The sequence below is a fragment of the Helianthus annuus genome, chromosome 16 (genome assembly GCF_002127325.2).
Source record: "Helianthus annuus cultivar XRQ/B chromosome 16, HanXRQr2.0-SUNRISE, whole genome shotgun sequence".
In the NCBI taxonomy this organism is placed as follows: Eukaryota; Viridiplantae; Streptophyta; class Magnoliopsida; order Asterales; family Asteraceae; genus Helianthus; species Helianthus annuus.
The window spans coordinates 87,637,011-87,709,099 of NC_035448.2; the positions used below are offsets into that span (position 1 = coordinate 87,637,011).

The window sequence follows — 72,089 nt, forward strand, 5'->3', positions numbered from 1 at the left end:
ATCGATAGGATCGAAGGGATCAACAGGGTTCTCCATATGCTGGTCCATAGGAATATACTCAATATCGCGGTCAGGATCAAATCCTGGAGGAAAAACGGGATCGGAATCCTCAATATCGTCGTGCTCAAACACAAAGCTCGGAATGGGGGCGGCAGAAGATGCCTGATCAGGGTCTGAGTCATGAACAAAATGCTGAATGCTCACCTCGTGAGACGGAGCAGAAGCCACAGACCCAAAGGAGTCTGGGACGGGCGAGTCTCCAGCTGGGGCATCAGCAATCATCAAGAGACCGCCAGCGGGTAAAGGGGCTGCATCAGGATCCTCGTCCTCAAAAGGCTCGTCCTCGTAGAGATCAATGTCGCCGTCAGCCTCGGCGTCTAGTAATAGCTCGTGTGCTGGGTATGAAGCAAGGGGAATCGGAGCTGGAATCACAACCAAAGGAAGATACTCAGCAGGATCGCCATCAATAGGCTCATAGGCACCCTCGGGTAGAGCGAAGGGCAAGGAGTCATCAGTATGCTCATCAATGCCGTCGGGTAGAGCGAACGGCTGGAAGTCATCATCATCCGTGCTCGTGTAGTCTGAGGTATGCACCTCACGCTCCGATGACACAATGTCATCCGACACTATGGGTAGAGGTCCAGTGGTATCTGAGTCTCCGGTGCCTGATGTGTCCATGTGTCTGTAACACAATCACAAGTATGCACAAATAATCAGTAAATCAGGTAATCACATAAGCTACCAAATAATAATCACATAATCCTCCTAGTCCCACTAGCCTCCCAGCCTCCCAGACTGTCCTTCCTAGTCCCACTAGCCAACTTTCCCAGCCTCCCAGACTGACTCCCTAGTCCCACTAGCAAATTCTCCCAGCCTCCCAGACTGACTCCCTAGTCCCACTAGCCAACTACCTCGATCCATTAGATCGAGCCTCGGCCTCCCAGACCGAGCCTCAGTCTCCCAGACCGAGCCTCAGCCTCCCAGACTGAGCCTAAAAATAATAAATAAAATATGCTCAACATTTGTTTATAAAAACGTTTTGGATCTGGACTTAAGTGGTATGCAGAAAAATGTTTTCGTGAGAGCCCTAGTGATCATAGTCTAGACTCGAGAAGGAATCCTAGTTCGCTATGATCAGAGCTCTGATACCAAGCTGTCACACCCTGGCTTTGCGGAAGCGTGGTTAATTTGGTGTGACTTCTTAATACCATAGCTTAATCATAACAAAGCTATATGAAATAAAAATATGCAAGATCATCCATTAAAAGTAAAATAGTAAAACATTGTCTTAACGGGTTAACACCCAACAACCATAACTTGTCTAAACATTACAAATGCAAACTTAACATAAATATGATTCAAGGACTGTGACTTGTCCAGGAAAGAGTCACAAGCCTCGAACCCTGGATGACCTCGGGCCTAATGCAGCGGAAAACAAGCCATACCGCGCCAGATCGTTAATTTCCTGAAATACATGTAAGTTGAAAAATCAACAATAATGTTGAGCGAGTTCATGCGAAAGTGAGTATATAAACCTTTATCTTTATCAAAAACCTGGTATGTAGCAAATAAGGAAAAAGAGATCACCAATGGTTTGCAAGGCCATTGATATGTGTGAAGTGCAAGTAGGGATGACTCAAACCTAGCGGATTTATGCGTCGGGCACTAAGTCACCCCGAGGTCCGTTATGCTGGACCTGGGGCTGGGCTCGCTACACCCAGATAGATCTACCGCTCCTGTCCCTCGGTCCTACTACGAGGATTAATGGCCTCAAGTTGCGCCTACCCACTCACATGATCTAAGTAGTAACCCTCCTTACGCTAACCATACCATGTATCAAGTATTCATAATCATAGTAACATGTATTTCACCCCCGCAGTTTATAAAACTGAAAACAGTTAAGAGAAAAGGGGGACATGAACTCACAGTGAGTGCGTCACAATACCAAGTAATCCAAATATCCAACTGCTGCGCAACGACCTACATGTGCTAATTCTATTAGACGGATGGCCGTGCTTTAGCTTCATAGTTTAATTTTTGGGAAACAGTTAGACAACCGTTCCTTGTATATATTTGGTAGTAAATCTCCTTCCCAAGGATGGGGGAATTAATACATGTGCGTTTATAATATTAAGTCTCACTTAATATATTTTATTTCTCATTCCAAAATATAATTATTTTTCTCAAAAATAATATATTTTCTCTTCGCATAATACTTTCCAAAATAATACGTTGACAATATCCGTATTTATGAATATTTCCGTATAAGGCGTAAGTTACGTTTTGGCGATTAAGTGGTAATAGTAATTACCGTTGTGACTTATATGTTTGTCGTATAAGCGTTTGTATTATTTTGGGTTCGACAAAGTTAGTAAATATTATTTTTACTCTAAAAATAATATTTATATATTTTCACAAAATAATCATAAACAGTGTGATGAAAAATATATTTATCGAATAAATATTTATCACGTTTAGTTTTTGTGAAAATCCCACCTCCGATTATTTAATAAATAAAGTCATGGCGAAATATAGTTTGAAAACATCTCAAAATAGTTTAACACTTGTAAATAATTCTAAGTGTTAGATTTTTAGAAAATTTCGCCAGAGTTTCCCCTGTAACTGGAGGTGGCCACGCTTTTAAGCGTATCATTTTCTTTTACAAAATCATTTCAACAATTTCTTCAAATCAACCAAATCAATTTCCGATACTTCAAACTAGTTTCAACACATTAAACTCGTAGACTAGTATGTAAAATCACAATATTACATGAACTTGTAGTTTTTCTAAAACTATTGTGTAGATCTCGTTATATTTAGTGGATCTATATATAAAATAGTTTAGTCTTGTAAAAACCCCGTTTTTGGAACAAATCACTCTTTACAACTTCCCGACAATTTTTATAAAAATTGTTATTTTGTCGGATCTTTCGTTTCACAAGTGTTCATACACTTGTAGTTTATAAAAATCACCTTTGTAAACATGTTATCCAACTTATATAAAAACATGATTTTCTCGACACTTGGTTCTACGAATGTACCACTTATACATACGTAGATCGGCTCGTTTTAAATACCATTTTTCATGTCAAAACACTTTTACACAAGTTCATGTTTCCCGTGTGGTGGAGTTTCACCTTTTAACCCTTGTACAAAAGAAACAAGTGTATGTCAAGATTCGGGATCTTAACAAAGTCGGGTTAAACGATGATAAGAGCCACCACATCGTAGATCGGGTCTCTACAATCAACATATTCAAATACTACGACATTTACACAAGACGTGACCTTTTATCCAACGATTTTCATGTTTTAGTAGACTTTTTAGATTCAAAAGGTGGGTTACCGACTTTTAACCGTTAAAAATCCTTTTAACCACTTTAGATATGTTCAAGAACAAGTTTTAAATGTTATACCTCTAGCTCGGGGCTAGGGAAGATCTTTGGCGAAAATGGCGTGGATAAAAGCAAATGAACGTGGTCCTCCAACTTCCGCTTGCTTCACGACTCCTAACACGAGATCCCCAACACTTGAGTACACTTGGAATGGCAAGACGAGAACCGAAAAATGGATGGATGGTTGCGGTGGTTCACGGCCGAGAGAGGGAGAGGGAGCAAGAGAGAGAGTGGAGTTGGGTGGTGTGTGTGTTCTATGTGTGTGAGAGTGTGTGTATTTATAGAGAAAAGTGAGATCATCGTCCAACGGTTTCAAGTCGTCTAGATATCCACGAAACTAATAAAATAATAAAAGCTTGTACCCTCTAGTTCCAAAGGGACCAAACCGGCCCTAAGGGGGGTGGGGTCACCCGGTTGGATCTTGATCGTTCAGTTAGAGTTTAGTTACTTTAAGTCGGTTACTTTAGGGACTAACCCCGTTAGTTGTTTAATGCGTTATAAAGCGGGTGTTAGGGTAATCAGGGACCCTAACTGGCTAAGAAAATTACCAATAATATTTCTGGTAATATTTTTATGTTCCGGGTATAGTCCGGTTGTTCGGTCGGATAGTAATCCGTTAAAGTGCTTAAGTAATCCTTTAAGCGTTGTAAATAATATTTTTAGCGACACAATTTATTCTGCAAAGTGTCAGGAATATTTCCTCATGTTTTGGCACTTTATTAATTAGCTAGAAGCTAGTATGTAGATAAAAGTGCTATGTTTTGTGCTTAAGGTACGTTTTAGGCACATCCAATCTCTATATCTTATTCTTAGAGACGCAGTTATACAACCCTTGTATTCCTACACACACTATGGGTGTAGTAAAATATTTCTGGCTCATTCAGGCCTTTAGAGGCAGTGTCTGCCTGATGCTGGCTATATCAGCATGTCAAATAGGTTATCCGTTCAAGTGCTACTGTGCTTTTGTGCATCATGTTTGTCACTAGAGTTCAGTAAGTAATAATGTAGTGACGGAAATATCAAAGTATGATGCAGATAGGTACAAGTATCAACAATCAAGTAGCAGTTTATCAGAAATCTCAGTTAAGCACAGTAATTAGGCAACAATTAATAGTTAATTAAGTCGTACGGATACCTGGTTTAGTGAGGGTTGTCACATCTTAAAGCGTGGAGATGACAAGGATGATGATGCAGCAAATCCGGATCAACCAGCTGCCTCAGGTTCCGGTGCAACTGCATCCGGTGCTGCAGGTGGGTCTGGTACATCTCAAGATGCTCCTACTGCTCCTTCAACAGCCACTACTGGCCCATCTGAGCAGACCGAAACGCTAGAAACTTCGACAGGGCTTGAACATGTTAGTCTGGAACTAGAAGCGTTTGCAGATCTCCCTGAATCCTCAGCTGTTCATCAGTATCATCCAGTCACGGGTGAACTGTTAGAAGAGGGAGAACATGTTACCGAAATGTCTGATGAACGGGTACTGGCTCTGAAGGAATTGGATGAAGTTGATGTGAACATGATTGATGCCACTCCATTAGTTCCGGACGAAACCGATTTCTCTACGATTGATGAAATCTTCATCGGTTCGGATCCGGAACGTCCTGTCTATGTTGGGCAAGATAATGCGGAGGTTAATGCTCTTGATGATGAGTATGTGGCAGCAAAAACAGCAGAATTCGCTAATCTTTCTTCAGATTCTCCTACAGCTCAAGAAAACCGTGAGAAGACTGTGAACGAATGGCGAGCGGATTTCCTAGCTAGGAATCCTCCTCCGCTCGCTCCGTTGGATCAGGTTAATTACATGAGTCTGGAAAAGAATCAGGCTCGGGGTCGTATTATTAGTTGGATGTTTATTAAGGAGCTTCACTGCATGGTTGTGAAGCGAGAATGCGGTCTTCAGTACTTCAGGTCTCTTCTCAGCAATCGAGTCGAAGAAAAGATGGTGGATCTGTTCGCCAAGAAGATCAGATTGGAAAGAAGAAGGGGTTGGAAGGATCCGCTATACAAGCCGCAGTTTCCTCGATACGAGCAGATCAGGTTTACGCTTGATCCAGAAACCAACACTGCTCGCTATCGTTTGGTTTATGATCCTCCAAAGTTGATGAAGAAGATACCTTTGTTGAAAATGAAGACGGATTTTCTGGGGAACTTTCGTTGCTGGGTTTATGATGCGGATACTGGAGAAGCCGTGATCTTATTCCGAGATAGTCAAGAGAACTTTCGAATAATAGATCCGATGTGGATTACTAACATGTCCAGGTCGGATATTATTATTCTTAAGGATCACGAGATCAACTACCTGGTTAGAGATCGTGAACAAGCAATGAAGTTTCAGAAGATGGCCTTGTACTGCTTCAATCTACTAGTTAATGCGGGAAGTGCATGGTCATCACATCACTTGACAGTTGAAAGGACGTCCGAGACTTAAAGACACGAAGATCGAGACAAAGCTACAGCCAAGGGGGAGTTTGTTGGTGCACTTGTGTCTGTACTTTGTCTGTATTTTGTAATGTTATAAAACGATGTCTTTTGTCTGTCATGTTTACGTCTTTTGTTGATTTGTATATGTGTTTGAATGTAAGTTTGACCAAGTCAACCATCCTCCTTTGGCCAAACAGTCAACACTTAGTTTGTAACATATGTTGTGTCGAAGGATGTCATCGAAGGATTGTTCATATCCTTCGATGACCTCGAAGGATAACCTTCGATGGATACAAATGGACCTCGAAGGATATACCATCCTTCGAGGTATATGTGGATCCTTGGGAAGGTTTCTGGTCGATAGATGATCTTTCGACAGACATTCTGATCCTTCGACACAATCAATCTGTTATGGGTATATATACCCATGTGTGGGTTCATTTCACAGTTAGACATTCAAGACATTTTAGACATACGAGTGTGAGTGAACTAAGTCTTGTAGAGAGCATTTTCAGTTTGGTCAAGGGCTGTAACCGTGTCCACTGATGTCACACCCCGGCCGCGTATAACATGCAACCGCGGCGGAAACGCCGGGGAGTGTCGTGGACAGAATTAAATTGTTTCATAACCATGGCATACAAGTTGTATTTTATTTATAAACAAAGGTGTTACATTGTCTTGGAAAGAGAGTACGGAAATCAAAACATAATTAAGCTAGCTCAAACTTCATTTTTAGGCTCTAAGGCACAGGTCCGCCCTAGAATCATGATCATCGTCCTATGGAATAGCTCCTGAAAACACATGTGAAAGTAGGTACGTCAGCATAAAAATGCCTGTGAGATACATAGTTTTTGTGAAAATGGGATTCATGACTTGAGCTTAAAGAAATGTTTAATAACAGTCAGTCATGAACCTTGTAATTTGTTTTGCTTTGTAAACCATTTGAAAAACGATAACATCAAACGATATGTATAGATAAGTGCAAGGTTAAACGAATAACCAAGTAAAATGAGTTGAATAAGATAAGTTGTTTGTGAAAATAATGTCTTGTGAAGAATATGTTATTTATGTAAAATGTAATGTGTCTAAACTGAAATGACTTGGATAACGCCACGATATGTAATATTATACAAACATTTATATATAGGAAGTACCAGCGGCGTATCCACCATGTTTGTATCATATTACATACGCCACGTTACTTAAATCATTTACCCAAACCAATCCACCATGTAAGTTGTTCATGTGTAAACCAAATGTCAAGTGTTATTGTGTAAACCATGTCAAATTTTTATGTTCAAATGTAAACCACCAATGTGTATGTCAATGTCAACGTGTTTATGTTCAATGTAAATCATGTAATGTGTATCCCCAAAATGAATCATGTATGGTAAGCGAAATGTATCAACTTAAACCATATGTAAACTGCACGAAACAAGTCGTTGAAGTAACACGTGGTTTAAATCAACGTTATGTTCTGTGGAAAAATGCATGCTCTATTGATATTAACATTTATGCGGTATTGTAAACTATGCATACATCCAAGCCTTGAGACTGCGGCGATAAACCCTTAAACAAATTAAAGGTTTATCTAAGTTATGTATATCGAATTCGGTCACTCCTTCCAGTCCTATCAAACCCAGGACTTCAGGAATGGGAGTTGTCAATTCCTATGGTACCACTACCTACTAACGAACGGCGTAGCTAATGTTAATGAATGTATTGTCCCATGTTAAACAAACCAAATGTCATAACAAAATGAAGGCATGTGCCCATATGCTGAGTAAACATATGCAGCAGAAATGTTCATGTAAATCAATGTGTCCATATGCTGAGTAAACATATGCAACAGAAATGTTTATGTAAATCAATGTGTCCATATGCTGAGTAAACATATGCGACAGAAATGTTTATGTAAATCAATGTGTCCATATGCTGAGTAAACATATGCGACAGAAATGTTTATGTAAATCAATGTGTCCATATGCTGAGTAAACATATGCAACAGAAATGTTCATGTAAATCAATGCACTAAGTACGCACACAATGGGCATACATAGCATAAAATGTAATGAAATCGTGTACTATAATGTACTAACAACATAGCAGGCATATGATGTGAAAACATGGAAAGCATGAAAGTAACAGATAGGCACATGTGTCTCACCCCAAAACAGTTTAGAAAACAGTAAAAGAGGGGTTCAATGTACTCACCTGAGATTGCTTTGAGTTCCTTGTATAATAACCAGATAATGCTAAAGATCACGGAATATCAACGGCACCTAATAGGTAGCTTATGTTAATATACCGGACCAAATCGGAAGGATCGGACAGTACGCGGGTTCGAAAACCAAACGAGTATGGAGACTCGTGTAATATGGTTTAACAAAGCCTACATACTAAAATGAAACTTAACCTAAGTGCTTACGGTCCATCACGACCCGTTTAGGTAGCTTATGCCACCTTACGCGTCGTTCGCGTAGAACGCGTCTGGAACGCCTAACATCGTGACCACAAGGTATAACCTCGGAAGGTTATAGCTATGGTCACCTAATGTGTTTGGTCAGGTCCTAATGACCGACAAAATGGGTCGGGTTCGAAAGCATAAGCGATGGTTTAGATCGCTTACCTTACGACCCTATATAAGCACTAAACTAAAAGTGACGAGCTAAGCATGTTAGAACATGCTTAACTAAGTTTGAAAACAGGTTTGACATCAAAACAAACGGCTTTGATGCTCACGAGTAGTTTGGTTACAAAATATGCAAGAATGCACATTTTGGCCGAAACTACGACTCGTCACTGAGCCTAGATAACGTGGTGATCAGTAGGTATGGTCACTATGGACCATAACCATCGTGATCACGCTCACGTTATGAAGTTCCATGAACTTCGCATCGACCATAAGCTGGTCAATGCAGAAAGTCAACAAAACGTTGACTTTCGGACTCGAAAAGCGAATAAAAGAGCGAAAGAAGACTTACGGAGGGTCCCCGAGTGCAAATCAAGATCAAACAGCTCAGGTATGAAACAATGGTTTCAACTTAGAGCTTTAGGATCTGATTTTGTGATTTTTACACTAAAGGGGGGGGGGGGTATTTATAGGAAAAGTGGAACCGTTAGGATCGTTTTATCGAATATCGTGCCTTGATCTCGTGCGTACATGTGTCCAGTGGATAAGTTCAGTGAACTTGACTCTTGGCTCTTCATTGGGTGAAAAGGCATTGCCCCTTGATCGAACGAAAGGCCAGATTCTGCATTAAATGCAAAATCTTTCTGTCAGACATCCCCACGCGGCCCGCCTCATATTTGGGCAAAACTCACGCGGGCCGCCTGGCCCTCTCTGATCTGCACCACTTGCAGAATTTACACATTTGGTCCCTGTTGCGTGTTTAAGCTATTTCCAGCCCTTCTAAGACCTGTAAAGCCATCTTTAAGGCCCTAAAATGATGCCTAAACATTGTGGACATGAAACATGCCCAAAAATATGTCGGATGTCGGTTCGTTTGGCCGTACGATCGCGATGTTCGCTTAATTACGACGGAATGCGCATAAGCGTGAAAGACGATCCAAATGACGCGACGAATGGATTTTTCTCATGTCAAACACTAAGGCATAATATAAGGATGCTTACATAAATTTTTGGATGTCCGGATGTATTCAGAACATAAGTTATGCGCGAAAGTGCAAACTTATGCACTTTTTGACACTTTTAGTCCCTGAATGATCCAAAAGTTTGTTTTAGCATACCAAACCTCTCAAAGCCTATTTCTAAGCTATGTAAAGGATATTTATGGTATGTTTAACTTATGGACATGTTCCGGAATGTTCGTTACAGTTCAAATTGGCATACTTTTACAGTTTGTCAAGTTTAGTCCCTGTAAGCGAATTAACTTGTTTTTGCTATACCAAAGCGTTCAAAACTTATTTCTAAGTTATGTAAAGGTTATTTAAGGTATGTTGAGTATATGTTGATGTTCCGGAGTATTTGTCGCATTAAACTGAGTACGTTTACGCACCAGTTTGCGTATAATTCTCCAGAAAGCGATGTAGAGTTTGAATTTGAACAAAAGTCAAAACATGAAAAATGCAAAACACAACCAAACAAACATTGGGATCAAATAACATTATTTTATTGATAGTTGAACTGTTCATGATGATTACAGGCACAAATGTTACAGTCTCCCCTACTTGTGGAGATTTCGTCCCGAAATTTATTTAGAGGAAACTGATTGAAAAAGATGCGGATATTTTGCTTTCATTTGATCTTCACGTTCCCAAGTAAACTCGGGTCCACGCTTAGATTCCCAACGAACCTTGACCAAAGGAATGCGCTTGCGTTTAAGCCACTTGACTTCACGTTCCATGATTTCTACCGGTTTCTCAACAAACTTCAGTGTTTTATCAACACGAATTTCGTCAAGCGGTATGTGGAGGTTTTCATCAGCTAAACACCTCTTGAGATTGGACACGTGAAAGGTTGGATGAACATTTCCAAGTTCAGGAGGTAACTCAAGTCTGTAGGCTACCTTACCGATTCTTTCGACGATCTTGAATGGTCCAACATATCTAGGTGCAAGTTTTCCTTTCTTTCCAAATCTGATCACACCTTTCCAAGGTGAGACCTTAAGTAATACACGATCACCGACTTGAAAATCCAAGGGTTTGCGTTTTAGGTCCGCGTAATTCTTCTGACGGCTTCTAGCTGCCTGAAGGTTATCACAAACTTTCTTTACCTTATCTGTTGTCTCTAAAATGAGGGCAGGTCCAGTAAGCTGAGCCTCGCCAATCTCATTCCAGCAGACTGGTGAACGACATTTTCGACCATAGAGAGCCTCGAAAGGAGCCATGTTGATGCTGGAGTGATAACTGTTGTTGTAGGAGAATTCAATCAATGGAAGATGTGAATCCCAACTACCACCAAAGTCGATCACACAAGCTCTAAGCATATCCTCCAGTGTCTGGATTGTTCTTTCAGATTGACCATCCGTTTGCGGATGATAAACTGTGCTCAGATTAAGTTGGGACCCCATAGCAGATTGCATGGTTCTCCAAAAGTGAGAAGTGAAACGAGCATCTCTGTCAGAAATGATGCTCAAAGGAACACCATGTCTAGCTACAATTTCATCCACGTAGATTTGAGCAAGTTTGTCAGCCGAAAAATCCTCACGGATTGGCAAGAAATGCGCTGATTTGGTAAGACGATCCACGACTACCCAGATGGCATCGTGACCTTTCTTTGTGCGCGGAAGTTTAGTAATGAGATCCATAGTAATGTTTTCCCATTTCCAAACTGGGATCTCCGGTTGCTCTAATAATCCGGAAGGACGCTGATGTTCAGCCTTAACCTTAAGACAGGTAAGGCATTTAGACACGTATAAGGCAATGTCTTTCTTCATACCAGGCCACCAATACTGTATACGAAGATCCTTATACATCTTATCTGAGCCAGGATGAATGGAATAACGAGACTTATGGGCTTCATCCATAAGCAAGGTACGAAGATCATCTTGGCTTGGGACCCACAAACGGTCCATGAAATAGTACGATCCATTGTCTTTCAGTTCAAGAGCAGGTGTTATGTGATAAGGAAATTCCTTATCCATCAAACCTTGTGAAACACAAGATTGTTGAGCCTGAGAAATACGGGCTTGGATATCGGTTTGAATAACAGATTGGACACGTACACAATGAAGCTTAGTACGTTCCTTGCGACTCAATGCATCGGCTACGACATTCGCCTTACCAGGATGGTAGCGAATCTCGCAGTCGTAGTCGTTTAGAAGTTCAACCCAATGCCGTTGTCTCATGTTGAGCTCTTTTTGATTGAAGATATGCTGAAGACTTTTGTGGTCTGTGAAAACCACACATTTTGTACCATACAAGTAGTGTCTCCAGATTTTGAGAGCGAAGACAACTGCACCCAACTCAAGATCATGAGTGGTGTAGTTCTTCTCATGTATCTTCAACTGCCTTGATGCGTATGCTATGACTTTGTTTCTTTGCATTAGGACGCAGCCGAGACCTAATTTAGATGCGTCACAATAAACGACGAAATCATCATTGCCCTCAGGCAATGTTAGGACAGGTGCGTCGCAAAGCTTTTGTTTCAAAGTCTGAAACGCTTCCTCTTGTTTGACTCCCCAATCAAATGGCTTGTTCTTCTGAGTTAGAGCAGTTAGAGGAACTGCAATCTTTGAGAAGTTGTCAATGAAGCGGCGGTAATAACCCGCTAGACCAAGGAAAGAACGAACTTCAGTAGGAGTAGTAGGTGTATCCCAATCCTTAATCGCGCTGATCTTGGAGGGATCTACATGAATACCTTGTTCGTTGACAATATGTCCTAAGAATTGAACCTCTTTAAGCCAGAATTCACACTTGGAGAATTTGGCGAAAAGTTGCTCTTTCTTTAGGAGTTCCAACGTAAGACGAAGATGTTCTTCATGGTCGGCTTGCGTCTTAGAATATATCAAAATGTCGTCAATGAAAACGATGATGAACTTATCTAAATAAGGCTTGCAGACCCTATTCATTAAGTCCATGAAAACAGCAGGAGCATTAGTCAAACCGAATGGCATGACTGTGAACTCATAATGTCCATAACGAGTACGGAACGCTGTCTTGGGAATGTCTTCTTCATGTACACGAAGCTGATGATATCAAGATCGTAGATCAATCTTTGAAAAGTAAGATGCGCCTTGTAATTGATCGAAGAGATCATCAATGCGAGGTAGGGGATATCGATTTTTGATGGTGAGCTTGTTAAGCTCACGATAATCGATACACATCCTAAAAGATCCATCCTTCTTCTTTACAAAGAGAACGGGAGCACCCCAAGGTGAAAAGCTAGGACGGATAAAACCTTTGTCGGAGAGTTCCTGCAGCTGTTTAGACAACTCTTGCATCTCGGACGGTGCAAGACGATATGGAGCTCTGGCAACGGGATTTGCACCAGGTACGAGATCAATACGGAACTCGACTTGGCGTGCTGGAGGTAGACCAGGTAAGTCTTCAGGGAATACTTCGGAATAATCCCGAACGACAGGAATATCTGAAATAGACTTACCCTTGCCTTTATCTGCTGTAACATGTGCTAAGAAAGCCACATAGTGCTTTCGCAGATACTTCCGTGCTTTAAAACAAGACATGAGTTTGAGACCACCGGCAGGCTTCTCACCACGAACTTGTAGGATCTCGCCTGTCGACAGCGGTATACGAACAATCTTCTCAGAACATACTATCTCTGCGCGATGCTTAGATAACCAATCCATTCCCACAATAACATCGAAGCTTCCAAGTTGCATTGGCGTGAGGTCAATAGGAAAAATATGGTCGTTAAGGTTCAACTGGCAGTTGCGCAGAACAGAATTTAGAACAATGGGTTCACCACTGGCAACCTCTACTGTCAAAGGTTTACCTAGTTTCGTTCTAGACACGCGAAGCATTGTCTCAAAAGACAATGACACAAAGCTCTTGTCGGCACCCGAATCAAAAAGAACAGATGCTGGCTGATTATTAATAAAGAACGTACCGTTCACCACCTCGTTGTCTGCTTGTGCTTCTTGTGCATTCATGTTAAAGACTCGACCTCGAGCCGGTGCCGGATTCTGGTTTGCATTCTGGTTCTGGTTGACTAGTCTTGGACACCGATTTCTGTAGTGGGTCAGATCCCCACAATTATAACATGCACCTGGTGGGTAGTTTGGTCGTGCAGCCTGACCCTGTTGTTGAGCAACCTGTTGAGCAGGGTTCTGGACTGCGTGATTCTGAGCAAACCGACAAACATCGGCAAGATGACCCGACTTCCCACAGTTAGTACAGAAACGGCACTGATATTGTGGTTGGTGGTGACTGTTGCATCGATTGCACAAAGGTGCATTTCCTGAATAGGGTTTCTTGGCTGGAGGCTGTGCGGCTTGGTTGGGAGTTGCCTGGTTAGCTTGGGCAGTCACAGCAAAATTTTGGGAAGCCTTACGCTTCTTTGACCCCCTTGAGGAACCAGAGTCCTTTCCCTTCTTGTTTTGACCTTTCTTGCTATCTTCCTTGTCAGCCGACTGTTTCTTGCCCTTGTCGCACTTCCTGTGTAGTTTATTCTTTCGGATCTGCGACTCAGTCAACGTCGCCGATAACTCGATTGCCTGACGGAGTGTGGTAGGGTTGCTACCAGTAAGGATATCTTGTACTGAGTCAGGTAGGCCGTCGATGTATCTTTCGATGGCCTTATCGAGTGGGGTAACCATAGTCGGGCAAAGGAGACTCAACTCCTCAAACCTATCCGTATAAGCCCTGTGCTCGCCACTATCTTGCTTCAAAACATCAAATTCTTTCTCCAACGCTCGCTGTTCATGACGAGGACAAAACTCCTTCATCATAAGGGCTCTCAGTTCAGCCCATGACTGAGCTAGAGCAACTTCTGCACCTTGATCTCTCATAACCCCATTCCACCATGTTAGAGCCCTCTTCTGAAACACGCTTGAAGAAAACTCGACCTTGCGATTATCCGGACACTGCACGTGGCGAAAAGTGTTCTCGATGCTCTCGAACCACTGAAGAAGCCCAGTTGCTCCCTCAGAACCACTAAACTTGAGTGGCTTAGCCGAGTTAAAATCCTTGTATTTGCATGTACCATTGTTGTTGTTGGCCTGGTTCCATTGAGCAAAGAGATTCGGAAATTGAGCAGCCATCTGCTGTGCAATAATCTCCGCCAGCTCGGCAGTAGCTATCTGGTTGTCGCGTCGAGGAGGCATTCTAGAAGAGAAAAACATGAATTGAAACGAGTGAGATGATTGGATGAAGAGGATGAGATGAAGCAAAATCAATCAAAAGCAAAGATGACGGTTATGCATCGCAAAGCAAATAAGCGACATGAAATGTCTAGTCAAAGTAAATGGGTCAGGATTAGTGTATCGCGAAGAGATGCTCGCCTATAAGTGAACACTCACCCCAAGAGTTCCCAGGTAAGAGTGACTGGTCCGATTATGTGGATTTGTACGAACACTCTAGCCTTAGACAGAAAACTCAGGGTACAGGCATTCACCCTTCCAGTTCGCACATGTTCACACTTTTAACCCAAGACTTTGACAGGATTTTTGAAATCCAAAAAGGTTCAAAACCATATAACAGAGGGTTCAAAACCTTATAACAGAGGGTTCAAAACCTTATAACAGAGGGTTCAAAACCTAGTAATCAATCATCCTAGAACAGATGATTAATTTTCAAAGCGGATTCGGAACCGAAGTTCCCGTTGTGGTTATCACCTAAGGATAGGTGATGTGCATGTTTTAAACTCTAAACACAAGATAACTTGTGTTAGGGTCCTAGAAAGTTATAGTCTAGGTCAACGCATTACTAATAACCTAATTCCCTATAACCAATGGCTCTGATACCAACTCTTCTGTCACACCCCGGCCGCGTATAACATGCAACCGCGGCGGAAACGCCGGGGAGTGTCGTGGACAGAATTAAATTGTTTCATAACCATGGCATACAAGTTGTATTTTATTTATAAACAAAGGTGTTACATTGTCTTGGAAAGAGAGTACGGAAATCAAAACATAATTAAGCTAGTTCAAACTTCATTTTTAGGCTCTAAGGCACAGGTCCGCCCTAGAATCATGATCATCGTCCTATGGAATAGCTCCTGAAAACACATGTGAAAGTAGGTACGTCAGCATAAAAATGCCTGTGAGATACATAGTTTTTGTGAAAATGGGATTCATGACTTGAGCTTAAAGAAATGTTTAATAACAGTCAGTCATGAACCTTGTAATTTGTTTTGCTTTGTAAACCATTTGAAAAACGATAACATCAAACGATATGTATAGATAAGTGCAAGGTTAAACGAATAACCAAGTAAAATGAGTTGAATAAGATAAGTTGTTTGTGAAAATAATGTCTTGTGAAGAATATGTTATTTATGTAAAATGTAATGTGTCTAAACTGAAATGACTTGGATAACGCCACGATATGTAATATTATACAAACATTTATATATAGGAAGTACCAGCGGCGTATCCACCATGTTTGTATCATATTACATACGCCACGTTACTTAAATCATTTACCCAAACCAATCCACCATGTAAGTTGTTCATGTGTAAACCAAATGTCAAGTGTTATTGTGTAAACCATGTCAAATTTTTATGTTCAAATGTAAACCACCAATGTGTATGTCAATGTCAACGTGTTTATGTTCAATGTAAATCATGTAATGTGTATCCCCAAAATGAATCATGTATGGTAAGCGAAATGTATCAACTTAAACCATATGTAAACTGCACGAAACAAGTCGTTGAAGTAACACGTGGTTTAAATCAACGTTATGTTCTGTGGAAAAATGCATGCTCTATTGATATTAACATTTATGCGGTATTGTAAACTATGCATACATCCAAGCCTTGAGACTGCGGCGATAAACCCTTAAACAAATTAAAGGTTTATCTAAGTTATGTATATCGAATTCGGTCACTCCTTCCAGTCCTATCAAACCCAGGACTTCAGGAATGGGAGTTGTCAATTCCTATGGTACCACTACCTACTAACGAACGGCGTAGCTAATGTTAATGAATGTATTGTCCCATGTTAAACAAACCAAATGTCATAACAAAATGAAGGCATGTGCCCATATGCTGAGTAAACATATGCAGCAGAAATGTTCATATAAATCAATGTGTCCATATGCTGAGTAAACATATGCAACAGAAATGTTTATGTAAATCAATGTGTCCATATGCTGAGTAAACATATGCGACAGAAATGTTTATGTAAATCAATGTGTCCATATGCTGAGTAAACATATGCGACAGAAATGTTTATGTAAATCAATGTGTCCATATGCTGAGTAAACATATGCAACAGAAATGTTCATGTAAATCAATGCACTAAGTACGCACACAATGGGCATACATAGCATAAAATGTAATGAAATCGTGTACTATAATGTACTAACAACATAGCAGGCATATGATGTGAAAACATGGAAAGCATGAAAGTAACAGATAGGCACATGTGTCTCACCCCAAAACAGTTTAGAAAACAGTAAAAGAGGGGTTCAATGTACTCACCTGAGATTGCTTTGAGTTCCTTGTATAATAACCAGATAATGCTAAAGATCACGGAATATCAACGGCACCTAATAGGTAGCTTATGTTAATATACCGGACCAAATCGGAAGGATCGGACAGTACGCGGGTTCGAAAACCAAACGAGTATGGAGACTCGTGTAATATGGTTTAACAAAGCCTACATACTAAAATGAAACTTAACCTAAGTGCTTACGGTCCATCACGACCCGTTTAGGTAGCTTATGCCACCTTACGCGTCGTTCGCGTAGAACGCGTCTGGAACGCCTAACATCGTGACCACAAGGTATAACCTCGGAAGGTTATAGCTATGGTCACCTAATGTGTTTGGTCAGGTCCTAATGACCGACAAAATGGGTCGGGTTCGAAAGCATAAGCGATGGTTTAGATCGCTTACCTTACGACCCTATATAAGCACTAAACTAAAAGTGACGAGCTAAGCATGTTAGAACATGCTTAACTAAGTTTGAAAACAGGTTTGACATCAAAACAAACGGCTTTGATGCTCACGAGTAGTTTGGTTACAAAATATGCAAGAATGCACATTTTGGCCGAAACTACGACTCGTCACTGAGCCTAGATAACGTGGTGATCAGTAGGTATGGTCACTATGGACCATAACCATCGTGATCACGCTCACGTTATGAAGTTCCATGAACTTCGCATCGACCATAAGCTGGTCAATGCAGAAAGTCAACAAAACGTTGACTTTCGGACTCGAAAAGCGAATAAAAGAGCGAAAGAAGACTTACGGAGGGTCCCCGAGTGCAAATCAAGATCAAACAGCTCAGGTATGAAACAATGGTTTCAACTTAGAGCTTTAGGATCTGATTTTGTGATTTTTACACTAAAGGGGGGGTATTTATAGGAAAAGTGGAACCGTTAGGATCGTTTTATCGAATATCGTGCCTTGATCTCGTGCGTACATGTGTCCAGTGGATAAGTTCAGTGAACTTGACTCTTGGCTCTTCATTGGGTGAAAAGGCATTGCCCCTTGATCGAACGAAAGGCCAGATTCTGCATTAAATGCAAAATCTTTCTGTCAGACATCCCCACGCGGCCCGCCTCATATTTGGGCAAAACTCACGCGGGCCGCCTGGCCCTCTCTGATCTGCACCACTTGCAGAATTTACACATTTGGTCCCTGTTGCGTGTTTAAGCTATTTCCAGCCCTTCTAAGACCTGTAAAGCCATCTTTAAGGCCCTAAAATGATGCCTAAACATTGTGGACATGAAACATGCCCAAAAATATGTCGGATGTCGGTTCGTTTGGCCGTACGATCGCGATGTTCGCTTAATTACGACGGAATGCGCATAAGCGTGAAAGACGATCCAAATGACGCGACGAATGGATTTTTCTCATGTCAAACACTAAGGCATAATATAAGGATGCTTACATAAATTTTTGGATGTCCGGATGTATTCAGAACATAAGTTATGCGCGAAAGTGCAAACTTATGCACTTTTTGACACTTTTAGTCCCTGAATGATCCAAAAGTTTGTTTTAGCATACCAAACCTCTCAAAGCCTATTTCTAAGCTATGTAAAGGATATTTATGGTATGTTTAACTTATGGACATGTTCCGGAATGTTCGTTACAGTTCAAATTGGCATACTTTTACAGTTTGTCAAGTTTAGTCCCTGTAAGCGAATTAACTTGTTTTTGCTATACCAAAGCCTTCAAAACTTATTTCTAAGTTATGTAAAGGTTATTTAAGGTATGTTGAGTATATGTTGATGTTCCGGAGTATTTGTCGCATTAAACTGAGTACGTTTACGCACCAGTTTGCGTATAATTCTCCAGAAAGCGATGTAGAGTTTGAATTTGAACAAAAGTCAAAACATGAAAAATGCAAAACACAACCAAACAAACATTGGGATCAAATAACATTATTTTATTGATAGTTGAACTGTTCATGATGATTACAGGCACAAATGTTACAACTGAAATACAAGAGAAAACTTTGATATCTTGCGTGTCTACTCTTTCTCTTTGTAGCTTGTGTTCTCATATAAACTACGGTTTGCACTCTAGCTTGGATTCCGCACTTGCTAGTGTGTTAAACATAACAAGGATAAGGTTTAACCTCAACCTCCGAGGGACCTACAAGCTATTACAGATCACTCGACACTTCGGCAGCACCTCTACTCCGGAATCAGAATGTTACAAATGAAAGACCAAGCTCACCTATTTATAGACATGGCCAGTCCGCACGAACCAGTACAGACCAGGTCGTGCGACCTGGTCACTTTGTACGAACTGGGTTATCCAGTTCGTGTGAACTGGACTGACAACATTAAAATCCTATTTTCTTGATTACCGAGCTCCAGTCTATCCTATCTGGATTACATGACACGATACAAGACATAAGACGAAGTCAACAGACATATGCACCAACAATTTGCACCGTCCTTTTAATCTGTTGGATAAAATGCTTTACAGTGAATTCCTAGTCAAGTGTTATCTATAGTTGTGTTTAAGTGTTTTTGTTTTTTTGCCAGTGTTATATTAGCCGCTATAGTTAAAATTTTACACCGTTATAATTAATGTTTTTGTAGTAGTGCTAGCTACCACCTTTTGCTCATGTCCCTTCTCCATCGCCACTATTGTTACTAGAACCCATATCACTCATCCCACCCTTTATTCGAAACCACTATAACCCACCATCGACCACTTCTATTATCATCAAAAGAGGGTAGCCGACACCCTTTTCCCCAACATCATCTTCTCTTGGTTTCTCTCTCTCGTTCATGCGCGCATGCTCTTTTTTTTCTCTACTTTTCTGAGAATATTAAGTGTGAATGTGTATGTTTTGTGTGACAACCCTCACAATTACAGGTGCTGTACAAATTAATTAATTTTAATTATGTGCTTAATGACTGTTCTTGATTACAACTGACACTTTAAACTGCTTACTGATTTGTGTTACATACATACATGTGCATCACTTTACATACAGTCGCTCCATTTATCTCATACAGACTCTTAGTGACAAACCTGATGCACAAAGCATAGTTAGCACCGTGAGCGGAAAACTCAGACACGTGCTGACAATGCCAGCACATAGACAGACACTATATTGAGGCCAGTATGGGCCAAGGACAGGGTACTACACTGGTATGGAGTGTAGGGAAGTGAGGACCATAAGACTATGTCACTAGGTGATAGTTTGAGTGCCGGAAAGTGCCTAAAACTCATTTTAAGTATAGAATTCTGCATTTACATCAACAAGTCAGCTTTTAACATACTTGTATTATACAGAGAACTGACTAAATAGTCCTGAATGCTTTCCTAAGTGTTGGAATTAAAATTCGTTACAAAAAGATGCATAAAAGACACTATGCAGTGCAATTAAACGCTTTAAAGGAACGATACGTAACCGAACAACCAGACATTACCCGGGACACCAAAATTCTGTCGGAAACATTATTTTATTATTCTTAAATAATTATGGTCATAAAAATCCCCACACCCTATAGAAATATGACATACACTCACTATTCTAGAAATTACCCTTAACCTCCTAATTAATTACCTACCAATTAACAAATTTTACAATTTACCCCCCCCCCCACAACCGAATTTTCAGCCCATGATTACTAATATATTTTGTTGAGATTTTAGTTATGGAAATCTTCATTTGATTGGCCAAGAATCTAATTAATGATGACAATAGGTATTAGGGTGCACATGGTTCTAAGGATTTTCATCATAACTTCAAAGATCACACTCCACCCTCACTCTCTCTCTCTCATTTTCGGCCACACTATAGCAGCCACCATCACCACCATTTTGACATCACCATCTTCCTCTTATTCAAGTTCCATTCAAAGCTTTGAAGGATCCATGAAGGTTGCATCTTGAAGAGCATTCAAAGGAGCTTGTTCTAGTCTTTTCATCATCTTTTCTCAACATTTTCCTCACTAGATTCATCCCTAGCTTTAAGCTAGTAGTAAGTCCTCACTAAACCCTTGATCATCTTGTTTTGTAGTTAAAAGTTGTAGCATGATGCCATTCACAAGAACATCGAAGGGATTAAACTATAAATCAGCATGCTGATTGGTATTTACAGCCAACTTCAACAGGCTGTAACTTGACCGTTTTAAATTGAAAAACTGATTTTCTGAAGCCTAAAATATGCATTTTGGAATAACCGTACAAATGGCACTGGAATCGTAATTTTTCGAGGATGTTTACTATTTTTAAAAGACTGTTTTTGGACAGCAGCTTAAGCTGCATTTTTACTGCAGAAAAAGTGTGTTGTATTCGGAGACATAACTTGAAACCTGAGTAGAATCAACTCATGGAATTTTTACAGTAGTTGGTCACCGTTGTCACGATGATCCTACAACTGGAATTTCCTCAATCGGACTTACGGTTAATTTTTAGTGAATTATTCCGTAAACTGCAATTAGAAAGTAACAAATCTGATTACAGTCGGGTAAATAAATTTCTATAAAATATTGGTAATGAACTGGACCCTGATATTTTTACACAATAAAATTTGGATCGTATGAGTCATTCTGTAAAAATTTAGGAAATTTTTGGAAAAGTTTAACTATTTTATAAAAATCCTCGAAAACAGTCCAGTTTTGGGTGATGAAGCTGAAATAAAGTAAGTAATGCTTTGTATGTCTATATGTCGGTTTGATTATTGAAAATGAACTACGGGACATACGCAAAAGAAAATGATATGCTATGAAGCATGGACACCCATATTTACAAAGGAGACTATGACGAAATTTTCCGGAAATCCTAACACTTGATAAATATTTTTGAGACGGGTGTTTACTAGTATACTTTAGATTTTGTTTTCAAAGATAAAACTCGTCATAATATTTATCAAAAAATACAAAGTATCGGAGGTTGGTTTCATACATGAATATGGTTAAATATATATTCTCTAAAAGGGACTTAAAAATATATTTCCGGCATCCCATCCTTGGGAAGGAAACGCGTATATAAGATACTTTAGAAGTATTGATACTAGAATATGGAATGAACAAATATTCCAACACGACATATGATTAAGTTGAAATATTAATTATTTTGACAAATAATTATCACTCGAAATAATATAAGAAACCTAACTCAAAAACATAAATACTGAGACAAGGCACGACCCGTTCGTCTAATAGACGTTAGACCATTGTAGGTAGTCGTGTTTGCTGAGGAGATTTGGGTTACAAGTACCGAAGACGCAATACAGTGAGTTCATGTCCCCCTTTTCTCTTTAACTGTTTTCAGTTTTATACTTCGGGGGTGAAATACATGTTACACTTTTACAAACGCTTTTATAAATGGTATGGTTAGCTTAAGGAGGGTTTAGACGCTTAGAGCAAGTGAGTGGTGGGCATGACACTTAAGGCCATTAATCCTCGTTGTAGGACCGAGGGACATTAGTGATAGATCTATTCGGGTGTAACGAGCCCCACTCCTGAGTCCGCTGAGTGGACCATGAGGTGACTAAGTGCCCGACGCACAAATCCGCTAGGTTTGAGTCTTCCTGCATCACTTCACACATATCATTGGCTTTGCAACCCAATGATGATTTCTTTTTCCTTATTGCTACATACCAGGAATTTTCATATATACAGACACATTACAAAGGTTTATACATACTCACTTACACATGAACTCGCTCAACTCTATGTTGATTTTTCAAACTACATGTATTTCAGGGAATTAGTAAATGGATCTGGCGGGCGTTGGAGTTTTTAAGCTGCGTTGTGAATAAAGATGTCATCCAAGTCATTAGGGCTTAGGAGGCGTATCTTAATCCTGGACGAGATACGTGGTCCTAAACTCGGGGTTGTTTTAAAATGTTTTGTTGAGTCTTTTTGAACTCCTTAAAACATGTTATGGTTTGTAACTTGCATTTGGTCTCGTTATTTCAGACAATTGTGTTGTACTACTTTTAAACTTAAATTAATGGATGTACATCTACTGGTTTTATCATATAGTGTTGTTATGATCATATGCAATGGTATTAAGAAGTCACACCAATAATCACGCTTCCACAAAAGTCAGAGTGTGATATTTTGGGTGTGTAAGAAAAAAGTGTGTGGCCTGGAGTTCACTACAAGTATCATTAGAAAAGGAACATGTTTAGATTGAAATTGCTTGAAGGAGTTGTACGCTAACCTTTTATGTACAATACCACTACGCACAACATACAACACCATTATGCATACACAACTTGCAAATTAATACTATATAAATATAAATAAGGCACAATGCACATCTAACTTTGAACACACCATTTCACATACAACAATGATTGAAATTTTAAATGTCTTTCATCTTTACGTCAGACATATAATGGATGATTCTAGCAATAGTTGCTTCTCGTGGTCGTCGTGGGTGTGGTAGTGATGATTGGTCCATAGATTGGTTAGAATGGTTATATTAGTAATTAGTTATTAGGGGGTTGGGGCACCTTACAAACAATCACGTCGTCAGTTACAAATTAACCAATCATAAAATGCCACCTCATTCCGTCCAATTCTATCACACAATCACTTGCATCACTCATCACACCCATCACTAAATCATTTCCAACCAATCACAAAAAACCAACAAAACACAGCAATGTCAATTTCATTCCCCACAACAACCACGACCGTGACCACCATCACGCCCATCATCATCATCATCATCATCATCATCATCATCATCATCATCATCATCATCATCATCATCATCATCATCATCATCATCATCATCATCATCATCACTATTGTGATCACAGTACTTGCGGTGTAATAATCACGGTGACCACGCCACCACGATAGTCATCACATTGGCTCCACGACCGGCCTTAGATCAAAAGCACTAAAGTATTCGCCACATTGTTCAATGAAGTATATAAGTCTTTGAATTTGTTAGAACTAAGTCATGGACCGTCTCAACATTGGATGATTATGTCTTACAAGAGTTTCCTAATTAATTATTGATAATATGACGCATTAGTCACAAAAGGAGTATACGTGCTTCTAGCTTTAAGGTTCCTAATATATAATCACAAGTATGTGGCAGTCGTAGACCTTTTGTGATGAATGGATTACAGAGTACTTAATATGTATAATCACGCCACTATGTAATATCCACAAATATTATTGTGCAACTATATAGAAAACCATATATGTACATCAACAAAGAATTTGCATCCAACTTAATTGTTCTATTGTTATTTTAAAATTGTTTCTGTAGATGTATAAAGAATTAATATATTTATTTATTTATTTATTTATTTATTTACCAATAGCTATAGATGGGATAAACTAGGTAAGGTTGTTGTTGTATTTATTTATTTATTATTATTAACTAGTTTTTTTATATCGCGCGTTGCAGCGAAACCGAGCAAATAATAATGTAAAACAAACGTGATTTGAAAATAAATCATGTTGTTTAGAAAGTCAAACCATTAGAACGATTTAGTTTATCATCGTACCGTTTTATAATACCAAATAAATACTTTATTTTGAGTACAATTTCGTTTATATCAAAACTTATAACGGAATGTCAGGGAAATAAATCAAGCACAACTACGTATTTAAGTTTTTAGAAAAAAAAAGTTATAAACGTAAATTATTAAAAAAGTATCAAATTAATGGATAAATTAATATATGTTAAAAAAAACAATTATTAAAAAAAGGTAAAGGAAATATATGTTTTAAAAAAGGAAAAATATGTTATTAAAAGTAAATATAATAATAAACTATTATAATATATTAAATAATAAAATAATAAAAACCTACATATTATTATAAAAATAAAGTTACTATTCATCAGCTCTCGTTAACAATATATATATAATATTTAGAAAGTGTTTATATATAATATACGTGTGTGTATATATATCCTGATTCATTATATACTAATAAGTTAAGCCTACCTGGTGGTGGTGTGGAGAGGGCAAGCCCCTCCACGACCCACACACCACCCCCTCCAACATGATTTTAGGCGTTGCACCTTGGGGGTTTGAAGTTTCTCACGGCGTGAGGGCTCTTTGATTGTGTGTTGGCCGAGCAATTTGTGGTGAGTTTTCAAAAAGTAGCCAATGAAAAAAGATTTTAATAAGAAACAAAAAACGCCCTAACCCTTGCCCAACACCCTATGGTTTTAGGGTTTTGGAGGGCAAGGCCCCCTCTGCGTACATGGCAGACACGTGACGGAAAATGCCCCTTACCCTATACCAGCACACCGAGTAGGTTAATCATGAGGAGAAGCTGAAGAAATAAGTTTTATTATTGGGAAAAAGGACCATGGGTTGTTGTCATCTTTCCGAATAATATAAAATCCAGATATGACTTTTTGCAACCTTTATAGCTAGACAATGAATGTAGAACCTCAATTTGTTATCTATCAAAATCAAGCTTTTAAGACTATAACCATCACACCAAGAGTATGTCCTAGCATTGAGGCATGACCTTTTGGTCGTAGAGGATGGCCCCCACTGATTGTTAGTTTCTGTAGCAATAGTTGAGAGTAACTAACAATTATAAGATAAAATGCTCACAAACGTGTAAAAACATCATGCCTGGTAACATGTCATAACAGGTTCTGGTCCATACGGACTTACATATTGGAAAAACTGTAACATGAACATATGATTTTTATTAAATTATAGTACTCAAGACGCTGCATCTAAGTTGAGAACATTTCCCTAAAAAAAAGGCACAAGTTTTCTTGATGTTGGTTGCCAGCCAAAATACAGCTGCCCAATTGATGTAGTGAGTGATACGATAAACGAAGATCAACACGTTGATTCTACGAATACCCGTGTGTCTCTTTCCCAACCCCCAAATTGCAACCCAAAGGCCACAGAATTTGAAGTGAAAAATAACTTTTCTCAAAATTCAAGTCTGATTGTTTCATTCACTCAAGGGACATATAAATAATGACAGAAATTCGAAACGGGCCTAAAAAAGACAACGGGCCAAACACAAGCCCAAAAACAAAATGTCCAAAATACTTGAAAAAACATAAAAATGGAAAAAACTAATAGAAATAAGCGTTTTTTCGGCCCGGACGATGACCCAAACCGCCATAGGCAGTTTGCAGCAAGATAGAGCTCGTTCTCCCGTTCGTTTTGACTGGTCACACGCCCCAAACGGACCTCCGTAGCCCAAGTTAGAGCCATTTCAGTGAGGCCCCTTTTGTGACGCGATCTTGGGCCTCCAAGTACCGGATGGCCCGCTCTTCTATGCTTGGGCCCGCATCACCAATACAAAGAATCAAGTGACAAATGATGTCTAATAAAAGAATATTAAACTATATAATTATATATTTTGAAACTTGAATGAGGTTGTAACTTGTAACCACATACATTGCACTTTTATCTTTGTGATCAAATCATCTATTCTGATCTAATCTGGAATATATCCAATCTTGTATCAATAATTTCAAATTTACGAGCTAAGAGTTGGAACTTGAGAGTCAAAGTTAACCATAAGCTTGTTGAGCTTCTTGTTGCTTATTCTTTGTGGCACCATTCTGCTCTCCCCTACGGTTATGCTGCAACATCCCATTCATTTTTACTTATTAGTTACAGTGGTAATTGTTTAATAATAATAAATAAATAAATTGAGAGTGGATTACAAGTAGTGGCAGGTCAAACGAATTGACTAATTTTAGTCCAAAGATTTTAAAACATAAACAATTAGATTGTCAATTGTGGTTACAGTATTTGACCCCTCTTAGGCGTGCCCATGATAAAACAAACAAACCTTGGTGGAAGTGAAGACACATCTGGGGGTAATAGGATCTGGGCAAGCTTCACAGCATCCTCATTGCAATTAACGACACGATTGAAGCACAAATATCGACCATACGCAGAAACGTCTTCGAATACACAAATATGAGAATCCACCAAGAATTTGAGGTCAACAGTAACAAAAACACCATCTTCATACATCTCAGCTGCCCCTTTTAAGTAGGGGTGCGTGATGGTGAGATCAGGGCTCAGCAATAATCCTGCATTTATGGTAACCATGCTCACCCCTCTGTCCATGGCTAGTGCCCACGCTGTCTTTTCCGCTAGAGTTTTTGACAACCCGTGCCATAACTGTTGCATCAATTTATTTCCCGCATTGTTATTATTATCATTATTATAGAGTAAATTACTTTTTGAGTCTCTGTGTTTTAATGGTTTTAATCAGTTGAGTTCAAAATCAAAAGTTTAATGCTCTGAGTCCCTAACCACTCATTTTATAACGTTTTGAGCCCAATTTGTAACACGTGTACCTTTTATTTTGGACCCAAATGGTTAAAAGCACTAAAACACAGGGACTCAAAACGTTATAAAATGAGCGGTTAGGGACTCGGGGCTTTAAACTTTTTGATTTTGGACTCAACTGGATAAAACCACTAAAACATAAGGATTCAAAAAGTAATTTACTCATTATTATATAATCTGTCATATCCATTGATACTACAAAGGTGTATGTATACCTTAAATTTCTTGCAGAAATTAACATTGCTCCAGTTTCTTTCATCAACATCTTGTGATGAAGGAGTCGAGTCACTCGGGTCCCGCCAAAGTACAGCCGTGGCGGATGACGTAAAGACCACTTTGTCAATAGTGTCGGTTTGCGCACATGCTTCGAGTACGTTATGTGCTGCGCGTACCTCCATTTCAGCCATGGATTCCTAAACGATACACGTGTTTGAGCACTTAACTAAGGGGGAAAATTCCAACACGACAACCCAATTTTTACTTTACAACTTGATTACTACCCACCCGTTTGATAAATGGGTTCATAAGAATATATCTAAACCAGTTTAATAAAAGGAGTGAATATTATCGGTGAAAGAGATGAGAGAACATACATCATAGGAAGGGTGATCAGAGGGGGGTTGAAAAGAGTAGAACAAGCCATAACATCCTTCCAAAGCTTCCACTATACTGTGATAATCCAATGGGTCTGTGTGAAACACTCTCAAGTTCTTACTATCTCCAGCCATAGACTGCATCTCAACTAACCAAAACCCACCCCCAAAATTAAATACAAACAACAAATCATACCCAGATCGAAATACTTATCAACTATTGAAAATAAAAAGGTAGAAAGAACGAACCATGACTGCTGATTGCGGCATGAACAATATAGCCCCTTTGAAGAAGACGATGAACAAGTGCAGACCCAAAACATCCCCCAGCATCCATTACACAAACCCTCTTGAATGAAGACGAAGATCCAGGGAATTCAACTGCAGCAGGTGCCATTTTCACAGAATAAGAAAACTAAACTTTTAATATTGAATATTCAGAGAAGAAAGGGAGAAATTGGCATGATATAGGGGCGAGGGAAAGAGAGTTGGGAAGGAGGTAGTTAGGAGGAAAAAATAAAAACAAAATAAATAATAAATAAAAGGTCTTTTATGAATTAGGTTAAATTGGGTGGATGAGATTTGGAAATATGGTTTGGATATTGGACGGCATGTGATGATGCTAATTTCGGCTAACTTCATACGTTTCTTTCTTGGCTTGCTTCCTACACCAAAGATTTTTTTATTTTTGTCCTTCATGTCTATACTATCAGGTAGCGTTGGTACGCAATAAGGGATGAAATCGAATACAACGTTGTGAGGGAATGAAGAAAGGAGTGTTTGTTTGTTCGGTGGAATGAAACCGTTCATTCTAAAATTATTTCATTCTTTCAAAATCATTTAATCTGTCTCCCTTGTTTTTTTTCTATTCATTCTCTCTTCACCCCTCATTAACAACATCACAACCCACCACCGTTGCCACCACCACCGTTGCCACCACCAACCGCCACCCACAACGGCCGCCACCCGTCGCCGTCACCCACCTCCACCACCACCCGTCACCGCCTCTGCTGCCACCCACCGTCGTCGCCAACACCGCTACCACTGTCGTCGCCAGCTCCGATCACCATCACCACCGCCCTCCGCCGTGTCACACCCTCAAATTCCACATGCAGAGTCTTACCGCGAGGCGCGTAACATTTCAAGATCAAGCCACTAATCATGTTGAACCATTTCAAGTTTAATTGTAAAACATTTAACTCCCACATTCGACATAAATAGTGATAATAGTTTTAGAAGTTTGAAAACATAAGTTTAATTTATCAGCGGAAGCAAAGGTATACAATCTAGACTTAATTGAAGAACAAAGTTATTAAGCAGAACAATTAAAACGGTTTAACCAAAAGTCATGACACTCTCCAAGCTGCAAATTCTCATCGGAGCCGTACCTAACGACCTTCAAAGCATGCAATAGTTTGTCAACATAAAGTTGTTGGGTTCACGGGTTTAGTTAAGCGTAGAGCATAAGCGTAAGTTCACATGTAAAAGCGTTATAAGTATGACTCGGGTAGGTAAACCTTATCACATGACTAAACTGTGTAGATACTGAAAACTGACGTAGAAAGTTTTTGTGCCCTCCATCAATGTCAAACCGCGTTGATGCAATAGGAAAGGTCAATAGTTAACATCTGGCTCCCAGCACGGTGTGAGGTTTGTCAAACCTAATAGCGCTATCAACTAATACCCCGTCTGCCAACCCGGCAAGCTAATCGGTATTATGTGTAGGGACTTTCAGGATAGAATTTTCGCTTAGTCCAAGTGTACTACTCCACCTCCAGTGGATAGTATGTTTCAGTGGTTCCAATCCAGGAACGTGCGTGTAGCCCCAAACTAGGGGTACCGTATGTATTTCCCAAACCAGGAAAATAAGTGTGTTATTCCAAAGTAGGGACGCATGCTTTTAGTAAAGAGTTGCGAACTCACCTTAGTTTTGCTCGGTAAGACTTAAATGCGTTATAAGTTGATGTGGTCAACCACGACCTATTATAATACCCATACGGTTATTAGTGTGTTTATGCAAAGTTCATAAATTCTACACTCATCTAGCACACATAGCACATAAACAAGTTGTCACATAATATTTTATGATTTTGTAAAAATTATGATCTTTTACGGGACTTACCCCTCAGTGGGTTTATCCTTGTATTAAACTTTTAAGGTTTAACTCTTTATCAAAAAATTTATAAAATATTTTACTATGCAGTGTCCAGATTCGTCGCTTTCTGACTACAGTTTACGGAAAAATTTATTTAAAAATTCTCAATTACCCGATTGACCCGATTCGACTTAGATATTCGTACCGACACCTAAGACTATTTACTGTACAAATTTCATGATCAAACTCCAAGTATTCACCGAGATATGACATATAACACAACACACAAAATCTGCAGAAAAATGTAGCTTTGATCACTGAAACGAAATAATTTATTTAAAATATGAAACGACATCCAAAAATTGTGATTATCGCTCCATTTGAAGCGTATTTAAAAATAATACACTTTGAACTCAAGAAAATCCAGTTTTCGTTAAGTTATGAGGCAGTTACAGCCGATTAAAGTCGTCTATAACTGTTAGACAGCTTCCTGTTTTCAGTCGTTAACGTTCTAACTCGAGTTATAACAGTTCCGTTAGCCTTTTTAGCGAATAAAAACGACACTTATACTTCCCTAACAGTAGGTTATCATCAAATTCAGATCATTCATCACTGCACATCAAGAACTAACAAAACTTAACCCAACATCACGCGAATATCAAAACCCTAATAAAACACGAACGGAAATATGGTCACAACATCAATCAAGCATGAGTTCTAATCGCTAGTACTACCCAAAGTCATCATATCATCACAAGTATCAAACCAACCAGAAAAACGTAGCCATGGTTATGTAAAAACTCCAAATCAAAGTAGCATAAACACATTGACCGTGAAAGGGAGATGCAAGGGAGAGAGCTAGGGCGAGAGAGAGCACCGAAAGAAGAAGAATCACGACAGGGAGGGGGGTGTCCTGCTGCCAATGCCATGAGGGAGAGGAGAGGTGGGAATTAGGGTCTTGCTCCTTGTTTGATTTCTGAATCCCGCACACAACATACATGCGTAACAACATATGAGCGTGGTTGGGCTTTTGCCTTGGGGTTGGGCCGTAAACTCAAAGGGGACAGCTTAGGCTTAGGTTTGTTTTCGTTAATTTGGGCTTAATGTGGCTCACCACTGTCACACCCTGACTTTTGCGGAAGCATGATTAAGGTGTGACTTTCTTAATATCATTGCATTCAATCATAACATCAACTATATGATAAAACCATAGGTTTGTCATCCATTAAATAAGTGTAAAACATAACAACATCGTTTTAAAACGTAGACTTCAAATTCGAGTTTTACAAATCATACAAATTGTTTATGAGTTCATTAAAGACTCGAAAAAAGTGAATGAATAACACCAAGGTTTGGAAGACGTGTCTCGTCCAGAAATAAGACACACTAACCAAACTCAAAGACCATGAATGACATCTTTACTCTTAACGCAGCATAAAAACTTCCAACGTCCGCCAGATCCACTTTAAAATTTCCCTGAAATACATGTAGTTTGAAAAACATCAACAAAAGTTGAGCGAGTTCATGTGTTCGTTTGTGTGTATGTATAAACCTTTGAAACGTTGTAAGTATGTATGTAAGTCCCTGGTATGTAGCAATAAGGAAAAAAAGATCACCACTGGGTTGCAAAGCCAATGGTATGTGTGAAGTGATGCAGGAAGACTCAAACCTAGCAGATTTCGCACCGGGCTTCCGGCTGTAAGACATAGTCACCACATGGTCCACTCAGCGGACTCAGGGGTGAGGCTCGCTACACCCAAATAGATCTATCACTCATGCCCCTCGGTCCTACATCGAGGATTGATGGCCTTAATCGCCCTACTCATTCACATGATCTAGTAGTAAAACCCTCCTTAAGCTAATCATACCATGTAATAAATGTTTGTAATAATCGTAACATGTATTTCACCCCCGAAGTATAAAACTGAAAACAGTTAAAAGAAAAGGGGGACATGAACTCACTGTATTGCGTCTTCAGTATGTGTAACCCAAGTCTCCTCAGCAAACACCACTACCTACAGTATACTAACGTCTATTAGACGAACGGGCCGTGTCTTTGCTTAGTATGAATGTTTTTGAGTTACATTCCTTATGTTTCCCAATATTATTCCAAGTATAATTATTTGTTAAAATAATAATTATTTTAACTTTGAATTATATTTAGTTTTGGAATAATTGTTTAATCAATATTTCCGTATTAATACTTCTCAAGTATTTTAACTTCGTATTTCCTTCCCAAGGATGGGGGGTATTTATACATGTTTATTTGTAGTTTCGAAATAATATATTTTTATGTCCCACTTAGAAAATATATATAACTTATTCATCAAAAATAATGCATTCCCAAGAAAATATATATTTTTCCCAAAAATTATATATCTTCTAAATATACTAGGAGAATATATATATATATATATATATATATATATAAATATATATATATATATATAGGACAAAGATCCGTTAGGAACCACCCTTTATTGCGAGAACCGCGAGAACCAGTGTGAACACAAACAGTAATACCTAAAAAAATCTAAAAACACCCAAAAAAAATTTTTTTTATTTTTTTACTATTTTTTATATAAAAATCGCTACTTTTAGTATCCAAAAAAAAAAAAAATTTTTTTTAAATTTTTTTTTTTTAAAAAAAAAAATTTTTTTGGCTACTAAAAGTAGCGATTTGAACATAAAAAATAGTAAAAAAATAAAAAAAATTTAGATTTTTTTTATTTTTTTAGATTTTTTAGGTTTTTTGGGGGGTTTAGTTTTTAGCATTTTAGCTTGGGGGGGGGGGGGGTGGGGGGGTTTAGGTTTTTGGGGGGTGGGTGGGGGGGGGGGGGTTAGGTTTTTTTAGGTTTTTTGAGGGTTTTAGTTTTTAGCATTTAGCTTTGGGGGGGGGGGGGTTAGGTTTTTTTTTTGGGGGGTGGGGGGGTGGGGGGGTTTAGGTTTTTGGGGGGTGGGGGTTAGGTTTTTTTTAGGGTTTTTTTAGGTTTTTTTAGGTTTTTTTAGCTATTTTAGCTTGTGTTCACATTGGTTCTCGCGGTTCTCGCAATAAAGGTGGTTCTCGCATGAACCTTACCCTATATATATATATATATATATATATATATATATATATATATATTATCGCCCAAAAATAATATATTTTCTCTTTGTCGAAAATATGTTATACTTGGTAATATGTACAAAAATCATATTTTCACTTCTTGTACCCAAAATAATATTTACCAAAAATTTCGTTTATTAGAGTATTCTCCGGAATATTTCATAAGTTACGTTTTTGCGTTCGGTTTCATAATATTAAGTGTGTAACTTAAGTATTTATTCCTTGTGATTTTTGGTATTATTTTGGTGTTGTAATTTCCATGGTATTTGTTAAGTTATATTATTTTACCCTAAAATAATATAACTACTCCACAAAGTAGACAAATATTCACACAAGTGTCTTAGTATAAAATATATATTCTAAATATATATTTACCCATTTTATTTACGAAAACTAACCTCCGATACTTTGTATTTTTGTAACAAAAATTATGGCAAAGTTTTATATTGAAAAACAAAGTTAAAAACATACTTTTAACACTTGTTTAGAAAATATTTTCTAAGTGTTGGAATTTTTAGAAAATTTTGTCATAGTTTCCTTTGTAAATGGAGGTGTCCATGCTATTTTAGCATATCATTTTCTTTTCAAAAACCACCCAAACAATCAACAACAAAACACTATCCATCTTATACTTACCAAGTGTAAAAACAATACACTTTACAAAGTAACATGAACTTGATTTTTCTCAAAAACGCGTAGTAACTTGGTAAAGTGTTTAATGGGTTTAGTTACCCTCCAAAGTGTGTTTACTTCTTTTAAAATCTCATTCTTGCAAAAATTTGGTGTTTACAACTTGTAAACATAATTTACAAAAATGTTTATCCATAACATCTTCTTGTTTCTCTAGTGTTTATTTACTTGTCTTTCCACTAAAAGTAGCGTAGGTTTAATAAAAACCATGATCCTTCAAGAATCATCTTTTTAAACTTGGTTCCTTTAGAATAATCATTCACAAGTCTTGGATTTACAAGATTACTAGTTCACTTGGTTTATTACTTTACAAGAAAATCATTTCACTATCAAGTTCATGTCTTAATAAGAAGATGATTATTTTATGACAACACATAATCACCTCCGAACTTGTTAAATCATGTTTTTAATCATAAGTTAACAAGTTTCATATAATGATTATCATCATATTACCAAGAATCAACAGGTAATCATCAACACATTCAAAACAACATCATCTTAACAATATTTCTTCATGTGTCATCTTATTTCATCTTATGATTCAATTCATGATCAAGTCTTTTAGTGTTCTAGTGTTAATCATTAAACAACATCTTTTAACCACTAAAATATGAAGTAAACAAGAGTGTATAAGGATCTTACAACTAGCTTAAAGCTAGGGAAGAACAATGGAGAAAATGAGTGGATAAAAGCTTATGGTAGAGGTCCTTCAAGATCCGTGAGTTCCACACCTTCTAAATCACTTTTGTGCACCTTGTAACAACCTTGGATTGGATGAATGAAAGTCAAAAGATGGTGATGTATGTAGGGGTATGTTCGGCCGAGCTTTTATGTGGGGGAAGAGAAGAAGTTGTGTGATGTGTTTATGAAGATGATGATGGTACATATAAGCTCCAAACTCTAATATACAAAGGTCATTGTGTCTCCATAAGTACAAACTAAAGCTAATCAAATCTTGGCAAGATTGCATGGGGATTTAGAAAGATCAAAAGAAATCCTTGGGGTGGGCCACATGTGGGAGCCGTAGGTTATATAGGGGGGGGGGGGTTTAATTTGTAATTTGTTGGTAAAAGATAATTAGTGAAAGGGTGTTAAGTGTAAGTGTCTTGTGTTAGTATGTTTCATGCTTTATGTAATATGTTAGTGTGCTCGGGAACTAATACTAGCTCAGAAAAAGTAAAACAATGTTTCTGGTAGTATTTTGGTGTTCCGGGTAATGTCTGGTTGTTCGGTTAGATACCGTTTCGTTAAAGTGCTAGGTTATTCCGTATAGTGTCCTTTATGTAACTTTTTGTGACGCTTTCAATTCCCGACACTTAGGGAAGCATACAGGACCATTTTGCCATATTTTTGCACGTTACTAGCATGTTAAAATGCTGATTTTTGTTAATTAATGCAGAATTCTGCACTTAGAGTGGGTTTTAGGCACTTTCCGGCACCTAAACTATCACCTAGTGACGCAGTTTTATTGTCCTTACTTCCCTACACTCCATATTAGTGTAGTACCTTGTCCCTGGCTCATATTGGGCCTCAAACATTGTCTGTCTATGTACTGGCACTGTCAGTATATTTCTGAGTTATCCGCTCACTGTGCTAACTGTGCTTTGCGCATCAAGTATGTCACTAAAGTTTGTATGTAATGAATGGTGTGACAGTATGAAATGCGATGCACATGTATGTATGATACAGAAATCATAGAGCCGTTTATATCATCAGTTGTAATCAAGCACAGTCATTAAGCACAAATTTAATATTAATTCTCTGTTAAGAAGAACATAACCAATTACCCTGTTTCTAAGAAACGATCGTAAATTAGGGTTAAGTTATAGTGAAGTACCGGATTGCAGTGGACGACTGGTGTATAGATGGTTCCGCCATTGGATATTCCAGCAGCCCGACGAGAGTTGAATTGCTCACTGAAATGGTACCGGCGATTCATGGGCGATTTGATGTGTTAATCGGTTGAATTTGAGAGAGAGAGAGAGATAGGGACGTTTTAGAGAGAGAGAGAGAGTTGAGAGTTGAATTGCTCACTGAAATTATTGAGAGAGAGAGATTATAATCGGTTGTTTGAATTTGAAATTTAAAATACCCGCTTTTTTTTTTCAACTCCCCTTTACATTAACATTTTAAATTGTTGAAATATAGTTTATTTATTATTTATATCTAAATATACAAAATGGAATTATGACATCAGCACTAGCACTGACACTTGGCATACCTTAGAAATTGACACATAGGCAGATTTACATCAGCTCATTTTCTCTTATTATAGATAGTATAGATACTAAATGATTATAACATAATATCAAATTATGGGTTTTAACAACATTAGTTTCTAACAAGTTTCACCAACACGTAATAGTTATTATTTAAAGGCAAACGAATGACACATCTATATAAATACATATACTTCGTATCTCCATTTAGTAATTCAACTTGAGATTTCTAAACTAGCATCACTTTAAGGACATTGGTGGTAACAATGAAATTTAGAATTAGGACTCTCTGGAGGTTGCCAGTTCGAAACCGAGCCAAACCGGGTTTTACCGCAGTGGGCCTTCAGTCGGACGAGTTTTCCTCGGAACTGGTGGCTCGGTGGCTCGGGTATGCATTCAACTCTGACCGTTATGGAGGAGGGCATGCATGTGCTCGATTGATGGCATTCTAGGATGCTTATCCGATAATTTAGTTGGGCGTCCAAAAAAAATAAAATTTTAAAAGTTAACAGGAAAATAGAATAAATGATGATAGTTATGTGAGTGATTTATTTTAACATACATTAATTCATTATATACAAGATTAAGCTAAAAGGTGATCATAGGATATAAAAGATTTAGAAGATTGTGATCATGATCTAGATTTTGAAGAAATAACAAGTTGGACCTGCTTTTTTAGGATCATTTTTAAACTATAATTGAATTATGTATATAGTATAAGGATATCCACCGCTTGTAGCCTAGTGGTAGGGAGACTAGAGTTTTTCAGTTGAGACCCAAATTCAATTTTTACTTGTTTCACTTTGGTGGATTAGGCAATGATGGATAGAGCCTAGTCTCCTTGCAAAGGTGTCAGGTTCTATCAGGAGCCCATCTGGGTTTTCGTCCCACCGTGTGTTACGACAGAGAGTGTTCAGTACCAGTACCTGTGCTGGTAGAACGTCTGTCAAGTGGCAATCGGCGATATGGTTTCCCAAGGGAATGCCTAAGCTAACTCTAAAGCCAGCGTGGGCTCGGTTAAGACAACATAGTTTGGCAGGAGTGAGACAACGGAGCTCTACAACTGGGGAGTGTGGTGGCCTAACACAAGAAAGTCGTCGTTCAAAAAAATGTATATAGCATAAAGATTAAACACAAATAGATCTTAACATACAAAATGGTTTAAACATAAGTAGTAAAGAAAGCTCTTTTTATTTTTTTTTTACCATCTACTTAAGTATGATGTTTAATTGCAAAATGTAAAAAACGTGATTTTACAATAATAGAGTAATTATGTAATTTTTGTAAAGTAATTATAATTACTTTACTAGTGTAAAATCATGATTTTTTTTTTTTTAAATTCTGAAAGTAAAATACGTGGTTAATAAAATAAGACAAAAAACTTTAAAAAAAAAACCATCCTTCACTTCTCATATTAAGCTAGTTTATATAATAAAGACCCATTTATACCGGAACCTAAGTGAATGTATAAATTAGTTTTTTTTTATAAGGTAACTTTCATTAAAACAAACTGACTAGCCCCGACAAAAAAATGAGGGACCTAGCCAATTACACCAACATATACAAAAGATAATTACACCATTCACTTCAAACAATATTTCTATACTTGAATCTACACTTCAACCAAAAATAACCCAAAGCCTCACCTCCCCGATAATCTCATCTATGCTTCCTCTACCGTATAAATTAGTTTATAGTGTTAAAATAAAAGGTTTTATGATTGTAAAACCACCGCATCAAATGGGTAAAATTTAATTTTAAGAACTTGGTGTTGTATACTCCTAGGTATTGATTAAGTATTTAATAATTTAGAATAAAAAAGACGAAACAAATCAAGTACCGACACATAGATAAGTTGAACGGTGGATACAATGTGTTGGTGGGTAGTTTGCATGGACAAGAATGTGCAAACAAAGTCAATCACGCTTACCTGTTTCAGCTGTCAAACATGAAGCGTAATACAGTTGGAATGGGACCCGCAGCTTCCAGATAAAACATGTTAATAAATAAGTCAAATCGCTGACCATCCACGTCGTCACATAAAAATACAGCATTCAGCATTAATGCCACAACCCCCCACACAGGAAAATACAGGTACAACCATACAAAGATTATCTTTAATTCTTTTAACTCCAACTTCCAACGATCTTTATAACCTATCACCAACAACCAGCCTTTGACCTAACCGTATTTTTTGTATTCTCCGGCTTTTGTTTTTTTTTAAAAATTAAACTTTATTAAAAACAACATCCGATCCAAACAGGCAAAAGGCCAAACATAAACCTAACCCCCGACCCAAACGGACAAAGAGAAAAACAATTACAACATATAAATAAGATATTTACACCATTCATTCCAACTAATATTTTTATAAGAAGATTTATTTTTAATCCACACGTAACCTCTTGACTTTATTTCTGCAACAATCTCTTCAAAGAGCTTCTCCTGATATCATTGAACACTACACCGTTTCGACCTTTCCAATTATAATCAAACCAAGCATAATCTTTTTAGCTCTTTTCCCCAAAGGGCATGTATTATAGATTTCAAGTAAGTCTTTGAAGGTGAAGGTGAAGATCGGGGGAAATTTGCAGCATGCACTGACAGCCGCCCAAACTCGGGTAGCTATCGAACATGCCGTGAAAAGGTGATCCGCCGATTCCTCGTACTCCTCACAGAAAGGGCACATAACCGATGTAATATCAACATTTCTTCTTTTTAGGTTAATTCTTGTCGCAAGCCTGTCTAAATTGCCTCTCCAAGCCATTATGTTACATTTTAGCGGAATACATTTGCAGCATTCAAAGTTAGGAAGAAAACTATTTCCTCTCCACTATGAGTGCATTTTTCACTGAAACCACCGGAACCCCTCCTGATTTTCAACGTTCCAATACCATGAATCCTTATCGTTGGACATTCTCACCATGTTGATAACTTCTTGACATTCATGCCATTCCTTAAGCTCAATGTCCGTCTCTGGTTGTCTGATCCAATTCCACGAGAATCCAGCAATACCCTGGTCTGCATTCAATCTTTCCACAACCCTTCATGATTTAAACCTTTGTTACCCATATTTATGATAGTGATCTTTTGCTAGCGCGATATGACTCGACATTAGTTAAACATGTTTTAATTAGTTTGAGGTGAACGGGTTGATATGTTAGTCACATGGGTAGCATTGTGTCCAAATAGGTTCAACTTGCCTATTAAATTTAAACTAGTATCTACGATCCGCGCGTTGCGACTGAACCGTCAAGCCGAACAAAAAAAATGTAAAAACACTAGGTGTGGGTGGGTGGTCTTTGTGCCCTATCATTTTTAGTACAATCTCGAGCCGTCTTTAAGAATTTATAATATAAATTTTGATGCTGACTACAAAACTTTTTGACTTAGACCTTATTGATTTAAAATTTTATAAGTTTATACTTGTTATAAAATAATTACACAAAATACAACAAATCTAAGCAAGTTAAAAAAACGTCCCTACTGAAATTGTCCCTACTGAAATCGACCCTGCTGAAAATCAAAATACTCCCTGCTGAAATTGTCGTCGTTGACCGGCGTTGACCAAGTTTGTGAGTTTTCTTATCATTTGATTAATTGATTTCTTGTTTGGTGTTATACATATATATACATATATATATATATATATATATATATATTTGTAAAATTCTACTTTATATATATGTTAGGGTTTAAGAGTTAAGACTTTAAATGTTTAGATAAGTCAAATTTTTCAAAAACTTATACTTTTCTATATTTGTTGTTAAACTAGGGAGTTAAATTCTTTGATTTGAAGTTGAAGATTGATTTCTTGAAGTGAAGATGAAACCATAATCTAAAAAACAATCTCTAGTTGGGAAGTTTTTCAAATGAAAATTTGAGGAAGTTGATGAAAATCCAGTTGCTAATGATACAATCCTAAATGTTACAAGTCCAAATGTTGCTAATGATAACATTCAAGCAAATAATGGCATTGATGCAAGTCCGAATGTTACTAATTATAATATTCAAGCAAATGATGACATTAATGCAAGTCCGAATGCTACGAATGATAATATGCAAGAAAATTTTGATATTGGTCCAAGTAATCCTACAACTTCAATTCCTACAACACGAGGTATTATCGATTTGAATGATATTCCTTCGGATCCCTATGATAGGCCACCTATTGCTAGTTATCACCCTAATCAAATAGATGACATAAAAAGAACATATCTTGTTAAAGGGGTTTTTCAACCGCATAGTCATGAATTTCCTTTCAAAGACTTTTATGGAAAAAAAAAACGTTTTGTTGTTCATTGGTTTAATTATTATACATGGTTAGAGAGTATAGTACTAAAGTAGACAAATCGTATTGTTTATATTGTTACTTGTTTAAAGAAGATGTTGATAATCAAGGAGGAAGAGATACATGGTTATCTAAAGGCTTTTGTGATTGGAGTAAAAAAGGTTCATTAAAAGAACATGTTGGAAAGTTGATAGTCATCATTTAAAGGTAACGCAATAATGTCACAATCTCATGAAACAAGACAAACATATAGATGCGAATTTAAACAAATTGACTAAAGAAGAAAAGATTGCAAATTCTTATCAATTACTTAGTTCTGTTATAAGTGCTGGATTCTGTTTAGAAAACTCTTTACCATTTCATGGCCATGATGAATTGGAAGAATCTAATTCTCAAGATATTTTTCTTTCGGTTTTAAAGCTGGTTAGTACTAACCACCCGAAAATTAATTGGGGAACGCAAAAAAAGAACAATAAATTGACATCGCCAATGATAAAAAAGAGATTATTGAATTCTTTGCAAAGGAAGTAACAAAAAATATTTGTGCAGAAATTAAGGATGATGTGTTTAGTGGAAACCGGAACACATAGCTCTTGTTCTTCGGTTTATCAGGTAGTGAAGATAGCTTTGGTTTTACTGTTTGCAACCACAACCGTCGAAAGATGTTTTTCTAAATTGAAGCTTTTCAAAATGGATTTACGCAATCGAAGGAGCCTGGAATATTTGAACAATGCTATGGTTTGTGCGGTCGAAAAAGAAACTTTTGATAAAGTAAAAGACGACGATGTGATGGAACAATTTCAAGCTATGAAAAAAATAAGAGGACAAATCTATTAGGTATTTGTTTTACCATATTTATTATCTTTTTTTTATTATTGTATGATTGCACGGTAAAAAAAATTTTTGAGATACCTCTAAATTAATGGACTAGCTCCGCCACTGCTAAAGGATGCATCGCCAAGTTGTTTGACCTGCTAAAATAATTGTAAAAATGGAACAATAACTTGTACTCACAACTAAAACTTACAAAATAATATACGTTTAATAATCATGTCAAATGATTAAAAGCTCAATATCACACATTTAATACATGCTTATGCAAACGAAGTCACTTATAGTTAAAATATAGTATTTCACAAATTTCCCTAACCCTAATTAAAAATCTAATCGCGATTACGAAAATATGTGAGAGAGACAGAATGGGAGGAACCCAACTAGAGACGTAGACAATCGAGGCGACCAGGTAACAATGAAGGCACATGTGACTCCACCACCTTCTACATAGCGAATCTGCCGGCCCAATGCTCCTTGGAAACTTTGTGGAAGGAATTTCACAATTGTGGTAGGATGGCAGACACGTACTTACTTCGTAGAAGAGATAAAATTGGGAGGTATTTAGCATTCATTAGATTCGACAACATGGTGAATAAAGAAGGAATGGTGAAAGCTTTAAACAAAGTTCAAATTAGAGATGGTAGGATCTTTGCAAATGTGGTGAGGTTCGGGAAAAAGGAGGCGGGCGCTAACCGACATCAACCGAAAACCTAGAATGTTAACCAGGTGAATACGAAGGATCCATAAGGGGGTGAAATGCCAAGAAGGAGTCGGGGGGTGAAATGCCAAGAAGGATTCAGTCAGTTTGGAAGAAAAAACCAATCGGACTTACATCAATATATTGGACGGGGCCAATGGAGCGATAGCGGGGAGTACGCCTTTGTCGCTTCCAAGAAAATCCTACCAAGTACAACAATCATGGGGCAAATGTTCACTCATAGGGTCAGTGAAGGACGTGACCAGGTTATGTGTCACACCCTGACCTTTGCCAAAGCGTATGATGTGTGACTGGTTCAATATCATTGCATTCAATCGTAATAAACAACTACATGATCAAAACGATGTTCAGCCATTCATAAAATTTGAGTATTACAAACACTGGTTATTTAAGTTTTAAAACACAACCTTCGACTAGGTTACAAACCAACAAAAGTGGATGACATCTAAACTTGAAGTCTACTTCTAGTTACGACACCCGCGCCCAAGATCCATCCTGTCACCTGAAATACATGTAATTTTGGAAAACATCGACAAAAAGTTGAGCGAGTTCATGCGTTTTGTATGAGTATTGTAATCTTGTAAATCTTTGGGAGACTCCTTCGTAAACAAGTATGAAAAGCGTGTATGAACATGAAAGTTTTACAAGGACTTTAAGGCATGTGAGGACATAGGGAGCACTCGTAATGGCTTATACCCTTGTCGATTTTCCTCGACTGTGTCGATTAACCTCGACTGTGTCAATTTACCTTGACTGTGTCGATTACCCTCGACTGTGTCAATTAACCTCGACTGTGTCGATTAACCTGACTGTGTCGATTAACCTCGACTGGGACTCCGAAGCACTACTAGGTACTAGTTGTGACCATGAGTGGGGTTCGGCCGTACCCGTTAGATCTAACCCTCGTCCCTAATTAAGTATTAATGACATTTCTGTATTTAGTCTATGCTCACATGATCTAGTATTGCATTTCATAGGCATTTCATACCGTTTAAGTACTAGTAACATGTATTTCACCCCCGAGAGTTATAAAACCAAAAACAGTTAAAGAAATGGGGGAGCATGAACTCACTGTTTTGCGTTCTTCAATCCGACGAAACTCAAGCCACTATTTGTGTGCACGACAACCTACAATGTACTACTGTCTATTAGGCGAGCAGGTCGTGCCTTGACTTTGTATTAGTTAGTGCTTTTGAGTTACGTTTTATTGTGCCTTCGGTACTATTCCAAGTCATATAATTATTTGTTAAAATCATAAATATTTTAACTTAAATTACATTTGTTACTTTTTGGAATAATCGTTGAACAATATTTTTGTAACAATACTTCTCAAGTATTCATATTCGTATTTCCTTCCCAAGGATGGGGGTATCTCATACATGTATATACGTATTCTTATATTTGTATATCTTGCCATGTATTGGCGTCGTATTCCGGTGTGTACGTATTTTCTCAATAAATATCCAATATATATTTCCAAAACAATATATTCTCAAGTCTTACTTAGAAAAAATATATAAACTTGTTTCATCCCAAATGTATTTCAAGTTTATCCAAGAAAATATATATTTTTCCCAAAAATCATACATCTTCTAAAAACTCTAGGAAAATATATTTTTACTACTCAAAAATAATATATTTTCTCTTTGTCGAAAATAATATACTTTGTAATAATAGTAAAAATCATATTTTCATTTCTTTTGTATCCAAAATAATATTTACCAAAAATATACTCATAAATGTATTTTCCGGAATATTTGTAAGTTACATTCTTTCGTTCGGTTCCACAGTATTATGTGTGTAACTTGTGTATTTATTCCTTATGATTTTTGGTAACATTTTGGATTGTCAATTCTTGGTATTTTGTTAAGTTATATTACTTTAACCCTAAAATAATATAACTATTACACAAAGTATACAAATATTCACACATCATGTCTTTAATGTAAATATATATTCTAAATATATATTTATCCATTTTTAAAAAACCAACCTCTAATACTTGTATTTTTGTAACAAAAATTATGGCAAAATTTATGTAGAAAGTCCATGGTTAAAATACACTTATAAATACTTGTTTGAAAATATTTTTCTAAGTGTTCATATTTTTAGAAAATTTGGCCATAGTTTCCCCCAAAAATGGAGGTTTCCATGCTATCGAAGCATATCATTTTCTTTTTAAAATCATCACAAACAATCAACAATCAACCCTAAACAACTTACACTTACCAATTTGCCATAATTATGTGATTTACATAGCAACATGAACTTGAACTTTCATAAAAACATGTAGTAACTTGGTAGTGTGTTTACTTCTTTAAAAATCTCATTCTTGGAAGATTTAGGTGTTTACAACTTGTAAACATGTTTTACAAAAACATTTCTTTATGACATCTTCTTGTTTCACAAGTGTTTATACACTTGTTTTACCACCAAAAATAGTGTGTGTTTAAGTAAGAACCAAATTTATGTAAATCTGGTCATTTAACTTGGTTTCTTTGGAAAACTATTTTTTGATCCAAGTTTATGTCTAATAATCATGTTATATGCTTCATTATTCATAAAATCATTTTCATACTTCAAGTTCATGAAAACATAAAGCATGATGATCTTGGTCTTCCACAAGATCACCACCTTAATGTACTAGATCATGTGTTTAATCACAATCTAGTAGGTTTCTTATGATGTCTAACATCACTAACACAAATCATCAATCATCATGGCAATCAACTCTAATCATCAAGTATCCATATGGTTTTAAGCTTATTTTAAAGTTTCATGATTAAGTTCTTTAATGTTCTTCATGATTAACAATGTTCATCATCTTTTAACCATCAAAATATGAAGCAAAAACAAGTTACAAGGAGCTTACTACTAGTATAAGGGCTAGGGAAGAATACTAGAAGATGATGATGGCAAATGTGATGGATAAAAGCAATTGGGAGAGGTCCTTCAAGATCCACAAGCTTCAAACTTCTTAATCTAGCTTTTAACACCTTGTGAGGAACTTGGATTGTAGGAGAATGAGATGGAGATGGTGGTGATGGGTGGTGGTGCTTACGGCCGTGAGGAGGGGAGGAAGGAGAGGGAGAGTAGTGTATGTTCTTGTATGTGTGAGATATGAGGGAATGATCACAAGGTTATTACTTATAACCATGTTTAAGGATTACCCGAAGTGTAATGTGACTTCATAGTACTATACAAGATCTTTAAGCATATCAATTAGGATCAAGAAAGATTATGGTGTGGGGTCACTTTGTGACCGTCCCAACAAAGGGGGGGGGGGTATTGGTTGTGATTTGATGGTAAGTTAGATAATCTAGTTAGTTTTCAAGTATAATGTTTAGTGTTTAAGTGTGTTATGTGTCATATAGGGTGTTAGGGTGTTCGGGAATCATAACTAGCTCAGAAACATTAAAACAATGCTTCTAGTATAATTTTGATATTTCGGGTAATGTCCGGTTGTTCGGTTAGATACCGGTTCGTTAAAGTGTCAAACTATACCGTTTAGTGTTCTTTATGTACCCTTTTGTGACACTTTTAATTCCCGACACTTAGGAAAGCATTCAGGACTATTTAGTCATATTTTTGCATGATACAAGCTTGTTAAAAAGCTGATTTTTGCTGATTTATGCTAAATTCAGCACTTTATGTGGGTTTTAGGTACTTTTCGGCACCTAAACTATCACTTAGGAATGCAGTTTTATGGTCCTTACTTCCCTACACATCATACTAGTGTAACACTTGGTCCTAGGGCAATTTTGTGTCTCCACATCATGTCTGTCTAAGTACTGAACTCCCGTCAGTATTTCTAGTTTTGTCTGATAGTTGTGCCAACTCTGTTTTGAGCATTAATAGAATTGTATTGTGTTGCACGTAGTAATGATAAAAGTCTTGCAACATGAAATGCCATTGTGTGTATATAACAGTAATCAGAATTTCATTCGTCTTGTAACCTATACCATGCACAGTTCTTAAAACACAGATTATTGTTCAATTAGTGTACGGAACGTACGGAAAAGTGACAGTTGTCACATTATGTCAATCTGATGACTTCTCGCAGTTCGTATAAATGTGGTAGGGGTGGCACTTCGGTATGTGAGTGGTTTGAAGATCATGCAAAGCTTTCCAAGCTGAAATCCCTATGCATAATTAACACCTAACTAGACCCCTTGATTTCTAACTAAATAACCTAACTAATTTTCAAAACCAATTAGTACCCCCCCCCCTTCATTTCACGGTCAACATGTGGGTCCCCTAGCCCACATGTTGTCTAATGATGTTGGAAGAGAACTTGGTGGTCAATGGGATTATTTGGGGGAAGAAGAAGTTATATGATGATATAAGAAAAACCTTATCCCAACATTATCTCACAACTTTCCAAACACCAAAATTCAAACTCATCTTCCTTCTCTCTTCTCTTCCACCTACCGTCACCACCACCCTCATTTCACCACCATCTTTTGATCACTTTACAAACCTTCCAAGCATATACAAAGGTGTAGCAAGATCAATTAAGGAAGATTCAAGCACTAGAAGTTCAAGGACCACATTGGAGAGCTTTTACCCATCACTTGACCCTTTTTTTTTACCTTGTCTCCACAAATATCTTTGATATTTACCTAGTTTGCAAGTTGTTTACCAAGTGGGACAAGTTGGTGAATATGGTGAAAGATTATAACACTTTGATTCACTAGTTTACTAGCACGTTACTTCACTTTTTACACCATCCATTTCCCACACAAAAGCTCTCAACATTCATCACCATTTTAGCCAAGAACACCCCATAAACCTACTTCATTTCAAGCCTTTTCCTTGATGAACAAGATGGATTTCCATGAAACTTAGGAAGATCTAAAGCAACCACAAGTTAAAGCAAGCATTTCCTTCCATTCAAGAGCTTTCAATCATCAAGATCATCCTTTTTGGTCTTTGCTTTTATCATCATCAAGATCATCCCTAGCCACAAGAGCTAGAAGTGAGCCTTCTAAATCCTTTTTTTTCATACTTATTTATGTATTTATTGTTTAAAGAACAAGTTATAACTAAAACAATCATACAAAATAAGATGAAGATACAAAGAAGCATAATAAAAATCATGATGTATAAGATTGTTTATGTTGTGATTTAAAGCTTATTTCTTGCATATTTGATCTAGTATTGATGAATATCATACAAATAACTTGTTAGATGATGTTTAAAAACATGATCTAACAAGTGTACATGAAAGTGTTAAAAGGGTTTTTGTTAAACATAAGGTTTAATGGATGATCATAATATTTGGTATTGTTAAAGTATATAAAGTTTTTAACTAAAAATAATGCTTTTACAATATTTATAAAAAGAAGCATACAAGATGGGTTTTGTATAAAAGTTTGATAAAACTAGAAGTAAAGTATGATTCTTGAACTAGTAAACATATGTAAAGATCATACAAAAACCCTACATGATTAAGAGTTCATCTTGTTAAGTTTATGTTATAAACCTCATATGTTATTGTTAAGAATATTATGAGTAAATTGTTGGTGATTTTGAAAAGAAAAAGATATGTTTTATTAAGCATGGCAAAGTCCATATTTCTAATGAAATATGGCCAATTTTTCTTAAAAATCATAAGTTATGAAAACTATTATTTTTGACAAAATCTTTATTAGATTAAAAAGATTTTAAAGAATAGTTTTTATAAAAGCAAAGTTTGATATGAATATATTTTTAAGAAAATATATATTTAGTTAACTTAACAACTTATGTGCTATGTGTTATTTGTTTGTATTAGTTATATGTATTATAACTAGGAACTTGAATACAATGGTACAAATAAACACAATGTATATCTCGACTTAAGTCTTACAAGACTACACGTAAACATGCCTTAAAAATAACTTATGGACATTCCGAGCTTTCGGACACAACTTATGGTCAAAACGGACGACGGGCGAATCTATGAACATATCGCCATTCCGAGGAGTTACTACGACGCTTAGGCGATCATTCGACGCGAATACATATAAACTGTAGGATCGTTTTGTGACCCAAACGAGTCGATCAGAAGAGGTCTTCACCAATACAAAAGGCGGAAACAGATGTATCAGTGTTATTTCAGCTGAATTGCATGAGAAATCACTTTAAACTGTCTTTTGATTGATATTAGATCGATTACAATGCTGTAGACACTTCGACAGAGCTTCGCCGTTGGAGCTAATTCCGTTCCAAATGAAATGGCACATCAGGTATTTATAGGTGAGGTAATTTTGTTTGAAACAGACCCAAACGAAATCTAATTTCGCACGAAATTAACTCAAGCGAAATTATGTCCAAGCGAAATCATAATTTCGTACGGAATTATCTAATTTTGTATGAAATGACCAAAGTGTCATTTCATGCGAAATCCCTATAAAACCATTTCTCGTTTTTCGTGCCCTGATCTAACTATTACAATACAAGACTCGATACAAGATGAAGTCGACAGACGTATGCACCAACAGACTACCCCTCGGATGTTAACGAGTCTTTAGTGTCGAGTCTTCGGTTGTCAAACCTTCAGTCTTTATCAGTCTTCTCGAGCTCTCCAAAGATTCTCCATTGTAAGTATCCTCAATCAATCTCTTTCTCTATCTCTATCTCTTCCAGAATCAGTCGGCCGCATGGATATGGTTCCAGGATCAAACACTAGCTCTAACCACTCCCTCTTGACTGTCTTCAGACTCCCCCTATCAATGAGCTAGGATCACAGTCTGGAATCTTTAAATCTACAGGATCTGAAACCTGGCTTAGAACGTAACCTGGCTTTCTTCATTCTTCAATCCTGCATAGACTCTACCTCAAACATAAATTTCTCAAATTTAAAACTTTGCAAATTTAGAAACCACTTGCATGTATCATTCAAAAATGATTTAATCTATGACCACTTGTAGTAATAACATCTCTTTTCAAACTCTCCCAAACCAGTTCATCATATTTAGCACTTGGAATTTTGAAAATCAGCATTTCAACATCAATTGTCAAAAATCTTTTTGCATTTCTTCAAAATTTTATGCTAAAACACACTAAAATCTTTTTGGATTTTTTAGATTAAAGGAATGCGGTAAAGAAATATTTACATACACTATTTTTGTGAGTTTGTGTAAGAGGATCATATCAGTTTATGAGACAAATCACTTAACACCGTTAAGCTTTAAACATTTTAAGTTCTAAACAATTCACATAGACTGTCAGTATACTGATCCACTTAAATTTTTACACAAAGTTCAACTGTTTCGAGATACGAGATTAATGTTTTAAGGACTTGAACTTATTCGAGTGTCCCACCTCAGAATATACTCCCGTATCTAGACTTCTATATTCAGTCTTACAGGTGAATGTACACTAATGATATCTTTAAACGGGTTAATGCGAAACTGTGAGAGCTCAGGTCAGAACTTCTGTTCGTGTAGAGAGATGACGGCTCGTCTTTAAGTGTGTCCCGTTTGGGGATCTTTTTCTTCAACAGTACATAATTAGCATTTTTCAACGTTTCATCATTTTTTTGTACTGAGGGCTGGCTTTTAAGATTAAAGCTTAAGCAAAGTATTATACGAGGACTAAGCTATTGCTCTCGCAAAATCAGAAGTCCTGGTATTATACCCCAGATATCACCACGCACAAAGACCTAGTATGTCAGAAACAGAAAATCTTTCAAACAAGATTTCAGGGGTTACCCATATATCCGAGAGATGTTCCCCACGAGATAAGTAAGTATTTTAATTTATGTTTATATCCCGAAAACAATTTACTAAATGTGTTAAAACCTACTGACACATCCACAGTGAGATCGTTTATCACATTTTTTGACTTTCCATTTCTTTAGCGTGTTGTGATAGTCCACTGATGTACTATCATTTCCTCTTTTTCACAACAAAACTCATTTTTGAATTTTTCGATGTTTTTGGCTTTTTCAAATTTTCTAATGTTTTTGGATTTTTTAGATTCTTACTCCCCCTAAAATTCAAAAACATTTTAAGAAAATTAAAAACAAACTGTACAAGTAAAATGACAACTTATGTGAATTGCTTCAATTCGCCATCCACTTGGCTTAAACAATCAGAACTCCCCCTTTCAACAAACTATTTTCCCATTATGATTTCAAAACACTTAAGTTTATTTTAATCAAAATGTTTTTTTCGGAAAATAAGTTTTGTTGATTTTACCACTTGTAAAGTTGGGGTTCAATTCATCACTTTGTTTTTCAAACACTTGAATGAAAGTTAAATCAAGTTCAACTTAATGACCTTGATTAACCACTTGTATGTGACAACCCACTTTTCTACCACTTGTAGGTATACTCAAACAAACATATTCAAGAATGATGCTGATTCCTGCTCCATGATTACCAACTTGGGAGCTCCGGCAAGTCCAGAGTTTTATTCATGATAGGTTCTATCCTAGATGCTAACCCGGGATGAACCATCTCCATCTGGTTTCTTCAATTTTTTCTCATAAAATTCTTTAACCCCTTTCACCTTGCCATCAATCATTTTTCCAAACATGTTTTGAACAGTAGGGTTAAAGACTTTTTCAACATCAAATTCTCTCTTTTCAGAAAAAAATTGATTTGAAATTTCAACTTTGCCAATTTTTGATTTTAAATTCTCAGCCCGCAATGGTGGAAAATTTGCATCATCCAAAGGCGGTACTGAGTTCTCTTCATTTACAACAACTTGTGGCTCCTCTGATTTTGTGGAATCAGATTCATCGCCAGAACTATCACTTGAATTCTTAACAACCCACTTTTGGTTATTAAGTTTTTCCTTTCTTTTGCAAACACTTTCGAACATTCACCAACCTCAAAAGTTGAATTTTCAAAAATTTTGAAACTTTTGGTTGGACCTTTTCTCAACAACTTTCTTTTTAAGTTTTTCAGAGACTTCTTGTTTTGATTTGATTGCCATTGAACAATTCCTGGCAATGTGACCAACTGTTTTGCATTGAAAACAGGTTCTTGTCTCCTTCTTCTGCTGAGCAATGCTTTTCTTCATGTCCTCTTGCTTCTTTGCAAGGAATTCTTTGTTAGTTTGCTTTCCGAACATTTGCTCTTTTTCTGCTTCTGATGATTTTCCTGAAACAAAAACAGTTTTTGGTTTATAAGTTTTCTCATTTTTATAATTTTTCGGTGGAATAAAACCTAGACCTTTCTTTTTGAAATTACCATTATGATTTGGTTTCTTTTGAAACTCCGAACCATAAATGTAACCCATTTTCTTATTTATCCTTTGTTTAATTCTTGAGGTGTAAGGATTAGGTTTTTCCATAAGATTTAAATCTTTTATTTCAGAAAAATTATTTTCTGTTGGTTTGAAAACCTTTTTGATCATCTCAGTTTTAACACTTCTTATTGGAAATTCTTTATCAGAATATAATTTGTCTGAATCATTCAAAGTATAAGCAACTTCAAATGTTTCATCATTCAAATTAGATTTTGATAATAGAAATTCTTTATTATAAACTCTTTTGCCCGGTTTGACTTTTTGACTTGATGTGTCGGACTCAGACTTTGATTCTGATTTTGACTCCGACTTTGACTCCTCTGTTTCATCTTTATCCAACACTTGATCGACCACTTTCTTTAATAGCTCGGACTCATGATCAGTGTCGGACGATGTGAACATGACATCAATGTTTTCTGGCAGGTTATTTGACGACTCAGACTCCCACTGTAAGTTTGTTGCCTTTTTGACTCTTTCCGAATTTGAATTTCGCGGAGAATATCCATTTTCGACCGGGGGTGGACATTTTTTATAGACAACATGTTGGTGCAGTTGTCTGTCGACTTCATCTTCGTTCGAGTCTTAGATTAGAACTGATAGATCAGTGCGCGTAAAACGAGAAAGTGGAAATTAGTGGTGATTCCGCTTGAAATGACATCAGATCATGTTCAAGAGAAATCTAAATATTCTAATTCCACTCGAAGTTAAACAAGCTGATTCCGCTTGAAATCTATTAATGTTATTCCGCTTGAAATGAACATGTACATGTTCAAGCGGAATCTCTTCGCCTATATAAAGGCCTTTCAAGCGAAATCAGAGTAGTAGTCTTGTTTCCGACGCCGAAGTGCTGTCGAAGTGTCTCCGAGTCTGTAATTGCAATCCGATCAATACAAGAGACAGTTAATAGTGATTCTAGTGTTATTCAAGCTAAACAAAGACTGAATCAATGAATTCCGCCTCTGATTCAGTCTAAGACCTCTTCTGATCGACTCATTAAGGTCGTTACGCGATCCTACATGTGGTATCAGAGCTCAGGAGGAAGAGTTCTTACCGTTTAGCTCGTTTTCGCTGGAAAATTATGATTTCTACACCTTCTTTTTGAAATTGAACAAGTTTTCACGGTTAAAATTGGCTAATCTTCTCATATATTGTGTAAAACAGTGTTTTAACAAACCCTTGAAAGTTTGAGACTCAAATTCAGGCTAAAAGTGACAAAAATTGACCTAAAACCTTATTCCGCTTGAACAAGTTAGTTGATTCCGCTTGAAAATTAGTGGTAATTTCAAGCGAAATAAGGTATTCCGCTTGAGATTTTGAGTTGATTCCGCTCGAAATCTGTGATTCCGCTTCAAATAGCTATTCCGCTTGAAACGTTTTGCCTGATTCCGCTTGAAAACGTTATCTCGCTTGGAAACTTATTTCGCTTGAAACATTTCAAGCGAAATCAGTTATTTTGCTTTAGTGTGTTATTTCGCTTGAAGTGTGTTTGAGTTTGTGAAAATTAATTTCGCTTGAAAAGTTTGTGTTGTGTGAAATTTGTTGAGGTTGGTGTGAAAAATTGCAAAGATGTTTGACGAAAAAGAAAATGATTATCTTGAAAGTTTAAGTTGTTGGTATATGAGAACTGTGGATAGTAGTTATAGAAATGTAAATGTGGATATTTGGGTTAAAAGTTTTGAACATTTCATGTGTCAAAAGGATGAAACGTTGGATGAGTTGGAAAGATGGTTTGAAATTTTAATAGACAATTTGAGAAAAAATGATATTAGAATATCAAATGATGAACATATATCGAAATGGGCAAATGCATTACCTGCTAAATGGGATGAATTCTTGATTGAACTAAAAAAGAAGGATTTTTTTCAAGAACTTTATCCAAAACAGTTCTTCAATGAGGTTAATGCAGAGTTTCGTAAGGAATATAAGAAAAAGAAGGAATTGATGAATGAAATGGAAAAGAATTTACAAAAAATGGAATTGGATGTAATTGCTGAATTAGATAAAAGAATCCGTGTGTGTCTTGCAACAAAGAGTATTTTGAAATATGATATTAAAAAAAAATATTATATCGATGAAAGTATGAATCCTTTTGATTTCGTTAAACTCTTTTGTGCAGGAACATACAAGATGGAAATAAAGGAAATCTCAATGAAAGAAGAATCTAGTTCTGAATCTGTGTACACTAAATGTGACAAATATGAAGCTGACAATATCAAACTCTTGAAGGATGCGGAAAGTTTGGCATTGGAAATCAAAAAGTTGAAGGATGAGAAGCAATCTAATGATAAACAGATTCTTGTTTTGCAGGAAAATTGTGAGAAGCTGAAATCTGAAAATGTTAAACTGTTAAGTGATTTGAACAGTTTGACATTAGAAAACAAAGTTTTGAAAGAGAAAGAAATAGAATCTGAAAGCAAAAAGAAATATTCAGAAAATGAAGATTTCTGGTTAAAGCTTGAAAACAAAAATTTGAAAACAAATGAAACAAAATTTCAAGAACAGATAAACGTTTTGGAAAATGAAAAGTCTGTTCTTGAAAACATTAAGATTGAAAATGAAAAGACAATCAAGTCTCATATTGAAAGAATATCTCAGCTTGAAAATGAAGCTGAGAATTCAAGAACTAAAATTGATGAGCTTGAAAAGAAATTGAAAGGTTTTGTGACTTCATCAGAGTTTTTGAATCATCCTTGTCCAAAACCGATCAATTCTGTTCCAATAAGTGACAATGTCACAAATTTTGACAAAGTCAAAATTGAAGATTGTGATGAGAAATCTGATGATGAAAATGAAAAATTTGAGAAAAATAAATTATTTTTGAAATTAAAAGAAAAATTTCAGAAAACTAATTTGCATTCTACAGAAAAAGGTCATCAGATCAATCATCCAATCGTAATTAAAAACCACAAAAAATGAAAAATCAAAACTCAAAAACAGTTGGTAATGAGTGGTGCAGGTTTAACCACAGTACTTCAAAGCCAAATCCAGATTTCAGGAAGAGAGATGATTACCACAAAGCCAGACAATGCTATGATCTGAGTGTTTGGTGTGAAAGTGGTGAATGGTATGATAACAGAGTGTGTTACACTTGTGGTGTGAAAGGACACATTGCTGTTAACTGCCAGAGTTGGAGTTATGAGACGAGAAGATGCTATAAATGCCAAATCAAAGGACACATTCCCAGAGATTGCCCAATGAGATCAAATGAAAGATCGAGGGTTGAATCTCATAAAATGGCAAAGAAATCAGTCAATGTCAAGCCCAAAGAACAGAAAGTTCAAGAACTTAAAGTTCAAAAACAGAAAGTTCCAGAACTAAAAGTGAAACTTTCACAGGGGCAGAAAGACAGACTGAGGAAGAAGAGGAAGAAAGCAAGAGAGTATCTCGAAAGGATTTTGTCCTCGGGTACATCAGGAAAACCAAACAGCAGTTCTGATAAATTGTCTTGCTCTCCAAAGAATGACAAATCTTGCAAAACAGATTCATCAGATACAAATCTGAGGACAGAAGAGAAAGGGATTTTGAAGAAAGATAAAGTTGTTAATCAAAAGATTAACAAAACAAAGAAAGTGAAGTTTTCACTTCCTGGTGATGAATTTGTTTCCCCGGAAACAAAGGAGCCAGTTGTTGGCAATGATCTTGACTCGTCAAAGTCAAAGGAGCCACGTTCAGGCGATGAATCTGGTGCGGTAAAACCATGTAGGATCGTGATGCTGACCCGAATGAGTCGTTCAGAGGAGCTTTGATCAATTACAGGTGCGGAAAACAAGTAATTGACTTAGAAACAACTGATTCTTCACTTTAACTACTAATTGTATTGATTGGAAAGCAATTACACTCAGTCTTTACACCGGCAGCACTTCGGCGTGGAATACAAGGCAACAGTTCCTTGATTTCGCTCAGGATGACCTATATATAGTCTCCTGATTTTGCCCCAAGATGTACACAAGTCAACAGGAGCGAAATCAGCTAAAGTGATTTCGCCCGAAATCACCTAACTAACACTATGAGCGAAATCAGCATGCTAACAACATAAACTATCCTATTTTCTCGTAAAACGTGCCCTAATCTATACAATGCAATCTAAGACTCGATACAAGACGAAGTCGACAGATGTAGTGCACTAACAGACTCCCCCTCAGATGTTGACGAGTCGCACATGTCGAGTCTTCTCAAACTGAGTCTTCTCAAACTTCAGTCTTGATCTGTCTCTGGGCTTTTCTCTCTCTAACAGTATCAACAGACTCCCCTTTAATAATGTGCTGGCATTTCTTTGTTCTTCAGCAACATATGTATCAGGATCATTGTCTGGCTTTCACAGGCTCAAGATTGTCGCCTGGCTTTAAATTTGACCACAGCTTTTAATTTCCAAGATCGAAACTTGGCTCTAGTTCTGCTTACGATCGATGGCCTGGCTCATACTTTGTCTTCAGAGTCTACAGAAATCAGAAACCTAGCTTTCTTCAACCAGAGTCCTCAGGTATCATAACCTGGCTCTCATCTAGCTTAGATCTCAGAATCTATTGACCTGGCTCAACTTGACTCCTGCACAAACTCTACCTCAAAGTAAGCTTTACTCATTTAACAATTTGAATATAAACATATGCACCAACAACAACTCTCTCTCATAAAAACTTCATCTTTGATGAACCAATTGGTGATTTAAAAACATATTTTGACATTCAAAACACACTCCCCCTCACAACAATGTCATCATGTTTAGCACTTGAGATTTTGAAAATCATCTCTCCAACATCAGTTGTCTAAAATCTTTTTGAATTTTTTCAAAATTTATGCTAAAACACACACAAAATCTTTTTGGATTTTTTTAGAAAGAAAGTAAATGCAGAAGCGAAATATTTACAAACACTATTTTTGTGAGTTTGCGTAAGAAGATCATATCAGTTTATGAGACATGTCACCAACACCGTTAAGCTATATTTCATTTTAAGTTCTAAACAATTCACCTAGATTGTCAGTATATTTGTCCACTTAAATTTTCACACAAATTTCAACTGTTCCGAGATATGTAATTAATGTTTTAAGCTCTTGAACTTATCCGTGTGTCCCACTAATTGAATATACTCCCGTATCCAGATCCCAATATTCAGTCTTACAGGTGAGTATACCACAGATGATATCTGTTAGGGGTTAAAATGCGAGGGCCGTGAGAGCTCAGGTCGATACTTCCGTATACACAAAGAGATGACGGCTTCGACTTTTCGGTGTGTCCCCTTTAGAGGATCTTTTGACTACAACAGCAGCGACTATCAATTTTATTGTTTCATCAGCATGCTGAGGGCGTAGCTGTGTTTCAAGCTTTTGCGGAAAGCATTATCCGGGGACTAGGTCAGTACTTCCATACAGCAGAAGTCCCGGGATAATACCCCAGATATCACTGAGCATAAAGACCAAATATCTCAGAATAAGGGACCTTTCAAACAAGATTTCAGGGGTTACCTATATATCCAAGAAGTTGTTAACCCACAGAACAAGCAAGTTTGAAATTTTTAGGTTTATATCTCGTCACAATTTACTAAGTGTGCAAAAACCTACTGGCATATCCGCATCGAGATTGTTTATCTCATTTTAACTTTCCATATCTTTAGCATGTTGTGACAGTCCACTGATGTACTATCATTTCCTCTTTTATACAGCAAAACTCGTTTTTGAATTTTATCATGTTTTTGAATTTTATCAAATTTTCTAATGATTTTGGATTTTTTGAAATTTTCTACTCCCCCTAAAATGCAAACATATTAAAAAAAAATTGAAAACAAACTAAGCTCTTGACCCAATTCTAAAACTATACAGAAACTTTGACAACTGACATTGAATTCCATCAATTCGCCATCCACTAACGCATAAACAATCCGAGCTCCCCCTTTCAACAAACCATTTTCTCATTTAGATTTCAAAACACTTAAGTTTGTTTTAATCAAAATGATTTTTCCGGAAAATGTGTTTATTTTTACCAATTCTAGGATCAACAAGAATAAATTTGGGGATATGGTTCATCATCTCTGTCTTTTACCCATATGTAGTAAATCAAGTACAACTTAATGTCCCTGATTTACCATTAGCAATGAAGCGATCTCTGAACCAATTGTAAGTATATCCGAAACAATACCACTTGTAGGTATAACCAAACAGTACCAATTGTAGGAATGTCACGTCTACATAAATCACTTTACCAATCAGGATGCCGATTCCGGCTTAACACTTACCGACCTGGAAGCTCCGGCGTAGTCCTTCAATCCTGTATAATTTTAACAATTTCAACAAACTTTCATACAAACTCATTAAACATGAATGATGCCAATTCCTGATCCACGATATAAACTTGGGATCTCCGGCATAGTCCTAAGACTTTAAGGAAAACAAACTTCCATCCAAGTCTTCTTAGACTTGATGGTTTTCAATTCTTGCGCAGTAGGGTTGTAAGTTGCCTTTTTAGTTGCATAAAAATCTTTAACCCCCTTTGCTTTCCCATTCAACATTTTCCCAAAAATTTTCTTAACATTCCCATTGTATGTTTTCTCGACATCAAACTTAGTTTTCTCAGTATAAAACTGATTCGAGATTTCAATTTTACCCACTTTCTGCTTAACCTCTTCAAACTTCAGTGATGGAAACTCATCATCATTCACTGAAACTTTCACCTCAACCTGTGGCTCTTCTGGCTTTGTGGAACCAGATTCATCGCCAACTATCTCATCAACTTTCTTAACAACCCACAGTTGGTTGTCTTTCTCTTTCTTTTTGTAAAAATTCTTTTTAGAACACTCACCAATCTCATAGGTTGAGTTTTCAAAAATCTTAAATTTTTCGATTGGTGGTTCAACATCAACAACTTTTTCTTTCAATTTCTTAGAAACTCCCTGTTTTGTTTTGGCATTTTTCGAACAGTTCCATGCAATGTGACCGGCTTCATTGCACTTGAAACAAGTTCGAGTTTCCTTCGGATAAAACACTCCAGTTCCATTCCTCTTCTTTTCAGCAAGAAACTCTTGGTTTGATTGTCTCGAGAACGGTTTCTTCTGTTCCTCTTCTGCACTTCCACCTGACACAAATTCTGTTTTTGTTTTAGAATTTTTATCATTTTTATAATTTTCTGGTGGAATAAAACCTAAACCTTTTTTTTGTAGCTACGATTTTGGTTAGGTTTCTTTTGAAAACCAGGACCAGAATTGTAACCCTTTTTCTTGTTTAGACGTTGTTGAACTCTTGAAGTGTATTTTTTAGGTTTTCCAGTAAGATTTAAATCTTTTATTTTAGAAATATTAATTTCTGTCATTTTGAAAACCTTTTTGATCATGTCAAAACGAACACTTCTTATTGGAAACTCTTTGTCAGAGTATAATTTGTCAGAATCATTTAAAGTGTATGCGACTTCAAATGTTTCATCATCCAAATTTGCTTTTGATAACAAAAATTCTTTACTGTAAGACCGTTTGACCAACGACTTTTGACCACTGACTGATGAACTTGACCCTCCAGATTCAGACTTTGACTCAGACTCCTCATCAGTATCTAACACCTGATCGACCACCTTTTTGATTAACTCAGACTCATGATCAGTGTCAGACGAGGTAAACGTGACGTCAATGTTTTCTGGTAATTCATTAGTTGTATCGGTTTTTAGCTTTATATTGACTGCCTTTTCAAGTTGCTCCTCAATTGGTTTTCTAGGAGAATATCCTTCCCAAATTGGAGGCGGACATTTGTTGTAGCTAACAGTCGGTTTCTTACCACAATCTTTCTTCTTTGGCTTGTCATCTTGAAAAGCCTCCATACCTGCAACAGTTGGGTAAATACGATCAATGAGATAATCAGAACTAGAATAACTTTGCAATAAACGTCTAATTCTCTCATTTTCAATCTTCTCTGTCTCCAACTCTTGCTTCCACTTAGCACTCTCTTCAATGTAGAAGTTGATAGCTTTCTGCTTTGACATCATGACAACATTCATCATAGTTAGTGCTTTTTCTCTTTCAGAGTTTGTCTTTTGAAGACCAGTTACTGTTTTGTTCAAGACATCATAAGATTCTTTCACATAGTTGAGATTGAACAGCAACTGCTCTTTCTTCTTCTCATACTCTACTATCATCTCATCTTTGACTTTGCATTCCTTACATGCTTCCAAACACTTCGTGCAAGGCTTGACAACTTCAACAATCTTTTCAACTTCGATTGTTTTCACTACTTCAACCACTTTTTCTGCTTCAATCACCTTTTCTTCTTCTTTCACTTGCTCACTCTCAACAATCTCTTCAACAACATTTTCAGTCTTCATTTCCTGTTGTTCTTTTGCAGCTCTTTTCTCCTTAGCTTTTCCAGGCGATCTGCAAAATAGAAATGAAAATTTTCAGGAGAAAGATGAGATTTAGCAACATTGATATGTTTCTCTTCCTCATCATCACTACTGCTATCATCAACTGGTGACTGATCAAACTGTACAGATTTTTCAGAACTAGCATCTGATAAACCAAAATCAGATGGTGTTTGATCAAAGACAACTTCTTTTTCTGAACCAACATCGTTTTGTACACTCTCATCTGAATTCTGTGAGTTTTCACTAGCACTTTCTGAGCTTTCATCAGATGCAACAGACTCATTCTCCACATTCTTCACAGTCTCACCAATAGACTTCATCCATGTGGCAAACATGTCTGGTTCTCTAACAATCTTAGAGATAAAAGCTTTAAATTCTCCTTTTTCATCAACAAACATATCCCAGCTGAAGCCTTCAGGTAGCCTTTCATCATCTTGATCGACTAAACATGCTTTGCTTTCAGGTGATATGTAGTTGTTCCAGTTGAAATCTACCAAACATGCTCTCTTAGAATCCTCAATCTTCCTACCATGAGCCACCTGTGGTTCTTGCTATTGACCAACTTGCTGATAAATGGCTTTCCGGTAGTAATCGTCTTTTCCGAACGGATTCTGAGCTCCACTAGCTTCCCTGTTCTTGCATTCCCGTTTGAAATGGCCCTTCTCCCTGCATCGAAAACAAGTAACTTTAGATTTATCAAAACCTAAAGTAGAAACATGTGCATCAAGAAAGTCATTTCTCCCGGTAATTGTTTTAAACTTTTCAGCACGCCTAAGAACGCTAGCTAGACACCATTTAATATCCATGAATTCCATCTCTTCGACGTCTATTTGATCGTAATCCTCCTTTGTGAGCATAGGATTCCCGATCCGACCAACCACTAAACCTTCATACGAGAGTAACACAGAACCAAGTAAAGCCATGTGGTCTTTAGCAGTTTCTTCAGAAAAACTTTGACCCTGTGGAAGATTTAACGCAATGTTACATTGAATCACATAACCATTTCCAGTCTTTGTGCTCTGAGAATGGAAGCTTGTATTTGACTCTTTTGGATTGACACTTGGAAATGATGAGAATCCACTGCTGCTATTGTTGGAACCCTGATCAACTTTTTTCTGTTGAATCCCCAGCACTGAATGCAGTTTGGATTTTAGGACTTCTCTCAGATTCTGGAATCGGAACACTACCTTTGTAGTACATTTTTACGTCCTGTTGACCACTTGGACTGTTCATCCTAGCGATCTTCTGCTGTTCCAAATCCTGACTCTCGATCTTTTCAATAAACTGAGAAATCGTTAGCCCATCATAGACACCCGTATTCTTCAGAATCATCAAATACGTTCCCCACTCTTTCTGCGGTAGTGCATCAGCTAACTTGTCTACCCACTCTTCACGATCTTTTGTAATACTCAGCATTGACATGGATCGCACTAAGTGGCAATAACGTTCTATCAGCTTCTTTGTATCTTCACCCGGGAGACTACTAAACAGATCGAATTCTTTCTTGAGCAACGCTTTCTTACTCTTGATCATATTCTCACTGCCCTCAAATTTCACACGAAGAGCATCCCAAATTGATTTTGATGTTTTGTCATGCTGTAGCAGAATGAAGATGTCTTCTTTGATAGCTTGTTGAAGCAGACTGATCATCATTTTTTCGGCTTTGTACATGTTCCGTTCTTGATCAGTGAACTCTGATAGATCTTTGATAACCTGCAAATCTGTTCGAGGCAACACATATTTCTTCAGTATACATTCCCAAGACCTTAGATGGTTTGCCTGAACCCAGTTTTCGAATCTGTCTTTCCACCCGTAGTATTCTTCGATACTCATCAGCTTCAGGGGCTTTTGTGTAGTTCCTGTCTCATTCTCCAAGTTCATGGTTTGAGCAATGACAGTTGGAGCAGACGGTGTAGTAAACGCGTTGTAAAACTCGTTATACATTTTTCTGAATGTACGTATCTCAAGTACAGTCACTTTCGGGCGAAATTAACCAGATAATCTTCAGGAGCGAAATCTGGTACAAGCTTTTGGAGCGAAATCCCTGTTTTGTACACTGAAGCGAAATCAAGAGATTATCAGGAGCAAAATTAACAGAATTGACACCCTTGAGCGAAATCAGAAAATCCAGCTTTGAGTGAAATCACTAGCTTGTCCGTTTGGAGCGAAATTAAAACTAATCTGGAGCGAAACCTCAACTTGTGTAACCCAGGAGCGAAATTACAACCAAATCTGGAGCGAAATTAACAAGTTATGGCAATTTGGAGCGAAATCAAAATAATGCCGGGAGCGAAATCTGATGTTCAGTTCGAGCGAAATCAATTCGCAAGTCAATTTTGTCCATTTTTAGTCCGATTTTAGGTGTGAAACTTTCAGGGATTTGTCTGTGTCCAAATTTTGATCAGGTTTTGACCGTTAAATCTTGTTCTGGTGAAGAAAGAAGGTGTAGAAGCTAGAAATCTCAATGAAATTCGGTTGTAAACTGCAGAACTCCTCCAACTGGCTCTGATACCAATTGTAGGATCGTGATGCTGACCCGAATGAGTCATTCAGAGGAGCTTTGATCAATTACAGGTGCAGAAAACAAGTAATTGACTTAGAAACAACTGATTCTTCACTTTAACTACTGATTGTATTGATTGGAAAGCAATTACACTCAGTCTTCACACTGGCAGCACTTCGGCGTGGAATACAAGGCAACAGTTCCTTGATTTCGCTCAGGATGACCTATATATAGTCTCCTGATTTCGCCCCAAGATGTACACAAGTCAACAGGAGCGAAATCAGCTAAATTGATTTCGCCCGAAATCACCTAACTGACACTATGAGCGAAATCAGCATGCTAACAACATAAACTATCCTATTTTCTCGTAAATCGTGCCCTAATCCATACAATGCAATCTAAGACTCGATACAAGACGAAGTCGACAGATGTAGTGCACTAACAAACCAGAAGAGCCATGTGATGAGGTAAAAATGAGAATTCTGGTCAAACAATGGATGATGCAAATTTTCCACCATTGTTGAACAAGAATTCAAAAACACCCAAGGACCGTCAGGCTTGGGTGAATCTGTTCAAATGAAAAAACTGACTTGCCGGAGCTCCCAATTTGGTAATCGTGGAGCATGAATCGGCATCATTTTTGAAAATGTTTTTGAAAATTTAAAATTGGGAAGTGTGACTTGCCGGAGTTCCCAGGTTGGTAAGTGTGGAACATGAATCGGCACATTTCTTAAGAAATTCACTTCGGTGATATTTCGATCAACAAGTGGTTAATCAAGGACATTAAATTGTACTTGATTTTCTACAAGTGGTATTGAGGTTTAAAAACGGAAATGATAAATCTTTCATGTGTTTGAAGAGAACAAAGTGATGAAGTGACCCTGAACCTACAAGTGGTTGGTAAGCAAACTAATTTTCCGGAAAAACCATTTTGATTAAAACAAACTTAAGTGTTTTGAAATCATAATGGGAAAATAGTTTGTTGTAAGGGGGAGTTCTGATTGTTTACGCCAAGTGAATGGAGAATTGAAGTGATTCTCATCATGTTGTCAAGTTTGTACAGGTTGTTTCAAATTTTCCCAGAAAATCAAAATTGAAACATATTTTGATTTTAGGGGGAGTAAAAATTAAAAAAAAAATAGAAAATTCCAAAAAAAACATTGAAAAATGCAAAAATGAGTTTTATTGATACAAGAGGAAATGATAGTAAATCAGTGGACTATCACAGCATGCTAAAGAAATGTAATGCCAAAAGTGATAAACGATCTCACTCACGATGTGACGATAGGCTCAGCTAGACTAGAAGATTTGCGATAACGATACAAACATAAAAGTAAAGGCCTAGTTCTAGTGGGAAACATGATTGAAAGCATAGTACTTAGTTTTTTGTCCTTCTTGATTGTATGCCTTCTCAGTAATCGCTGAATGCCAAAAAGCATAAAAACTGGTTAAGTTTGTGAGCTTTCACAACTTTGCTGAAAATGACACTATGATTGTGTATTTTTTTTGCAAAGATTTAAACTTGTTTTATTTCTTTATTTTGTTTAAGCATTGGACATCCTCTGCGTATACGCGAGTATCGACCTGGATGTTATTGCCTAAACGTTCTGCTTTATTTTCTTTGGTGTTTCATTTAAGCTTTGGATCACCTCTGCGTATACGTGAGTATCGAACTGGTGGTTAAAGCCTAAACAATTTCAACTTATTTTTATTTTCTTATTTTGTTTAAACATTGGACTTTCTCTGCGTATACGGAAGTATCGACCTGATTGTTAATGCTTAAACATTCTGCGTTGTTTTCGCACAAATCACAGTTGATCTAAGTTTAAAGGCATTACTTGAGTTAGTGTATTACATGATGAGGGGATATGCTGAGATCTTGGGGTCCATAAGAACTTAGTGCAAAATTAATATACCTTAACGTATCGGTAAGAATTTCGAAAGTTTTTAGATTGAGTTTAAGTGGACAACATTATCGTCAATCTATGTGAATCGTTTAGAACTAAAAATGTTTAAAGCTTAACGGTGCTAGTGATTTGTCTCAAAAACTGATATGATCCTCTTTCACAAGCTCACAAAAATAATGTTTGTACATATTTCATTGATACATTTAAATTTCTATTCAGTTTACATATTTTGAAAAATCCAAAAAGATTTTCAACAACTGATGATGAAGAGCTGATTTTCAAAATATTAAAGGCTAAACATGACGAACTGATGGTTTGGAAAAGAGTGTTTGAGTTGAAAATTTTGAAATGTTTAGATTATTCATTAATTTAAAATCAGAATTTAAAATGTTTCAAATTTTGATAAGATTTTAAATGAGAAAATTTGTTTATGAGTGATTGAGATGTGTGTAGGTGAAAGAAAGGCTTCTGATCCTGTTGCTACGGAAAGCCAGGATGCAATTCAGAACCTGCGGAGAGCTTAATCAGAGATAAAGCCAGGGATTGATCTCAAGGTGATAGCTAATTCCAGACAGCGATCCCAGTATGATGAAAGGGGGAGTCTGACGAGGTTAGAGCCAAAGAGAAGATCCTGGTACATGCTAAGAAAGAAAGAAGACCGATCAAGATTGAAGAGCCGTCATGTTGAAGACTCTCACTGAAGATTCCGTCAACATTCAAGGGGGAGTCTGTTGGTGCAGTTGTCTGTCGACTTCATCTTCGTTCGAGTCTTAGATTAGAACTGATAGATCAGTGCACGTAAAACGAGAAAGTGGAAATTAGTGGTGATTCCGCTTGAAATGACATCAGGTCATGTTCAAGCGAAATCTAAATATTCTAATTCCGCTCGAAGTTAAACAAGCAGATTCCGCTTGAAATCTATTAATGTTATTCCTCTTGAAATGAACATGTACATGTTCAAGCGGAATCTCTTCGCCTATATAAAGGCCTTTCAAGCGAAATCAGAGTAGTAGTCTTGTTTCCGACGCCGAAGTGCTGTCGAAGTGTCTCCGAGTCTATAATTGCATTCTGATCAATACAAGAGACAGTTAATAGTGATTCTAGTGTTATTCAAGCTAAACAAAGATTAAATCAATGAATTCCGCCTCTGATTCAGTCTAAGACCTCTTCTGATCGACTCGTTAAGGTCGTTTTGCCACAACACTTGGTTTCTTACCAGAAATTTTCACTTCATCATCTTCTTTTGTTTCAGACTTCTTCTCTTTCGAAGTCTTTTCTTCATCAAACGTGTTCATTCCTTCCACTATAGGATAAATCCTGTCAACCACAAAAGTAGAACATGAGTAACTTTTTAATAATATGTTAACTCTCTCGGTTTCTATTCTTTGAGTTTCCAGCTTCAACTCAAGCTCAGCACACTTTTCAGTGTAATAGTTGACACTATCAAGCTGTCTCATGTATGCTCCTTTGAGTGTCTTCATTGCTGTGGCTTGCTCACTGCTTGTCTCGTTGTATTGATTCATAGCTTTATTCAAGACATTTCTTTCAGTCTTTTTATGTTGTGTAGCAATTCATTGTTTTGCTTTATCAGAGAATCACAATTCATACACTTCTCAGAAGTTTTAACTGCATCAGCATCTGTTTTAATTTCAAACGCTGGAACTTCTTTAACTTTTCTCACTTGAATTTCCTCTTCAATCTTTTTCTTTTTCTCAGCTTCAGCTTGTCTCTTTTGCTTTTCTTCTTCTTCATATTTCTTCTTTTTCTTAGCTTCAGCATTTAAATGTTTTCTGATTTTTTCTGCCCAATAGTCATCAGTATAATCATTAACAACCTGAGCAACAAAAGCTTGATCCTTTAGAATTTCTTTTTCAGGATAATACTTATCCCAACTAAAATTCTCCCAGCTAACGCCTTCTGGTAATCATTCATCATCTTGATCTGATATTTTGTTCAACAAACATGCTTTACTCTCTTCTGAAATAAATTTATCCTAGCTGAATCCTTTTGATGAACTTCCATCATCTTGATTGACCAAACAAGCTTTCTTTGAATCTTCAATCACCTTTCTAGCATGTGCAGTTTGTTGCTGTTTTTGTTGATACGGCTGTTGAGCAACTTGATGATAAATCCCTTTACGATAGTAGTCATTGTTTCCAAAGGGATTTTGAGCTCCACTTGCTTCACGATTGGTGCATTCTCTCTTGAAATGCCCTTTTGTCACACCTCGAAATTATCAGAGCTAGCGTGACTGGACTGGTATCTTCATTGCACAACGGAAGCAAATAAGCTAAGACTTCTAAAAATTGAACGCCTGCTAGGTACTCGAATTTCCATGGGTTCTCCTATTCCAACCGTTCCTTAGTTTTAAAAATGCAACCTGAGAAAGAACATGCGAAAAAGTCAACATAAAGTTGAGCGAGTTCATAGTTTGTTTTGAAAAAGATTTAAAACAAATCTTTTTGATAACCGGTTTAAGTAATGTCGAGAGAATGTAATAAAACCATTTTCTTTGGCATGTCATTTGAAGATCTTGTATTTGTATAAATTGTATAACCGTCAATGTCCGTGTATGACAAAGACAACATGCCCGCATGAGCCTATAACCCACCCTGTGCTAGCAAGTGCCTCGCCAAACCGTTTACTCAAGACCGTCGACTAGCGGGTGATTATAGTTCCAATTAGTAGCGAGGACTTCACTGTACAGTTTTAGAGACCCTACGGCCCTTAGTGAGTAGTGGACCATCCAGTCCTAGTGTCATTGGGCTTTTGCCCTAGTGGACTATTCAGTCCTAGTGACATTGGGTCTTTGCCCACGTCCTTGGGCCTTTGCCCTAGTGGACCATACGGTCCTAGTGACATTGGGCCTTTGCCCACGTCATGAAAACTCATGCATGTTTCGAACACCTTGTATTAAAAAAAAACGGGTAACTTTAGCATTAGCTTTTCGTAAACCATTTGAGTTCGTTGAAATCCTGTTGCCAAATGGTTTAGAAATATATATAGTTGTCGTTCATCGAAATAATGTGTACCTTTGCGAAACTTGCATGTCTTTCCATCCCCGAAAACATTTATAAAAATGTAAAATAGAAAAGGTGGGGGTTATGAACTCACCTTGACATTCCCGTGCAAAGCTAGCTTAATGTGATTCCATAGTGCCGTTCCAAGAACGTGAATTAGCTAGCGTGCAACTATGACATTCCTACGAAGGGATATTTATAAGTTTTCTAAATAAATCAATGTAGCTAAACTACGTGTCCGAGCTCTACCGAATCGTTAACTAAACGACTCTAAGGTAGTGTTATCTTGACTTAGAATAACCAATCTATGGTTATTTGATCCCATTTATAATCGGGATAAAACTAAGTCTCGGAAACGACTTAGTTTTCGAGTGTTATAAAATATATACTTATATATATGTATATAATCAAATATAATATGAAGTCGTGTTAGTCGTCGTAACTAGAAATACGTAGAGGGGTAGCGGTACGTGTCGTGTATGATATGATAATATACCGTTGTAGTTTTCGTAGAATGGAAATAATAAATAAATAAATATATATACATATATATATTCGAAAACTTGACGTTTGAAATGAATATAAGAAAATATATTCATTTTATAAGAATATTCGAACTAACGATGGTTGTAATGAATATAACTAATTATATTTTTGTTAAATAATTGTCGAATGATAGCCTTTCGGAATAACTATCAACATTGTATTTATTGTATAAACTTTTCGAGTTTCGGACATTTGAAATTAATATATATGAATATATTTATTGTATATAATTGTCGAATTTCCAAACGTTTGAAGTAAAACTAATTACATTTGTTTTATAAAGGTATTCGAGTTTTTGGTGACTAGTAATTCGTGTTTTGTCGAAGTGTTGTAAATACGTTTTGTAATTCGTAAAACGTCGTCAAATAAATATACTTTCATCTTTATTTTTATAGGAAAGCTCGAATTTCGATAAGTGCCGTATTTATAACAATATACGTTTCGTAAACCTGATTTTTAACGAAAAACGGACAGAGTTTCCTCTGTTTTTGGAATAACCCGACAATCAAAGTGTCGATAATTTCAAAATTCAACAATTTTCGACAACAATTCAATCATATAATCAAACTATATAAAGTTTTCGTCGTGTATAATAAATGTAAACTAATACCAAAACGAAACGGGTCGAGCTCGGTCGCGTGAACTACTAAAACTCTAAGATCTATATCGAGCTAAGCTAAATTTCGTGTCATTAAACTTTACCGGGTCTGAGTTGACCGCATTTGACCTAAGAACGTGCTGTTGACCCGAGTGTTGACCGTTGACTGGCTTTTGACCAGTTGACTGACTTTGACCGTGACCCAAACCCGACCGGAGTGAATCCAAGCCGCTCCACGAAACCTGAACCAAGCTAGAACCATAACCCAACCGAGACTAGATCGAACCAAATCAAACCCGAAGCTGAGTTCACTTAAGCCGACCGTGTCGTGAACTGAACCGAGCATAATCTAACCCGAGACCTCCCGAAAGACCCGAACCGCGGCTGTGACCCGAACCAACTGAAGTACCTCGGACCACCACCCTTGTCGCCGCCGCTGCCTTTACTCCGGTGGCCTTATGCCGCCGTCAACCACCACCGTAACCCCCCTGAAACATCACCATATGACGGAGAACATCTCGGATCTAGAAGGAAATAAAAAGAGAAGAAGTGAAACCAGGTCTTACCCGAAAACTTTTGTCGAACCATAGCACTACCGCCGACGTAGACGGTGCTGCTTCCGTCTTCTGACGCCGGCTTCGCCGCGTCGCTGACCGGCTCCGTCGTTGTTGCTCCTCTCCGACTCCTCTATCTTCGTTTTGTCATCGCACCACCACCGTGACGGTGGTGGTGGCCGACCGATTAAACAGCTCGATGGAAGGGGGTGGGGTTACAGGTGAGATAGGTGTCGGTGGAGGTGAGAGGGGGCAGCTGGTCGCCAGAATCGGAGGTGAGAGGGAACGAGACCTAGAGGTTAGGTGAGCGTGTGTTGTGATGAGAAGGTGGCTTCATCTATTTGTTTGTTTGTGTGAGTATTAGGGTTTTATTGAAAGGATATTGAAGGAGATGATGATGAGCAGATGAATGAGATGAGGGTGTGCGTGTGATCTGAGTTTTCAACAAAATGAGAGGATAAGTGTATTACTACACTTATATACCTAGGGTTGGGTTAAACGGCTTGGGCCCCAGGCCCACAAGCCCAATCCCGATGGTTAAGTGGCCCAATCACACTAACAAACCCGTTAACAAAGCCCGAACTCTCCGTAACGTCTTAAACTAAAATTTTAGTGTTAAAACGCGTAAAACATGATCGGTAGTTGTTGGTGTGCTCGAACGTCGATTACGGTAAAATCGCGTAACGTTGCGTCGTTCGCCGTTTCAATCCGTTTTTCGATTCGGTTTCGCCTACGGATATAATATTTAAAAACGAAGCTAAAAATATCAAAACATTTCAGTTTTTAAGTTAATACGCGTGTCTGATGCTTTCGTTTCGTCGTTGATTGTCGGTGTGTTACTGTTTCCGCGTTTTCCGTTCTCGTTTGCGTTTTGTATCGTTCGAAAGCATGAAAGTTTCTCAAAACTAAATTTATAAATATAAAATACGTGTATAAAATTCGTATTCGTCGGCGTTGTCAGTATTTTGTTCGGTTTCAGCGCGTTATCGTTTAATATTATGTAGTTTCTCCGCGGATCGTCATACGCGCACTGTAAAGTCGAATAGGCGTTCACAGGCATTCAAATAGCCTAATTAAGTTAATTGTGCCTTGAACACTACTTATTATCTCCTTAAATGTTTGTTAATTGCGTAATTAGAAGCCGTTAATTACCGGTTGTCACATTCTCCCCCTGTTGCAGAAATTTCGTCCTCGAAATTTAGTCTATGTTATCTCCTCAGAGTTGTGTCGTTCCTAGGTAAGTCCGAAAAATACCAAAGTGAATGAGCATGTAATCAAACCAAAACTTGTTCCGATTACGTGATTGCAAGGACATTTTGCATCAATAGGAACCCAATGGTTCAATTGAGTTTGTTCTAGAAATCGATGTCAAGTGAATGTGATGTTGTGATACTATCACCAATGTGACCAAGTTTACGGGGGTCCAACAAAAGAGGAATTTCGACCAATAGAATTACAAATGAACGTTCACAACATGCAAATCAATTTTTGAAATAATAGAATTCACCACCAACGGAAACTTGCGTTGGTTGTTGTATAAATGAAACTTGGATTTCAAGCTAAAATAAATAGAATCACAAAAATGATTTGTCAACTATCGAACCATTAAATAAGGAAAATCAATGTGTTGACATTATTGAGTTGCAACGATACACCGATATGATTTACAACCGAACCTGGTGTATCATCGTCTTAATACATAGTTGCATTATGACTATTAGAATGATCAGTCAAACCAAAAAGAATACGTTGTTTTGCATGAAACGATTGATCGTGATTAGCACAAGCTACTAGTTTATACCGACACCACAAGGTGTCGTAGTGATTGAAATAATTCAATAAAAGCGGTGAGCAAACAAGTTCACTGCGTTTGAAGTCAAATGAAAGGTTCATCTGAGTAAATCTGAATATTTATTTCAAACAAATCTCGTGGGATTTTCAATTGAAAACAAAACAAATAAACAATGTTTTTCGATCGAAAATGAAAGAGCAATAAATATCACCAAATGTTCGATCGATGCTGAAAGAATCGTTAAGAGGTACACCGAAATATGACATGAACTTGTGTACCATTATCTTAACACACGATTGTATTAAGACTGCTTTAGTATGATAAATCGATAAAGCGGGTTTAATATAAATAAACAAATAAATAATTAAATATGTGCATGATGTGAGCAACGAGATTAGCGCAAGCTTCAAACTTGTGAAATACGCCACCACAAGGTGATCGTGATCAAAGAAATGATTCAGTGAAGTCGAAGACCAAACAAGCCTATTATGGTTCAAGACAAATGAAGTGCTTGTTGGGATTATTTCGAATATGATGGTCTCAATCCATCATACGGGACCTTGAATCGAATATATATTGTGAGCAAGTTCAAACAGTTGAACTTGGTTTAGACACATTCCAACAATGAATGCATGTAACGATACGAAATTTCGACATGGTTACAACGAAAAACCATGTATGTAGCTTGAAAAGGAAAAGAGTTTCAACAAGTTTCGTTGACTTGATATCAAGGAGTCAACGCTTGCAACAATGCAATCATCCAAATCACAATGCAATAACCGACATAGCGAACCAATATTGAATGTTGATAAAGCAACAATTTCGAGTGAAGCCGCATGCGTAACGAACAACGCATGTGTAACATATGAATTTGTCAAAAATGAAGCAATTAAGTGTTCGTTATCATGAAATAAAATATTTGTGATGCAATGGCCATTAGGGGGAGTAGAAATGCAAAAATCTACTCACTATATGCAAGAAGTCGAAATTTCAACAAAAGAAATTTAAGGACTTCACCTGGAATTTCGTGTGATAACCGTTTGTTAGTTGACATTACCATGGAATGTCGAACATAGCGTAATCGCCATAATGAAGTAGGGGGATACTAAGATATGTGACTTCCTTTGCAGCGCCAACAATTGTGAGTCTTTACCGACTAGGTATCGATCGTTGTGAAATCCCATTTAAACGTACCTCGACGTGATTCATGTCACTTGTATGATCGCGTGGTAGATTGCCGCATTTCGATCCGTAGTTCTCCCCTTGACGGAGTTAACATCATTGTTGTCGTGCCCATTTGTGTATTCCCCAAGGCCTTGCCTCGAAAGTCGTGTGTGACGTACTTCGACATCGGCTGACGTATAGTTTAAGTTTCATGTATACTTGTGCACTAGCGTTTCGTTCCACGTAGAATGTGATGTGCTCGGACATCCTTTGACATATAATTTGAGTTTCATGTATTCCTGTGCACTAGTGTTTCATTCCGCGTAGGTTACCTGCTCGGGTAAGTAAGATAGCATGGACGACAAAATATAATGGTGTTTGCCCGAGTTAATAGTCGTAGTTCCTACGTAATGACCTTTAACGGATTTTGATATAAATTCTCCAAAGGTCCTAGACGCATGTTATCAAAACCCTCAAGGTTTTGCTTACTATATGTAATCGTTTAGTGTATCGTGTATCAAACGCAACTCTTGTGCATGTTTAAAAAAAATCAAAACAGATGACTCATTGTTCTTGGCAACGGTTGGAACCCATATTCGAGTCTTAGGCGTTCTGTATGTGTTCAAGTCTTGATATCTATGTCCCCGAGGATAGTGAGGTTAAAGCCTAGGTATCTCTACAGAAACCTAATTCGCTGAAACCTATTGCTCTGATACCAATCTGTCACACCTCGAAATTATCAGA

General features: G+C 37.2%; 1 protein-coding gene across 1 annotated transcript; it reads right to left on the reverse strand.

The window, feature by feature from the left end:
* Positions 1–26,154: 26,154 nt before the first annotated feature.
* LOC110915755 (cinnamoyl-CoA reductase-like SNL6) lies at positions 26,155–28,425 on the reverse strand. Its single transcript, XM_022160509.2, has 5 exons — positions 27,981–28,425; positions 27,732–27,880; positions 27,354–27,551; positions 26,630–26,967; positions 26,155–26,417 (listed from the first exon to the last, which is right to left on the reverse strand). The coding sequence occupies exons 1-5, from the start codon at positions 28,126–28,128 to the stop codon at positions 26,312–26,314; spliced, it is 939 nt and encodes a 312-aa protein (XP_022016201.1). The 5' UTR covers positions 28,129–28,425; the 3' UTR covers positions 26,155–26,311.
* Positions 28,426–72,089: the final 43,664 nt, after the last annotated feature.

What these genes read in the sequence shown, in the direction of transcription:
- LOC110915755 (XM_022160509.2), bottom strand. Translation starts at nt 28,128, where the DNA reads ATGGCACCTGCTGCAGTTGAATTCCCTGGATCTTCGTCTTCATTCAAG. An exon ending in TGCCGCAATCAGCAGTCATG is followed by an intron (nt 27,881 to 27,980) that starts GTTCGTTCTTTC and finishes GGTTTTGGTTAG; the next exon opens with TTGAGATGCAGTCTATGGCT. An exon ending in GTGTCTTCACTTCCACCAAG is followed by an intron (nt 26,418 to 26,629) that starts GTTTGTTTGTTT and finishes GGGATGTTGCAG; the next exon opens with CATAACCGTAGGGGAGAGCA.